General features: G+C 34.4%; 3 protein-coding genes across 8 annotated transcripts; 1 reads left to right on the forward strand and 2 right to left on the reverse strand.

Moving 5' to 3' along the window:
• Nucleotides 1-25,141: 25,141 nt before the first annotated feature.
• LOC107952075 (receptor-like protein 53) lies at nucleotides 25,142-34,793 on the reverse strand. Of its 6 annotated transcripts, none has more exons than XM_016887321.2 (10): nucleotides 34,399-34,793; nucleotides 34,013-34,167; nucleotides 33,595-33,812; nucleotides 32,548-33,157; nucleotides 31,847-32,356; nucleotides 31,672-31,752; nucleotides 29,463-29,574; nucleotides 29,160-29,263; nucleotides 28,879-29,053; nucleotides 27,791-28,250 (listed from the first exon to the last, which is right to left on the reverse strand). In XM_016887321.2, exons 1-9 carry the CDS (start codon nucleotides 34,572-34,574, stop codon nucleotides 28,923-28,925), a joined length of 2,097 nt encoding a protein of 698 aa, XP_016742810.2. In that variant the 5' UTR covers nucleotides 34,575-34,793; the 3' UTR covers nucleotides 27,791-28,250; nucleotides 28,879-28,922. The 6 variants fall into 6 exon arrangements, 5 of the variants coding, with proteins under 5 accessions (XP_040941537.1, XP_016742810.2, XP_040941527.1 ...); XM_041085593.1 differs by having other exon boundaries at nucleotides 29,160-29,290; XR_005907869.1 differs by lacking the exon at nucleotides 29,160-29,263.
• Nucleotides 34,794-37,618: 2,825 nt separating this feature from the next.
• Nucleotides 37,619-39,322, forward strand: LOC107952481 (protein phosphatase 2C 51). The gene is made up of 3 exons (XM_041085607.1): nucleotides 37,619-38,517; nucleotides 38,612-38,717; nucleotides 38,801-39,322. Exons 1-3 carry the CDS (start codon nucleotides 37,903-37,905, stop codon nucleotides 39,100-39,102), a joined length of 1,023 nt encoding a protein of 340 aa, XP_040941541.1. The 5' UTR covers nucleotides 37,619-37,902; the 3' UTR covers nucleotides 39,103-39,322.
• Nucleotides 39,323-39,838: 516 nt separating this feature from the next.
• LOC107952074 (endoglucanase 6-like) lies at nucleotides 39,839-42,776 on the reverse strand. The gene is made up of 8 exons (NM_001327596.1): nucleotides 42,579-42,776; nucleotides 42,276-42,488; nucleotides 41,938-42,138; nucleotides 41,393-41,482; nucleotides 41,092-41,256; nucleotides 40,374-41,007; nucleotides 40,215-40,289; nucleotides 39,839-40,137 (listed from the first exon to the last, which is right to left on the reverse strand). Exons 1-8 carry the CDS (start codon nucleotides 42,774-42,776, stop codon nucleotides 39,839-39,841), a joined length of 1,875 nt encoding a protein of 624 aa, NP_001314525.1.
• Nucleotides 42,777-72,089: the final 29,313 nt, after the last annotated feature.

Here is a 72,089-nt window from a genome sequence, read left to right on the forward strand (position 1 = left end):
TTAGGTGTATGTATGATTAGGTATATTCGGCCATATGAGTAAATATATATAGATGATGTTAAATTTGATTATGTATAATGGGCCATATAGGGTACACATTGTGATATTAACTTTGATTCTCCATAATTGATCAAGTGGGTGATTAGTAAGGGTGATTGCCGAATATACTAACATACATATGCATGTGTCATTGGATTGTAAATATTTAGCAAGGCGGTTAAACTAGTTGATTTATTGATTAAGCTCAAGGAGTTAAAGGAGGAGAATCGAGCAAAGGCAAAGAAAAGATCATCGAGTAGCCGAGTTGGAACCATCTTACCCAACACAAGTAAGTCATTAAGCATATCTTTGGTATTGATTTAAAGGATCGTAATACCTATACCATTGTGTTTAATGAGATGAAATGTATACAAATGTATATGTAAGTAGAGATGAAATTTGTCGAATGTAAAAAGGAAGTGAAGCCTATTGAGTGGCTGGTTTTCGGCACTAAGTGTGCGGGCAATAAGTGTTCACGGTCATGAGATTGGCACTAAGTGTGCGGGTTTAAATTGTACAGCACTAAGTGTGTGAGTTTAAAGTGCATGGCACTAAGTGTGCGCGGTTGATTATTAAGCACTATGTGTGCGAACCCAATATATATTTTCTATAAATTATTTACATGAAGGGTGCGACTTTACCGAGTCAATTTTGGACAGCGGAAAAGGTAAGTACCTTGAGTTCATGGCTAATAGGCGCTATGTTTATATTTGGAGTTGAGCTTGGTAAGTTTTGAACCTATGTGACGATTATAGTTGAAGTCACGTACATAAGGTTCATTGTGGAATAGGTGAAAGTTCGTTTAATTGTATGATTATAACGAAAATAAAATGATGTATGAAAGGCCAAGGTAGGACTTGGTATGAGATTGAACCATAGGGTTTAAGGAACTATGGTATAGTTTGGTATGGATGGAGTACTTAACCTCATTTCATTGTTTCCTGTTGTAATAATTTTATTAATGGATGGTTGTGGAATGCTTATGGCTTACTGAGTTATATACTCATTCGGTGTTTGCTTGTCACCTATTCTAGGTTTCTTGGACTCGTCTCTTTTTGCGTGATCGTGCCGTCGTCGAAGTCATCACACCGGCTAGCAAGTTTTGGTACTTTCTTCTTAGTCGGCTTAGGAGAACATTTCGGCATGTATAGGCTATTATGTTGTGTTTGAACTTTGGTATGTAAACTTTTAGCCATGCGAAAATGGCATAAATGTTCGGTTGGGTTTGGTTTCATAACGTTAGGTCGTAAATCTTGATAATTCGACCTTTTTATGCCATATGTCATGGTTGATTATTTTGGTGTTAAAATTCATGATATGGCAATAGTGTAGTAGGGGGATGTTTGACAATGATTAGCCTTTGGCATGGCTAGTCATGATCATAATTTGTGATATGTATGACGAATTACTAGTTAGATCAAGGAGAAATCACGAAATGGGCATAGTTGCTTTCGTAACAGATGCTGGCAGCAGCAGTGACGTGAGATTGAAAAATCACTAAAAATAGTAGGAGTGGAATAAATTGATGAATAAATTATTTATTCGAAGCTCGATGAGTCTATTTTCATATAGAAGCAACGAAAAGATCATATGGACAGTATGTTAAGAGATATTCAGGTTCTCGTGAGACAGGGCCAGAACGGTTTCTGGATTCCCTGTTCCGACTTTGGAAATTCATTATAAATTAACCAGAGACAATTAGGAGTCATACCATATATGGATAGATTCCACTCTGAGTCTAGTTTCTATAGAAACAAACGGCATCAGTATTGAAGCACTGTGCAGGGAGATATCCAGGTCGTAATGCGAAAAGGTCAGTGTAGTCGATCCCTGTAACATGGGAGATTTTGACTAATAAACTGTACTAATTGGCCCGACCAAAAATTCTAGAAAAAAATATGTAGATGGACATATGAGTCTAGTTTCAGGGAAAAATCACGAAACTGATTTTTCGAGTTGTGAAACTCAAGATATGATTTTTAAAGCGACTAGTACGCAGATTGGCAGTGTCTGAGAAATATTTTTATAAAGGGTTTAAAGTCTGTTAACATCTCGTGTGTGACTCCGGTGTCGGTCTCGGGTTCGGGGTGTTACATTTGATTGGTATCAGAGCTATGGTTTAGTCGGTTCTAGGACTACCATAGCACGTATGAGTCTAGCTATACATGCCGAATGTTAATGTTTAACTGTGTGATGACTTCTGACGGTTAAAATTTATGTTTTGATTAGTAAATGGATCCCGGTGTAGAGAGAACCTTGGCGGATGACATTGAAAGTGTAGCGGCTGCTCCTGCACAAGGGACACCGCCTGTTGAACCTCAGTCATCTGCGAATAATCAAGGTGAGGGGGCTAAACAAGCCTTCTTTACCATGATGAATGAGTGGGTCGCGCAGTATGCCCGAACCAATCCGGCTGTCCAACAATTCCCGAATTTGAATAATCCACCCCCGGAGCCAGTAATGCCATCAGTTACTGATCCTGTGAGGCTGAGTAAGCCACCTGTAGACTTGATTAGGAAGCGCGGGGCTGAGGAGTTCAGGGCCATAGTTACTGATGATGCTGAAAGGGCCGAGTTCTGGCTTGATAACACCATTCGGGTGTTTGATGAACTGTCATGCACACCCGATGAATGTCTAAAGTGTGCTATATCCTTGTTGCAGGACTCAGCCTACTATTGGTGGAGGACCCTGATTTCCATAGTCCCAAACGAACGAGTAACTTGGGACTTCTTTCAGACGGAATTTCGAAAGAAATATGTAAGAAAAGGGTGCGAAGCATACCTTGCGTATGTACTTGATGACAAAGAGTTAGAAAAGAAACCCGAATTTGTGCCGGTGGTTTGTGAATACCCGGATGTTTTTCCTGAAGAATTACTGGGTTTACCACCTGTTCGGGAGGTAGAGTTTGGTATTGAGCTTGTACCTGGGACTACGCCGATTTCGATAGCTCCGTATCGTATGGCACCAACCGAGTTAAAAGAGTTAAAATCTCAGTTGCAAGAATTGACGGATAGAGGTTTTGCTCGACCAAGTTTCTCACCTTGGGGTGCACCAGTATTGTTCGTGAAAAAGAAGGACGGAACCATGAGGTTGTGCATTGACTATCGTCAACTGAATAAAGTGACGATAAAGAACAAATATCCGTTGCCGCGCATCGATGATTTGTTCGACCAACTGAAGGGAGCCTCAGTGTTCTCAAAAATAGATTTGAGATCGGGCTATTATCAGTTGCGAATTCGAGATTCGGACATACCCAAAACTGCTTTCAGAACGAGGTACGGTCACTACGAGTTCTTAGTGATGCCGTTTGGGCTCACTAATGCCCCTGCGGTATTTATGGATTTGATGAATCGGATCTTCAGACCATATTTGGATCGGTTCGTAGTTGTGTTCATTGATGACATCTTGGTCTATTCAAGAGATGAGATCGAACATGCTGAACACTTGAGATTAGTGTTGCAAGTTTTGCGGGATAAGAAGTTATATGCTAAGTTCAGTAAGTGTGAGTTCTGGTTAAGAGAGGTTAGCTTCTTGGGTCATGTGGTATCCGCATCGGGTATTCGAGTTGACCCGAACAAAATCTCAGCCATACTTAACTGGAAACCTCCGAGAAATATTACTGAGGTTCGGAGCTTTTTGGGACTCGCCGGTTATTACCGACGATTTGTCAAAGGTTTTTCGATGATAGCCACACCAATGACGAAGCTACTTCAAAAGGATGCTAAGTTCGAATGGACGGAGAAATGTCAGAAAGGCTTCGATCAACTGAAAACTCATTTGACTGAAGCTCCAATTTTAGTGCAACCCGAATCAGGCAAAGAGTTTGTCATTTATAGTGACGCATCCCTACTCGGGTTGGGTTGCGTATTGATGCAAGAAGGCCGAGTTGTGGCCTATGCGTCGAGACAATTGAAGCCACACGAGAGAAATTATCCAACCCATGATCTCGAACTAGCCGCCATCGTATTCGCTTTGAAAATATGGCGACATTACTTGTTTGGCGAAAAGTGCCATGTATTTTCGGATCACAAAAGTCTCAAATATTTGATGACTCAAAGAGACTTAAATCTGCGACAAAGACGTTGGCTTGAGTTGTTGAAAGATTACGAGCTTGTCATTGATTACCACCCGGGAAAGGCTAATGTGGTTGCAGACGCCTTAAGCCGGAAATCGCTGTTTGCTTTACGAGCGATGAATGTGCACTTGTCTGTTCTACCCGACAATGTGTTAGTAGCTGAATTAAAGGCCAAACCATCATTGATTCATCAAATTCGTGAAGCTCAGAAAGTCGACGATGAATTGGTTGCAAAACGGGCTGAATGTATTCCGAATATGGAATCCGAATTTCAAATTGATGATGACGATTGTTTGAGGTTCAGAAGTCGGTTGTGTGTTCCAAGAAATTCAGAACTTATTTCGATGATTCTAAACGAAGCTCATTGTAGCCGAATGTCAATTCACCCGGGGAGTACGAAAATGTACAACGATTTGAAACGATGGTTTTGGTGGCATGGTATGAAACGGGACATCTCCGACTTTGTTTCGAGATGTTTAATATGTCAACAAGTGAAAGCGGAACATCAAGTGCCTTCAGGATTACTTCAGCCGATCATGATACCCGAGTGGAAATGGGATCGAGTCACAATAGACTTTGTGTCCGGACTACCATTGTCAACAAGTAAGAAGGATGCGATTTGGGTTGTTGTTGATAGACTGACTAAGTCGGCTCACTTTATCCCCGTGCGTACGGATTTTTCATTGGATAAACTAGCCGAATTGTATGTTTCTCAGATTGTGAGATTACTTGGAGTACCTATTTCTATCGTGTCGGATAAAGATCCGAGATTCACCTCGCGATTTTGGAAGAAATTGCAAGAAGCTTTGGGTACCAAGCTGCATTTTAGCACCGCTTTTCATCCCCAAATCGATGGTCAATCCGAGCGGATAATTCAGATACTCGAGGATATGCTGAGATGCTGCATCCTTGAGTTTAGTGGTTCATGGGAACGGTATGTACCTTTGATTGAATTCGCTTACAACAATAGTTTTCAATCAAGTATTAAGATGGCACCTTACGAGGCTTTGTACGGTCGTAAATGCCGTACACCATTGTTTTGGACCGAGCTCGGTGAAAGTAAAATTTTCGGAGTTGATTTGATTAAAGATGCCGAACAGAAAGTAAAGGTAATCCGTGAAAGTCTGAAGGCAGCCACAGATCGTCAGAAATCGTATGCGGACTTGAAACGAAAGGACATTGAATATCAGGTGGGAGATAAAGTGTTCCTTAAAGTTTCGCCTTGGAAAAAGGTACTCAGGTTTGGCCGTAAGGGCAAGTTGAGCCCGAGATTCATTGGGTCGTACGAAATCTCCGAACGAGTTGGTCCGGTTGCGTATAGATTGATTTTGCCCCCTGAGCTTGAAAAGATTCACGACGTCTTTCATGTTTCGATGCTTCGACGCTATCGATCTGATCCATCGCATATAATTAGCCCATCAGAGGTTGAAATTCAAGCCGATATGAGTTATGAAGAAGAACCGATACGTATCCTAGCTCGTGAAGTGAAGGAGTTGCGAAACAAAAGGGTTCCGTTAGTGAAGCTGTTATGGCTCAAACATGGGATCGAGGAAGCTACTTGGGAAACCGAGAGCTCGATGAAAGAACGATACCCAAACCTATTTACCGGTAAGATTTTCGGGGACGAAAATTTCTTAAGTGGGGGAGAGTTGTAACAGCCCAAAATTGACCTTAGTCGGGAAGTGGTTTTGGGACCACAAAACCGAGTCATAAAAATAATTAATTTCCATATTCTATGCTTATTATGTGTGTACATGAGTATGTGGAAGTTTCATTCTCCAATTTTGCCAATTGTATGAGAAATTATTAAATAGGGATCGATATGAGACATGGTGAAAATATGATAGGCTAATTTAAAATGGTCTATTAATGCATGTTGTGAAAATGATGGGTTTGCATGTCAAATTACCCAAAATTTGAGCTAGTGGTTGGCCATGCTATGGGTGGAAACATGTTGGGAACATGTTGGCCTAGTGAGGTATGTAGGAAAAAAATAAAATAAGGAGTATGGGTAATAAAGAAAGGAAAAACAAAAAAATGAGTGGTTGTTTCCCCCCCCCATTGCCGTGAGCTAAAGAAAGGAAAAGAAAAACTTGTTCATCCTTTTTCATCCTCTTTTGACCGAAAATTCTAAGGGAGGAGGAAGGAGTTCTTGCTTCATGTTTGGTTTGGAAGAGAATTAGGAGGAAGTTTGGCCATGCATGTAACTAGATTGAGGTATGTTTGATATTATTCTTTGAGATTCATGTATATTTTAAGTTGTAAGTTTGAAATCTACCTAGCCATGGTTCAAACTTTGTTAAATGATGGAGATGATATTCGGCCATGCATGTTACATTCTTGGTTGGTATTTTGATGTTTGATGTTGTGGTGATGAGGCATGAAGATGAGTTAAGATTCGGCCTAGGTGGAGTTTGTGTTAATGCCATTGCATGCTAAATATGAAGCTTGTTAATGATGCATGTGATGGTGGATTGATGATTCTTGAATCTCTTTTTTTTTAGCATTTTTGAGTGAGCACATATGTGCATTGGTTGCTAGATGGGGAAGAATCGGCTAGCAAGTTGTGTGCTAAGGCCAAATATAATTTTTGTAGGTTAATGAGTAATGCATGTGCTAAATTGATGGAAAGGGAGAGGATGCTTTACTAGTGTATAAATGATATAAAGATTTTAGAAATTATTTTTGCTTAGGTGTATGTATGATTAGGTATATTCGGCCATATGAGTAAATATATATAGATGATGTTAAATTTGATTATGTATAATGGGCCATATAGGGTACACATTGTGATATTAACTTTGATTCTCCATAATTGATCAAGTGGGTGATTAGTAAGGGTGATTGCCGAATATACTAACATACATATGCATGTGTCATTGGATTGTAAATATTTAGCAAGGCGGTTAAACTAGTTGATTTATTGATTAAGCTCAAGGAGTTAAAGGAGGAGAATCGAGCAAAGGCAAAGAAAAGATCATCGAGTAGCCGAGTTGGAACCATCTTACCCAACACAAGTAAGTCATTAAGCATATCTTTGGTATTGATTTAAAGGATCGTAATACCTATACCATTGTGTTTAATGAGATGAAATGTATACAAATGTATATGTAAGTAGAGATGAAATTTGTCGAATGTAAAAAGGAAGTGAAGCCTATTGAGTGGCTGGTTTTCGGCACTAAGTGTGCGGGCAATAAGTGTTCACGGTCATGAGATTGGCACTAAGTGTGCGGGTTTAAATTGTACAGCACTAAGTGTGTGAGTTTAAAGTGCATGGCACTAAGTGTGCGCGGTTGATTATTAAGCACTATGTGTGCGAACCCAATATATATTTTCTATAAATTATTTACATGAAGGGTGCGACTTTACCGAGTCAATTTTGGACAGCGGAAAAGGTAAGTACCTTGAGTTCATGGCTAATAGGCGCTATGTTTATATTTGGAGTTGAGCTTGGTAAGTTTTGAACCTATGTGACGATTATAGTTGAAGTCACGTACATAAGGTTCATTGTGGAATAGGTGAAAGTTCGTTTAATTGTATGATTATAACGAAAATAAAATGATGTATGAAAGGCCAAGGTAGGACTTGGTATGAGATTGAACCATAGGGTTTAAGGAACTATGGTATAGTTTGGTATGGATGGAGTACTTAACCTCATTTCATTGTTTCCTGTTGTAATAATTTTATTAATGGATGGTTGTGGAATGCTTATGGCTTACTGAGTTATATACTCATTCGGTGTTTGCTTGTCACCTATTCTAGGTTTCTTGGACTCGTCTCTTTTTGCGTGATCGTGCCGTCGTCGAAGTCATCACACCGGCTAGCAAGTTTTGGTACTTTCTTCTTAGTCGGCTTAGGAGAACATTTCGGCATGTATAGGCTATTGTGTTGTGTTTGAACTTTGGTATGTAAACTTTTAGCCATGCGAAAATGGCATAAATGTTCGGTTGGGTTTGGTTTCATAACGTTAGGTCGTAAATCTTGATAATTCGACCTTTTTATGCCATATGTCATGGTTGATTATTTTGGTGTTAAAATTCATGATATGGCAATAGTGTAGTAGGGGGATGTTTGACAATGATTAGCCTTTGGCATGGCTAGTCATGATCATAATTTGTGATATGTATGACGAATTACTAGTTAGATCAAGGAGAAATCACGAAATGGGCATAGTTGCTTTCGTAACAGATGCTGGCAGCAGCAGTGACGTGAGATTGAAAAATCACTAAAAATAGTAGGAGTGGAATAAATTGATGAATAAATTATTCATTCGAAGCTCGATGAGTCTATTTTCATATAGAAGCAACGAAAAGATCATATGGACAGTATGTTAAGAGATATTCAGGTTCTCGTGAGACAGGGCCAGAACGGTTTCTGGATTCCCTGTTCCGACTTTGGAAATTCATTATAAATTAACCAGAGACAATTAGGAGTCATACCATATATGGATAGATTCCTCTCTGAGTCTAGTTTCTATAGAAACAAACGGCATCAGTATTGAAGCACTTTGCAGGGAGATATCCAGGTCGTAATGCGCAAAGGTCAGTGTAGTCGATCCCTGTAACATGGGAGACTTTGACTAATAAACTGTACTAATTGGCCCGACCAAAAATTCTAGAAAAAATATGTAGATGGGCATATGAGTCTAGTTTCAGGGAAAAATCACGAAACTGATTTTCGAGTTGTGAAACTCAAGATATGATTTTTAAAGAAACTAGTACGCAGATTGGCAGTGTCTGAGAAATATTTTTATAAAGGGTTTAAAGTCTGTTAACATCTCGTGTTCGACTCCGGTGTCGGTCTCGGGTTCGGGGTGTTACAACACGGACGTGTACTGAGGCGCATGGCCATGTGGATTTAGAACATTAGGGTTCCATGCCAAATAGGGTGCCACACGGTCGTATGGTCGACTTGGGGATTTTTTTGGAAACCACACGGGCATATCTCATGGGCACATGGGCGTGTGGGTTCGGTAATTAAGGATTCTGAGTTTTGGGGTCACACGACTTGGCCACTCGACCATGTGACTGATTTGAGGATTTTAGGGTTCTCACACGGGTGAGTTTTTCGGGGCACATAGCCGTGTAGCTGATTTAGGGCCTAGGGATTCCACACGAGCATGTGTTATGGGACACACGGCTGTGTCTGATTGCCACACGGGCATGTGACACCTTCACATGGCCGTGTCTACTCTGCTTCTGAAATTAATGGATTTGGACAGTGAGTTACACGGCCTACTCCCACGGTGATGCCTCTGCACCACACGAGCGTGTGCCTACGTCACACGGTCGTATGCTACTCTTTACACGAGCGTTCGGACCCCCATACGGCCTGGACTGCTCTACAAGGCCGGAGCATACGGGCGTGTGGCCCTAACTCGCCAAATACTACATTTACATCAACTTGATTGAAATACAAACCGATTTGTTCCAACCTCTCGACTAAGATTACTTAGGGTGATTACAACTCTATTCTGACCACGATTAATGTACTTTTTGTGATTGAAGTGTGACATGTTAGGTACTGAATCTGAGTGCACAAGTATGCATGTTTTTGTAACTGATTGAGTGATTGCAAGCGATTGTTTCTGAGTGCCTGTCTAAGATTATGTTCTGAACTGGTGCATCAGCATTCATTCATTTGCGTACATTCATCTGCATAAACCTTTTTGGGCAGGATTTTAAAGAGAAGGGAGATTTACGATTTGGCAGTTTAACTGCATTCTACAGTCTCAATTCCCAGAGGGTCGTGGATGATTTAACTGTACTGCGGATTTTCGCACTGTACTGTATAGCAGATACGTCAGCATCGCTATGTATTGTTATTATCTGATCTGGAAATTTTACTGCAACCTATCAGTATAGCAGTTTATCACATTGCACCATACCGTATGTACATTAGCCACGCTACGTACCTTTATCTGATCTGGTAGAACATACTACACGACTGTACCGTGCTTCACCGTATTGCACGCTACAACTTATATGATAACTTTACTATGTAATATATGTGAATAGCAGTCTATTTGCGTTCTGATAGCCCTAATTCCCAGAGGGTCGAGGGCGGTCCCAATTTCCTGAGGGTCGTAGATAATATAGATGATCATTATTGCAGGGCAAACTGGGATGACATCGTATGGATGGGTTGATTAAATCTCCATAGGGGGTATAAGGAATAGGCTTTTCCAGGTCCTAATTGAAGTGCAGGGATGGGTAGGTCGATTATATCCCCACATGAGGTGTAAGGTTGGATTGGCTTTTCGACGTCCTAATTGGAATGCAGGGATGGGTGGGTCGATTATATCCCCACATGAGGTGTAAGGTTGGACGGAGATGGTGGGTTGGTTGGATGGGTGGGTTGTTTTATAACTCATTCACACTCATATGCATCTGACTGAATTTGTTTGATTGAATGTTACTGTTACTATTGACTGCAATGTCTGGTTGATCTGATTGACTGAATGCGTGTGTGATAGAATGTATTTGACTATTTGCTTGAAAGGTACACGTGCCTGATAGTAATCTGTGTATTTGACTGTTACTATACCAAGTTAGGTTAAAGCCCCAAACTGAGACTGATACCGACTCTAAAAAAGGGCATAAGCCCAAATAGTGACTGTTGAGAACTACCGTTTCTGTGTTTGACAAAGTCATATGACTGTAAAGTTACATATGGTCTGTATTTGATTTAGTCTGTTTATAAGTATGTTCTATTTTTGAACTGCTTCTAGTTTTTTGGTTTTTCTCACATTGAATATTTGTTTGATCTCACACTGAGCTCAAGTAGCTCACCCCTTCTTTTGTTTCTCCTTTCAGGTACAGTTCTAGATTCTGGACACTGGACTCAGAACGCGGAGGTCTCGGACAGTCTTGGTGGATAAACTATGTTTTTTTTTTAAATTTCAGTTTTATTCATTATTTGGTTAAAGTTTAAACTGTAAGGATTTATAATATTGTGGTAGAATTTTGAGTTGTGTTTACATTCGTATAATTTGAACTGGTTTTACATTGAACTTTATTTTAAGATTTGTATTGATTTGTTAATAAACGTTTTAAATGATTTGGTTTGATAAGATAAACTATTTTGCAAATTTTCCTTTCCTACGATAGCTTCAGTGGTCAATGTAGCGTTCCAAATTCGGTCTAGACTTCTAGGTCGGGTTAGGGGTGTTACATTTAGTGGTATCAGAGCCAGGTTTGTCAAAACTTGACTTGTGTTTTCTACGTGAACTTGTGCACAAATAATTAATTTTGAAAAACATTTGAAAAACGGTACCAAAGAAGGTTGAAATGGTTTGTGTTTTCAAATTAGTTTACAAAAATGAATTGTCTGAGACTCCGATACTGGTCTAGGTAAAAAAATTCAAAACTGTGTTACTTAAAAATTTAGGTTTTGTACTGATTCTATGTTTGTCTTCTTAAAGTGTAGATTTTTACTGATATGGATTCTGAGGGTAAGCAGGATCGTAAGGAGTCTTTTGCTTCTCTGGAAAGTGAGACTGTCCAAAAGACGGAAGTTGTTGTAAGTTCGCCGACTTTGGGTAGCAATAACCCGAAGGTTGGTACTGAGGCACTAACTTGGTTAGTGAGGGATGTGCTAGAGGAAGTGTTTGAAGCTAGGATAAGGGAGAACAGTGAAGCGCCTCAGGCTAGATGCGTGGACTGTGGGAAAAAGAGGAATCATAATTCTTCAAGGTTGGAGCCTCGTCTTGCAAAGCGCGTTAGGACACATTTGACTGGTAGTAAAGGTAGTACCGGTGGTGGCACAAGCGTACCGTCATGTGTGCACTGTAAGAGGCACCATGCAGGTGATTGTTGGAGAAAGTCAGGAGCGTGTTTCAGATGTGAGTCTAAAGAGCATCGAGTTCGAGAATGTCCTCGTCACTTCTGAGTCAGGTATGGTTGGAGATGTTGGATGTGTTGATTTGAGTATAGAAATTATATGTGTGTGATATCTGTCTGCTTCAGTGGTTCTGTGTTCTGGGTATATTTGAGAGGTCCCAATTTTAAGCTTAGCGTGGTAGTGTTTTGGATTAGAGTGCGCAGTGGGAGCGTAGTGTTGTACACTGTATTATGCAACTGTTCTGATAGTTGGAAATTTCGAGGATGAAATTTTGGGCCTAGAAGTTTTGGGTTTTGAGCATAGGGGCAGTGAGGTGGTGGCACTTAAGTGATTAGTTGTGCGCTTTATTGACAAAATGGGACTGCTGGTTTGGTGGATAAGTGGGTGTTAGTGTACCTTGAGGTTCTGGGTTCAAGTCTTGGGTACACATTTTAAAGATCCTTTTTATTTTTTATCCATTCTTTTTTAGTTAATAATTATAAGTAATTATAATTATTAGATTTTGTGTTAAGAAATTAGATTATTGTGATTATTTTTATTCTTATTTCTATTTTGGTTATTTTTGGACGTTCTTCTTTGCTCTTCTCCTCTCCCTCTTCCTTTCTTTTTTGGGAATCTTAGGTTCTGACTTGGGGTTTCAAGATTTTTGCTCCTCTGTCGCCATCTTAGATCGCAATAAACAGGTGTGAGATTCGAAACTAATCTTCTACTTTCTATTTTTATTTCTTTTCCTACTTCAATCGATTGTATCTTGATTCGCGAGTCCCTTTCCCTACGGCTTTTTGCGTTAATCCTCCATTTCTGAGCCTTTAGATGATAGGAGTGCTGAGAAATCACTCTTTTTCGATAGAGTGAGGTTTTGGGATCATTTTGGTGGCGAAAACAGCAAAAAAAAGCTGACTCGAGGTGGTTTTGTGGCCTCCTCGACGACCACACAGGCGTGTGTTGAGAAATTAAAGTTCCAGGCCAAATTGGGTGCCACACGGCCGTGTGGCCGATTTGGGGATTTATTTCGGAAACCAAACGGGCATGTCTCATGGGCACATGGGCGTGTGGGTTCGGTAATTAGGGATTTTGAGTTTTGAGGTCACACGGCTTAGCCACTCGATCGTGTGATTGATTTGGGGATTTTAGGATTCTCACACGGGCGTGTGTTTCGGGACACACAACCGTATAGCTGATTTGGGGCCTAGGGATTCCACACGGTCGTGTGTTATGGGACACACAGTCGTGTCTGATTACAACATGAGCGTGTGACACCTTCACATGGTCGTGTCTGCTCTGTTTTTGAAATTAGTGGATTTGGACAGTGAGTTACACGGCCTACTCCCACGGTCGTGCCTCTGCACCACATGGGCGTGTGTCGATGTCACACGACCGTGTGCTACTCCTTACACGAGCGTTTGGACCCCCACACGGCCTGGACTGCTCCATAAGGTCGGAGCACACGAGCGTGTGGCCCTAACTTGCCAAATACTACATGTACGTCAACTTGATATGAAATGCAAATCGATTTGTTCCAACCTCTCAACTAAGATTACTTAGGGTGATGACGACTCTGTTCTGACCTCGATTAATGTAATTTTTGTGATTGAAGTGTGACATGTTAGGTACCGAATCTGAGTGCACAAGTGTGCATGTTTCTGTAACTGATTGACTGATTGCAAGTGATTGTTTCTGAATGTCTGTCTGAGATTGTGTTCTGAACTGGTGCATCGGCATTTATACATTTGCATACATTCATCTGCATAAACCTTTTTGGGTGGGATTTTGAAGAGAAGGGAGATTTACGATTTGGCAGTTTAACTGCATTCTACAGTCCCAATTCCCAGAGGGTCGTGGATGATTTGACTGTACTGCGGATTTTCACACTATACTGTACAGCAGATACGTCAGTATCACTGTGTATTGTTATTATCTGATCTGGCAGTTTTAATACAACCCATCGGTATAGCAGTTTACAGCATTGCACCGTACCACATGTACGTTAGCCACGCTACGTACCTTTATCTGATCTGGCAAAACATACTACACGACTGTATCGCGGTTCACCGCATTACACGGTATAGCTTATACGCTAGCTTTGCTGCGTAATATATGTGACTAGTAGTCTATCTGCATTCTGATAGCCCTAATTCCCAGAGGGTCAAGGGTGGTCCCAATTCCTTGAGGGTCATGGACAATGTAGATGATTATCATTGCCGGGCAAACCGAGATGACATCGTATGGATGGGTTGATTAAATCCCAATAGGGGGTATAAGGTTGGATGGGCTTTTTGAGGTCCTAATTGGAGTGCAGGGATGGGTGGGTCAACTATATCCCCACATGAGTTGTAAGGTTGGACGGAGATGGTGTGTTGGTTGGGTGGGTGGGTTGTTTTATAACTCATTCACACTCATATGCATCTGACTGAATTTGTTTGATTGAATGTTACTGTTACTATTGACTGCAATGTCTGGTTGATCTGATTGACTGAATGCGTGTGTGATAGAATGTATTTGACTATTTGCTTGAAAGGCGCACGTGCCTGATAGTAATCTGTGTATTTGACTGTTACTATACTAAGTTAGGCTAAAGCCCCAAACTGAGACTGATACCGACTCTGAAAAAGGGCGTAAGCCCAGATAGTGACTGTTGAGAACTACCGTTTTTGTGTTTGACAAAGCCATATGAATGTAAACTTACATATGGTCTGTATTTGATTTAGTCGGTTTATAAGTATGTTCTATTTTCGAACTGCTTCTAGTTTTTTGGTTTTTCTCACGATGGAATATCTGTTTGATCTCACACTGAGCTCGAGTAGCTCACCCCCTCTTCTGTTTCTCCTTTCAGGTACAGTTCTAGATTCTAGACACTGGACTCAGAACGCGGAGGTCTCGGACAGTCTTGGTGGATAAACTATGGTTTTTTTTTAATTTCAATTTCATTCATTATTCAGTTAAAGTTTAAACTGTAAGGATTTATTGTGGTACAATTTTGAGTTGTGTTTATATTCGTACAATTTGAACTGGTTTTATATTGAACTTTATTTTAAGATTTGTACTGATTTGTTAATAAATGTTTTAAATGATTTGGTTTGATAAGATAAATTATTTTGCAATTTTTTCTTTCCTACGATCACTTCGATGGTCAGTGTAGCGTTCCAAATTCGGTCTAGACTTCTAGGCCGGGTTGGGGGGTGTTACACACCTAATCAACCCTCAGCCGACACTCTCGAATGCAATGCTCTAATGACCCACACCTTAAACATGTCCCAATTCTCCTCTAACACTCACCCTGATGGCGTCTACCACAATCTCCACACGGCTACAATCTAATAGGAGCAACCGAGGGCCAACTCTAATCGGCCCATCAGTCCTGGCCTTTTTCTTAGGCCTCTGTACCGAACTCGAGGGTTCTAAATTCCTCTTGTTCTTACCTTTCTCTACCAGAACGGAGAACCCTCGCTCCCTATGTGGAGCTATCAGCACCCTCAGATTATCCCTAAGGTCGTCCTCAAAATGGACACATCTCCCATATTCAGACGTCACTATACATTATATACTCAAGTCACACGATTTAGGGTCTAAGTAGCGCTTAACGACCCTATCATAGGTTCATACTCGACTTGGGTGACCCATGTAACCCTAAAAATATTGTAGCTAAATGGGCTCATACGCCCATGTGGCTTGCCCGTGTGGGGCACACGCCCGACTGGTCTTGACCCGTGTGGATCACATGGCCTGACCCAAATTCCCACACGCCCGTGTGGACCCAAACAGCTCAATTCGATCAAGCCCGTGTGTCGCACACACAGCCTACCTGGCCATCACACGATCGTGTCTAGCGCGTGACCTTGCTTTCATCGACCACACGGTTGTGTCATTCACACACGGCCTACCACATGGGCGACCACACGCCCATGTGGCATCCACAGTTTGCAATTTCAGCTTTCGCTGAATCCCATTTTTTGTATTTTCGACTACACTTCTGGTATCGATTTAATGCAAAACCACTCTCAAGCCTTCCCAAAGCCTAAAATTGACACAACAACACTCGAAATTAGACTTCATATCCGGTTAAATCAAAACTACAAAACCAAAATACATTCGACACTTACTCTATCACCCCGAATGATTTGATTACAACAACGCGAGGGAAGAGCCCCGTTCTTCACGATTCAATGCTGCCTAAACCCAGCAATCAGTCTAACGACAACAAAGCATTATCTTATGAATGGCACTACACGAAATTCATACTTAAATTGAGAAGTAAAACTTACCACAATAACTACCCCACAAGCCGAAAATACCCAAAAACTTAATCTGGTAAACGCAAAAGGGGAAGACAAGAAAGGGAAAATTTGACAAAATGATGGTGAACAGAATTGATGTGATTCTTCTTGCCAGAGAGAGAAAATTTGAAAAAATGATAAAATTAAAATAAAATCCAGAGGTTATCGGGAATCCCTCAATTATCTCCACTAACCCTCTCCTCAAAATTCCAACTGCACTGAAACACTTGCGCATTAACGGGCAAAAATAAATTCTTATGCTTGCGTGGGGACACAAACACCTAACCTTTAGGAAACTAACACTCCACTTATCCATCAGACCAGCAGGCCTATTCTGTTAAGATTTTACAAACAACTTAATATAAGCTCGTTGAACAGAGATAAGGTTTAATTCCAAAAATAATAAAAATTGCCCGAGTTAAGGCTTGAACTTGGGACCTCTCACATACACCCAGAACACTTAACCACTGAAACAGATACAGTATTGTCACATTTTCACAAAAGCAAAAATAAGAATTTTGGGGCGTTACAAACATCCCACTTCTCAAAATCCAACTCCATCAAGACTATATCAAGAGACCGAGCAAAAAGATTAACATTCACGCTCGCGCAGAGATTCGAATACAGGACCACCAACACACTAACTCCCTTACCACTCAAGCCAGCAAGCTCATTCTGATAAGAATTGACAGAAAATTTAATATAAGCCCACTCAACAAGGGTAAAGCTTGGATTAAGAAAAATAACAAAATTTACAAAAGGTGAGACTTGAACCCAAGACCTCACACACACACCTAGAACACTTAACCACTGAAGAAAATACTCATTTGTGTCAAATATTTACAAAAACATAAATAAATTATTCAGGGCGTTACATTTTTAATGTCTTTAAGTATGCAAAATTAAACTATATTAAATAAAAATGCTCAATTTTTGCATATGTTATAATGTTCTATGTTTCATGTGCATCATACTTAAATGTGGCATTTCTAAGTATATGAAATCATTTTAGGCTAGTATAGAATGTCTTAGGACTTAGAAGCTATGTTGCGAACAAATTTTCTGCACTTTGAAAAATAGATTAGTCATTTGGTATTAATACCAGCCAAATTTATCAATACCTCTTCAAAATTATTGATACCAAAAAAAAAACTTATCGATACTACTTCAAAATTAATGATACTTGATCAAAAGTATCGATACACATCAGCTTTTAAAGACTCTGCCCTGTGTTTTTAATTCAAAACTTGTTTTCCCAAAATTTTTCATCTTCAGCAATTTTAAAACCCTCTCAACCTAACTCTTCAAAACTTCAAAGTTTTCCATCTTTACTTGAAATCTTCAAACAAAGCAACTCACATTGTCATTTTTAACAAGGATTCAACAAGGTTGCTAAGGCATTTCATCTTTTCAAAGCCAATTTTGAGGTAAAACTCATATTTTACATTTTGAATTTTCTTCAATTTTTGGTTAAATATTGGCTGAATATTGAGTTATTGAGCTCTTTAGAACATATATATATTTTTTGTACAGTAGTTTGCCTACTATTGCCCACATATTTGAAAATTTTTATTTTTACCCTTTGCGCACCAAGTGTTTGTTAAAATTCCCAAACAAAATTTCTAGGTGAACTTAATGCATTCTTTAGTCTAGTTAGCAAGCATGCCTCTTAAGAAACACTCTCGAACTGATGCCTCATTATCAAACCCCCTAGTGGTCCTACCGATTCGATAAATGATTATTTTAGAAACTTCGACGAATGCTACCATTTTAACACTTATTTTTCTACATGAATAGTCAATGTTTCACGGCCACTCGATTTTGATTGCTTAGCTAGTTTTGGTTTTTCCTATCTTCCAATGTTGGCATAATGGCATTAGATTGATTTTTTGAAAATTCGCTCTCCAACCCATGCTAATCTCGTTCGAGCATTCTATTTGACCGTTTTACTCAAGCATGATGACACGAGTGAAAGTGTTGTTGCCATCAAATAGTTTTTAATGAATACTCACATTCGTCTCACCATGGAAAACTTCGAAGAATTTTTAAAACTTCCCCCTGATGGGGTATCGAATAAAAAAGGCCCCTATAATTCAACCTTAAACATTCTGGGCTCACAAACATTCGAACTCAATATCCATGATCGTTTTCTTCATTTTATAATTACATGGATATTATGTCCTATTTATAAACACGCTATGCTTCGATCCATCGATTATTGGTGGATTGATTGTTTTCAAAATAATAGGCGTCTCGACCTTGCTCTTTTCATGTTCAATGATATTACCAAGGTCATTGGTAAGGACCTTACCAACACCAGTACTTTACCTTTTGGAGCGTACGTTTCTCATATTTCTAACATCTAAAAATTCCAACCCGTGGCGACCCTCCAATTACTTCGCCTACTCCCCTTGGTGTAGGTGCTTTCCATCATACGGGTTATAAGCAAGATCCTCGTTTCGGCGAATGGGTAAAGGATGGTCCACTAATAGCTTAGGATGATGAAGATGTTGAGGGCGGTCATGATAAGGTTTCCCCTCCACCCGAGCAAGCTTCGCCACCTACTTCCTCATTCGCTCCACCGCAAGCACCATCATTCTCTACTAATACTCTTGCTATACTTGATGCTATTGGATCTTTACCAGAGGACTTTCGAGGTTTAGACTCTAGGGTGTCTAGGTTGGAAGATAACATGGGCTCTAAGTTGTTGTCATTAAAGGATCAATTAGCTCAGCTTATGGCTAATTTTCCTCCACTGTCGCCTCCTCCTCAAGAGGATTAGGATAGGTGTTGCATATTCATATATTTTCATGTGCATCCTTAGGTTATTTTAATTTGTTTCCTATGACTTTGTCTTTTGAATCTAAATGTTCATTTTGGTATATTTAGATCATTTGATGCTTTATCTTATGTTAGTTCCTATTTCCTATTTCCTATTTGTTTCATCTTATTGAACTAACCATTTCTATCTCTCTCTTAAGCTTTACTTGTTTTGTTTTGATATAACAAAAAGTGGAGAAGAGAAAGGTAAACTTAATTGTAGTTCATGATTGATATCATGATTGTACCAAATTGCAAATTTAGTGACCATTTCTTTTTCAAAATTTATTTAACTAAAAATGAATGACCAATCATTATATAAATGCCAATTTTTTTTTCTAAGGCTTAAATTGAAAATGACTTTTAGAAAGGGGGAGCAAACTTATTCAAAACCAAATTTACCAAAATGTTTAGTTATATCAAAAAGGGGGAGATTGTTAAACTAAGCTTTACTTGACAAATAATTTTGATATAACAAATATTATATTTTGATTAAAAATCACTTTTAAACTTAACTTGGCAAAAATTTTCATTTCAAATGACATCTAAAAGAAAAATGGTTGAACTCGTACTAAGAAAATAATTTAAGGCCAAGTTGTTAAACAAACCTTCAAGCATTTTTCAAATATGTTAAAATTGTTCCAGGCCAAAAAGTATCGATCCAGTATCAATACTTTTGTCAAGTATCGATAAATTTAAATAAATATCGATAAATTCAAAAAATTATCGATACATTTTTTGGTATCAATATGAAAATGGCATTATGTTTTCCAAACTGTTTACTAAGTATTGATCCAGTATCAATACATTTTTCTTGGTATCAATAAATTTATTTAAGTATTGATAGAAGTATACCTTTAACGATACATTCTTTAATATCAATACTAAATTGACATTCTGACTTCCAAAGGATTCATTAAGTATCGATATGGTATCGATACCTAATGTTTGGTATCGATAAAGCTCTATTAGTATCGATATTTTTGGTTCCAATAGTCATTAAATTAGGCATTAAATGCTATTGATATCGATACTTTTAGAAAAATATCGATATCTATTGTTGCAGGTGAAATTAATGCACTGGATTTTCATCCCCAACAACTCTATTCAATATCCCAACAACCATTGAAGAGTATAAATACCATCTTCTAAAGGTCCTATAACAACAGTAGATTATTAAAGCTTAAAAATCAGTCAAACAAACTTTGTGCTCAATTTTCCATACTTTTCTTACATACACTTGTGAACTTCATTGTTTTTCTATTAGCTCAAGTGTTTTACTTTGTAATTGTGCTTAATTGGCAAACACTTTGATCTTATAAGGGTTATTTCTTTGTTTGCTTATTTGTTTTTTTTTTAGAGGGTTTGAGTTTTAAGATTTGTGTAGAAATTTTAAGGGAGTTGTAAAGCTAAATCTTATCCTCAAAGGTTGATCAAATTAGTAAATTTAGGAAAATCCATAGTTCTAGAAAGTTAAGGTAATGGAGTAGGCAATTAGGGTCAAACCACTCTAAATCATTGTGTCAATTATTTCATATTTTTTTCTTTGCTTCCATCAAAATTTTAAAAGGCCAATTCACCCCCCCCTCTTAGCTATTTTGATTGAGTTTTTCGATCTATTATCAAGCCAACACTTAGATCTCAAGAGAATGAATGAAAAATAAGATAATGAAATCATTAAAAATTAAAACGTTTTATATTTTAAATTCTCCCTTTTAAAAGTTTCTCAAAAAATATTTTCTTTTAAACAAATTATTTTATTTACATTTTGTATGTTTATAATTAAAAATAGCATCAATATGTCATGGTGAGATGAAAAAAATAGATAAATAAATATGTTAATGTATTAAGTATAAACTATTTGAAAATGTTTTTTAATTTTCAACTATTATAAAAGTAAAATCTCTCTCTAAATGTATTTTTAAGGACCCTAGTGTTCGCCTATTGGTCATATGTGTTCTCATTATCCATGTTGTGGATTCGAGTTATGGTATGTGTGGAAAAAAAAATATTCTTTTTAGATATCTAAATATGCATATATTAAAAACCAAAAGAATTTTAACGTGAAAAATAGAAAAGAAAAAAGACTGAACAAAGATAAAAACCTTCCAAAATGTTTGAAGTGTGATAACATTATATTTTATATCTAAATAATTAAATTATGAAAATAGAAATTTCATGAGATAAAAATTTAAAATAAAAAATGAAAAATTTTAAAATTATTTTTAAGTAGTTAAATAATTTTATTATTTTCTTTTGTTTTGAAATATATATATATATAAATAAGGTGAAAATAAAGGAATTCATAGAAGAAGAGAGGCGACAAAATTAAAGTAAAAAATTAATTATAAACATGCTTCAATAACAAGTAAAGTCTTTTTATAAAATAACTTTCTCCTTTCTCACACAAGCAACCTTAATTTTTCTTCGCTTTTATTTCATTGTGAAAAGTTTATTCTTGAGCATGAAGTTTTTTACCAATATTTTATTTCTTTCAAATTTTTTATCATAAGATTTTGGAATAAATATCAAAATTATAAATGAACTTTGATCAAATGTGCAATTTGATACATAAACTTTGATTTTGTGCAATTATACACATTAAACTTTAAATTTGATTCATTTATACACATTTAAATAAATGAATTCATATATTTATTTTTACATTAGATAAGTATAATTATTTTTTATATAATATGTAAATACAAAATTTCCTTATATCAATTATGATGTCAGTAGTTTGGAAAGTGGATCAAATCAAAATGCTATGTATAAAATTACACAAAATCAAAATTCATATATTACATTGCACATTAAACCAAAATTCACTAAAGCTTTCAATTTTGATAGTTTTTTATTATAGTTGCTCAATAAATTTAGATTAGAGATCATTATTTTCCAAATTGTGGGGCATTCATCAATCAATTTCTTGTTTTTTTAATATTTTATTCTTTTGGTGTGGAGTTATTCATCTTTAAAATTTTTAATTTTTTTATATATTGCTAGAATTTTAAAGTATCATAAGAACATTTTAACATATATTTCATGTATATCACTGATATACAAGCTACAGGTGTAACGCCCTAATTTTCGGGAATTCTGTAAATGTTGGCATAGGTTTAATTATGTTAGTGGGCCTCTAGAAGGCCCAAGCTTAAGATAGAACCCGACAATTTTAGTTAATTTTTGTTCCATAAGAAAAAGGGGGTGAAATTATGAAATAGAACCTATGTGAAAATGTTTGAAAATGCTATAGGCTAAATTGAAGTGGCCAAATAAATAGGAGTGCAAAATAGAAGGATTTGCATAACAAACCTCCCATTTTACATGAAGTGGCCAGCCATCATGTTGTTGTAGACAATATGAGCACTTGATATCCATAATTCATGGTACAAATTGATAATGGGTTAGGTAAATGTTCCATGATAATGGATTAGGTAAATATTCCATGATAATGGGTTAGGTAAATGTTCCATGATAATGGGTTAGGTAAATGTTCCATGATGGGAATTTCATGTCTTTTGTATTAAAGAATTAAATGGATGAAATATGAAATTTTTATAAAAAAAAAGGGTGAAAAGAAAAAAGTTTTGTCCATCTTTGTTCATCATAGCCTAAAGTTAGAGAAGAGAAAGGAGGGGAGAAAGCTCTTGAATGTTCGGTCACTTGGGGAAGAAAATTGAAGGTAAGTTCATGGTAGTTTGCTTCTATCTTGATGTTCATGAGTTCTTCTTGATTCTACCTTAACTCTTGAAGCATATTTTGGTTTTTGGTTGTGTTGTGAGCATTTGGTCATGAATTAAAATGAAGGAAATGGTTGTTGTTTCATGTTCTTTTGATGAAAAATGGAAGATAGACGAAGTTGAGCCAAACAAATGAACATGCATGTGCCTTAGATGCTAAAGGGAAAAATCGGCTAACATGTTGTGCTTTAAAATGATGAAATGGAGATTATACTTAAGTAAAATCATAGATATGTGATGATTGATTGGTGATATACATGTTTAAATAACAAGCATGCAAGTTAGGTGTGAAAGAGTGATTTGGTAATAAATCTGCTTGGGACAACAGCAGTAACGTGACTTTGGAAAATCACCATAAATTGCGAGAGATGAATTAGAAGCTGAATAAATTATGTAATTAAAGCTTATTGAGTCCAGTTTCAAATAAAATAAACAAGAACATATTTTGAATTCTGTACAATGAGAAATTTGATTCGTAATGAAGAGTGGTCAGATTAGTCAAAAAATGAAACATGGGAAACTTTAAGAAAAATCTGGTATTGATTGGCCAAACCAAAAATTCTGAAAATTTTATGGATAGAAGATATATGAGTCTATTTTCAGGGAAAATTAATGACACTTGATTTGGAGTTTCGTAGCTCCAGTTATAAATAATTTAGTGACTGTTGCTCAGGAAGACAGCTTGCAGTGAAATTATGATTATGTGGTAAACATTGACAAAAATTTGTTAATGAGTTGCTTATTGTTTTCTTATAAGCTTATTCTGATCTGTAGGTGTGGTTGGTCGAATATTGTAAGGGGTTAATACGTAGTTTGTATTTGAATAGTTAGATTAACGTGTTAGTAATCCAATTGTAGGCGGTTCGTGTGTGGATCTCGTCAGCATATCATCGCAAACAGGTGTGTAACTGACACCCTCTCATAGACTAGATTAGCAAAAGCCGAAAAGCTGAAATGCCGAAAAGTCGGTATTTTGGGAATTTGCGAGTGTGCGAATGCTCGTAAGATAGTTGGGTTTGCATATTTGGTAATCTAAAGTAATAAACTGCAGTACGCGCGATTTCGTACATTTTGATAATTTGGGCTTAATGGGCCAAAGATCGGGTTCATGGACCAACGGGCCCAATTCGGTAAGTATGCGCGGTAAGTGTTCTGATAGTACGTAAATAGTTAGGATATGCATGAAAACCCTAAAAGTAGCTAAATTATTATAATACCCCTATGTATGGAAAATTACTGTTATACCCCTAGGTGCAAAATTACCGTTATACCCCTAGGGTTAATTTTGACTGAAAAGCATGACGATCTGATTCTGTATGATGTATGCCATGATTATATATCTGTTGCATGGGGACATGGGTTATTTTATGGAGGAAGCGTCCTGGTGGCTATGCCACAATTATCTGATTTGGTGGCTCTGCCACATATATCTGTCCTGGTGGCTATGCCACAATTATCTGATCTGGTGGCTCTGCCACATATATCTGTTCTAGTGGCTCTGCCACAATATCTGTATCTGGTGACTCCATCACAATATCTGGCAGCCTCGCTGCGATTTTTGTGGTGTGTAGCGGTTGGGTGGGTCGAGTTGTCTCCCCACATGGTGTAAAGTTGGTACGGGGGTGTATAGGGTTGGATATGGTTGGGTTTCTGCATAAACATGTAATATTTATTCTGTTCTGTTAAGAGCCTATGGGCTTTATTCTGAATTTCTGTTCTGGGCTAAGTCCAACTTATTCTGTTTCTGTGGGTTGAGCTGATTTAGACTATGGTTGGGTTATTTTACACACTGAGTTTCCCCAAACTCACCCCTTTTATTTTCTTCCACGCAGGTAATCCCCAACCATAGTGGGCTTGGAGCTATGAGGGAATTCGGAGTGGCCACCCGTTCTGAAAGTTTGATTTTCTTCTGGTGAACTGGACATCCTTTTATTTACGTTTGAAGTTTTGGGTTTTTTAAATGTAATAAGGCCGCTTAATTATTTTTGATGGTTTTAATATGTATTACTAAGATAGGTATTACTTATTTTAACTGTTGAAATTGGATAGCTTTAGGGCGCGTTTTCAAAAACAACAATTGATTTCAAAATAATACGACAACAAGCAAAGCTTCCGCAATGAAAGTATTTTCCAAAATTAATCACTTTTCCTAAAAATGACTTAATCAAAATCAGTTTCCTAGAAATATCCATGACGTTAAGGTGTGCCAATGGCGGTATGCATGTCTAGGATTGGATCCGAGGGGAGCTTGGTACTTAAGCAGTCCGATGGACTCACCACCTCTTTTCCGGTTTCCTACCTGGTGCACAGCTTCCATTCACTTTAACCTATAATGAAATTATCTTTTAAAACAGTAAGTAAGTTTTTTTGGATCAACACTATAAAATGTTTTGAACGCTTCGATGTGGCATGTCGGATCCAGTCATAATGTCTGGGCTGGGTTTGAGGTGTTACAACAGGTATTTATACACTCATAGCTATTTAACAGATACTCTAACAGATTTGATAACTGATTATGAAATCAGTTGTATTCTAGCTATTTTTAGTTGCTTTTCCTAATATTCCCTTTGCAGATTCCTGCTAAAAAATACTTAGTGAAGCAATATTCAACTTACCATGACATCGCGAGAAGGATCACTCAGACAATGGTTTAGTAAGAACATCTGCAACTTGATCCTGAGCAGGGACATAATTCACCTACAACTGACCACCAAGAACCTTGTCACAAACAAAATGAAAGTTAAATTCCACATTTTTAACATGAGCATGAAGCACGAGGTTTGCAGCTAAAGACACAGAACTGGTATTATCACACCAAAGTACCGGAATACCATGAAGAGACACTCCTATCTCATCTAGTAAAGATCGAAACCATGCAAGTTCAAAAGTTGCATTTGCTAAGCTTCGATATTCTACCTTTGAGGTAGAGTGAGAGACCACATTCTGCTTTTTAGAAGACCAACCAATAAGATTGTTGCCGAGATAAACACAGAACCCTGAAGTAGACTTTCAATCTTCTAAAGAGCTAGCCTAATCAGTGTCACAAAACCCTGTTAGAGTAATTTGAGAAGGTTGAAAAACCAACCCATGATCAATCGTACCACGAATATACCGCAAAATTTCCTTCACAGCAGTCTAGTGAACATAATGCCGCTTATGCATATACTGACTTACTTTATTGACTGCAAATGCGATATCAGGCCTAGTTAAACACAAGTATTGAAGACCACCAGCCACCTGTCTATACTTGGTGCCATCATCAAATGGTACACCAACCAGAGAAGTAAGTGTGGGTGAACTGACCATTGGTGTATTAATAGGTTTTGCATCTGCTATATTAGCACATTCTAATAGATCTCAGACATACTTTCCCTAAGAAACATGAATAAAATCTCCATTGCGTGTAATTTTTAAACCAAGAAAGTAACCAAGCTCCCCCAAATCTTTTAAGGAGAAGTGTTGGTTGAGACAATGAACTACCTCATCAAGTGCAGAACAAGAGTCACCTGTTATTATAATGTCATCAACGTAGACCAGCAAAAAAACACTCCCAGCAGATGACCTTTTAAAAAACAAAGATGGATCAGCATGAGATGATCGAAATTGAAGTTGTTGGAGAAGACAGCCTCTCAACTTCTCGAACCAGGCTCTTAGAGCCTACTTTAGTACATAGAGAGCTTTCTTCAATTTATAAGCCAACAAATTTCCATTGACATCATGGACTTCAAATCCAGGTGGTTGTTTCATATAAACATCTTCAGCTAAATCGCCATTCAAAAAAGCATTATTAATATCTACCTGTCTTAATTTCCATTTGTGTGATACAGCTAAGGCAAGTATTGTTCTGACCATATTAGCTTTAACTACAAGGCTAAATGTCCCATAGTAGTCCATTCCAGTAGAATGAGAGAACCCCAGAGCTACCAAGCGAACTTTATGGCGAGAAACTACCCATCAGGATTCTTCTTAACCTTGAATATCCATTTGCAGACCACAAGTGAACGATCTAGAGGTGGTGTGACCAATTCCCAAGTGTTGTTATTGACTAAAGCTGTTAACTCATCATAGACAACATCTTTCCATGCAGGAATATTCATGGCTTAATGAATGTTTTTCGGCTTAGTAATACTTACTACAGCAATATAAATTTTTGGCTTATAAACACCAACCTTACTCCTAGTCACCATATAATGAGCATTACGAGTAGCAGGAGCTAAAACTAAAGACATATCTTGACAGTCAAAACCAACTACCTGATTATCCAAACCAACAGAATGAGAACTACCAGAATCACTTGAGTTTGCATCGAAACCAACTGCAAAAGAAGATGCAACGGGTGACAATGAAACAGAAGGAACACTCATCCCACTAGAATGTTGAGACTCATCAAGAGGCAAAAAAGCTAGAAGAGTATTGACTGAACATGAACTTTCTTTTTGTTCAGAAGAAGATTGTACTCTTGCAAAAGGGAAAACTGTTTCATCAAACTTTACATGTCTTGAAATGAAAATATGACCACCCTAATCAAGACATTTATACCCTTTATAATTTGGTACATAGCCAAGAAACGTGCAAGGAGTAGATCGAAATTGTAACTTGTGTTAATTGTAGGGCCGGGTCAGTGGATAGCATAAGCAACCAAATACTTTAAGCCATTGATAATTAGATTGATGTCCAAGCAAACGTTTCACTGGAGAACTCCCATCTAACCCCTTAATAGGAAGCAAATTCTTAAGGTGCACTGCAGAGTAGAACACATCAAACCAAAATGAGAGAAAAAGTAATGCTTGTGCAAGCAACACCAAACCAGTTTTCACAATCTGTCGATGGCGTCTTTCTACTAGACCATTCTGCTCAGACGTGTGTGGACATTACAAACAATGAGCAATACCAAACTTCTGAAGATAAGGGGCAAAACTCTGAAACTCACCCCCACTATCAGTCTGCAGCTATTTAAGTCAAAACTCCTAATTGCAACTCAGCATAAGCTTTGAAAATGATAAATGCTTGTAAAGCATCAAATTTATTGCTAAGAAAATAAATCCAAGTACGCCTAGAGAAAGCATCCACAAAAGAAATATAATATCAAAAACCAGAGGAGAAACACGAAGTAAGACCCCATAAGTCAGTTACCACAAGCTCAAGAGGAGAAGAATACATACATGAAGAAGCAGCAAAGGGTAGTTTATGCCCTTTACTAAGCCCACAAGCATTACAAAGAGTAAATAATTTGTTTTTAGGTATACTAATATTGCAAGAATTTAAAACTTGACGAACAACATCGCATGATGGATGACCAAGTCGCTGGTGCCATCGACTAAACAAATCAAATTTCCGACCTAAGTCAGCATTCGTCGTTGTTGTAGAGTTGAGTAAAAAATTAGAGGTGGCAGGAAAAAAATGATACAATCCATTGGACTCAACACCTTGAAATATCATCCTGTGAGTTGCCAGATCCTTCACATAACAACAGGTGGGATAAAATTCAAAATACACATTGTTATCCTGTGTAAATCTTGAAACAGATAAGAGGTTCTTATTGATATCAGGCACATATAAGAGATCTTTAAACAGAAACTCATCAGAACCATTTGATAAAACAGAATTACTAATATGCGAAATACTAACTCGATGACCATTACCTACAACCACAGTACCTACTCCTGAGTACAAATTACAATCAGAAATTACTCTTGGGTTACTGGTTATATGTGTCGAGGCTCCACTATCCGGATACCAGGCCTGATCAGACACTACAATAGGATTGGCCGTAACTGACGCTAGACTCGCATGAACACCAGTGGAAGAACTAACACAAACACACCGAGACTGGGAACTAGGGATTTCATGTTAGGATGAATGTGGAAAAGAAAACCCAGGTGGATAGCACTAAGGTGAAGAATGCTCAGATGGAAAATGCCCAAGTGAAGAAGGCCCAATTTGAGAAAGACCAGATAAGTTGTGACGAACACAAAAAATATGGGCCGAAGGTTGATTTCTAAAGATTGACGCAGACGACTCAATAGCATCAGAGCCTACATAAACACCAGGGTATGTATCTGTATCATCATAGGTGGAGTCATACCTATAGTAACACCGATGAGCTAGATGCCCGATTTTGCCGCAAATCTAACACTGCAACCGAGAACGACCACGACCCCCTCCACAAAAATAACCAGAGCCTCGAGTCAACCTAAATAATTGTGGCGGTGGGTGACCAGCATACCCAAGAAGATTCGAAGAAGTGGAAGACGTCTTATCTGCTTCAACAAAATTAGCAAAGAAACTAACATGAGAAAAATGAGCCTGTTGTTTTGCTTCGACATCAAGTAGAGCTGTTGCGATTCCTTGCAAATCAAAAGGAACCTGACTTATGGTGATGATAGAGACCACATGATCGAACTTTGGAGGAAGACCATTGAGAATAGCTGACTGTTGCTCTTCGATTGACACAAGTTGACCACATCCAGCTAAGGAATCGCAAAGATATTTTATTTCTACCAGATATGTCGAAATGGAAAAATCATTCTTTTTGAAATGATTAAGAAGAGACTGATATCGCATAGCCTTAGTTGTCGATTAGGTGCCAAATATTCTTATCAAAGCTTCCCACAGAACATATGCAAATGAAAAACTTCCAGTTAGTTAATTGTGAAGCGAGGCACTTACTGTGCAGAGAAGCCACGCCGAGAGAACAGAGTCTTCTGTTCATATTGAACATATGCTGGATTGTCAAGCGAAACACCATCACTATCAACGATTATACGCGGTGGCACAGTAACTGTTCCATCAATAAAAGACTGAAGTCGATGAGTCTTGATAACAAGAAGAACATGCTACTTCCAGGCCTAAAAATTACTATCATAAACTAAAATGGCTACTTTCTGAAACACAAGAGCAAAAAGATTTAGAAGCTCTGATACCATGCTAGAATTCTAAAGAATCATAAGAACATTTCAAGATATATTTCATGTATATCACTGATATACAAACTACAGGTATTTATACACTCATAGCTATTTAACAGATACTCTAACAGATTTGATAACTGATTATGAAATCGTTGTATTCTAATCGTTTTTAGTTGCTTCTCCTAATAAATATTAATATATATTGTTTATAAATTTAAATTACATTGTGATGATCTTAAAAAGTCATTTTTTAGACATTTAATAAAAATGTTTACTTCATAATTTTCAAAAAGAAATTCTAATTAATGTAATGCACTTTCTAATAATAGACTTGTTCTCTTTAATAATATTTTAATCTTAATTAGTGTTGATTAATTAAATAAAAATAATAAATAATAATAGTAACACAAGGTTTAGGTTTTTTACGTTTAACTAGATTTATTGTTTGATATGGTGAGTTTTTTTTTCTTTTTTTTTAATTTAAGGATTATGCCTTTAGAGGTTAAGATTTTAAGATGATAAGATTTAGGATATTTAGAATTTAAGGTTTACTTTTCAAAATCTAATGGACTAAGTTTTAGGGTTCCAAGATTATAATTTTAGAGTTTCAAGTTTAGGATTTTAGAATATTATTAAAAAAATTAATTTTATTAAATCTTGATCTTGAAAACCATGCAAAGAAAATATAGAATCCAAATTAGTTTTAACTCCATTTGGGACTTACAAAAGGTGAGGGAAGAAGAATCCTTTTGCGCATTTGATTTGTTTATTTAATAGAGTAAAAATATAATGATAAAAGAGTTAATTTGATGTTTTTTAATATATTATATTACTCATAGAGACTAAAAAGATATGATGTGATATGTTATGTAGTTAAATTCTTTTATTAAATCTCACACCGACCAAAACAAATATAAAATTGAAATTAAGCCATTAGTTCTCTTAAGACTTACAAGCCGTGAGAGTAGACGATTCTTTTGGCATTTAATTTTGTTTATTCAAATTAAAATAAAATAAAATAATATGATACAGCGTAAAGTTATCGGGCGTTTAAAAATCATCTGAATCTAAATTAATTTGTTTTTTTTTATTGGATTTCATAAATTCGATTAATGGTTTGGATTTTAAATATTTTTGTTGAATCCAATGATATATTTAATCTTGAACATCAATTATAATTCAATTAAAATAATTTTAAATTTATAAATTACTATGACTTGACTTTATTAATTACATAAAATTTAAATTCATAATAATTTAACATATAAAATATTTTTTTTATATTTTAAAAAATAATATAATTAAATTATTAAAAATCAAACCTATATTCCTAGTATATGTAACACTAAACTTAAACAAAATATGTAATAGAGAAATTATATTCTTCATATAATTTTGACATATTTATTATTGGAGGAAAAAGAAACATACAATGCAACCACACAGATAGTCAAGTTTCAATATAACGAAAACTTAGAAACTAATGTTTGGCTTGACATCGTGCTCGCTAGACAAAGAGTAGATCAACAACGAGAGAGGGAGGTGACACTTTCATTGAATGAGAATTTGGCCCAGAATTTTTATAAATGAAAACCCACAAAATATTTAAGGCTAACGATAGGGATGATGGAGAGGGTGTGAATGAGAAGCCAATCCAGTTTTCAACTTTCCATTACTGAATTCAAGTAAATATAATTGCAGATCTTCCTCATCGGCCAGCTAGGATTCAAAGACTTCATTCAAAACTCAAAATACTAGAGAAGAAAGGGGGACAAAAACACAGCTCATCATACAAGTGCAAGGACACGACTACGGTAGCATATATATACCTTGGGGATCCAGGGTGGGATGCTTAAACCAAAACCAAGCTTACGTGCCTCAAAATATTCATGTTACCACTATGTCAAGAAGTTGTTGTCAATTGAATTAGACCATTTGATATGATTATATATTGGGTGTGACACTACCTGCATCATGGGGAGATTGAAGGGCTAGAGGTGAAAACTGTAGCGCAAGTAGCTCCTCTCTGTTATATTTCAATCTTTGATCTAATATTTCAGAGAGAAAAAAAGGAAAGGAAATTTAGATTATAAAAGAGATTCGATATTTTGTGTTAAAAGCAAATCATTGTGAAAGTCTTACCAACAAAAAACTGAGGCATAGGCAGATTTCCCTGCTTTTTGTTCCATTGAGGTCCCTTCAAAGATTGTTGTGATGTGGATAGGCAGTTCGAAATTGTTTGCTGCTCTGTTGAAAGGTTTTGAACAATTTCGTGTCGTATCTCAACTTGAGGATGTTTCTTTATGAATTGTGAGATAGCATCTTCAGTTAAAAGCCAACAACCCATCAGGTCCAGTACTCTCAGTGTTGTTGGTGGGCTAAATGCGTCTAGACCATTAGTTGTTAATACAGCATCACAGACATGAAGTGTTGTCAGCTTTGGGAGAGACGAAAGGAGATGCAAAGTGGCATCTGTAAGAGACGCACATTTGAGAGATAAATGGCTCAGTTTTTTGCAACTCGATAAAGGGTGCAAATCCGGATCCCTAACTTGTGTATGCTCCAAGTTTAAGCTCTCCAGATAACTAAGATTTTGAAGTGCTGTTAGTGTGCTATCCACATGCGACTCAGTACCTGGCTGGAGAATAAAACCTGTAAGTTGCAAAAGAATTGTTAAACTAAAAGGGTATGCCAAGGGTTAATAATTCGGTTTATGGCCACAAATGAAGAACAAAAGCAAAAGCAAAACAGATTATAGAGCCATGAAAATACCAAGACTACAGCAATATTCATGTTTAATCCAAAAGAGAAACAACTTAAGGTTTGTATTGAGGAAACCAAACCTTTAATGTTTGTGCTGCTTAAGTTGATAAACTTAAGTGAAGGCATCAAGCCGATATACGACAAGGCAACATCGTCGATTGCTGTGTGAGATAAAGATAAATTTTCAAGTTTGGGAACATGTCCGACTAAAATCCCGATTCCGACAGAGCTGACTCTTGTGCTGCTTAGATTTAGATTTTTCAGATTGGCTCCAATACATACAATCATTTCAACAGAATCATCCCCCATGGTGCCAGAGCTGAGATCCAAATGTTCAAGCATTTGCATATCAGCTAAAATGCCAAACCGGCTAAGGGAAGATTTGGATACATCCAACAAAGATAAGGAACTTGTCTTGATATATAAAAAGGCCTCAGCCTCATTCATGAAAGTTGCTCCGGCACAAACAAGTTTCAGCAAAGGAGCTTTATCACCATTGCCTTCAAGGATAGAATCAATGGTACAATTACTCATATTCAAACATTCAAGAGCAGACAAATTTGGAAAGCGTGTAACATTGGTCCAAGCAAGATTGAGGAAGCTCAGTTTGGGGAACCTTTGAAGGACCAAAGCCCCTTGGTTAGATATTTTACTCCCCCAAAGATCAAGGTACCGTAGCTTTGTCAATGCCTAAAACAAAACAGCCACCATAACTCATTTTAACCTGAATATTTTACCCTGAAAATGGAACTAACTATAATATCTTAGAATCAATCATTTAAAATTCAATCTTTCAAAATGGAACCACCAAACTTGAGCTAAAAATAGCAATCTATGGTAATTGAAACATAACTTAGCTCATCTAGTTCTTACAATGATTTCAACTGCGAAGAAACTCACTAACACAATTTAACAACTGATACACCCAAGTTCTCATCTAAATGAAGTACGTACAAGAAACAGTATTTACCATAACAAAGTTCACAGACTCCAGCAAAACTCAAGAGGCATAGATGCTCAGTAATTTCAGAAATGATTATGGATTATTGCATCCTTCAGCCAATGATAAAATATAGAGTAACTTTTCAAGCAAGAATACAGAATATGTACATGTAAAGAAAGAATACCTGAAGAGACTTCAATGCGGAATCTGTAACAGGCAAACCACCCAAGTCTAATACAGACAAATTCTTAAGTGATGCAAGCAGCGCAACCCCATTCGCAGTTACCCCAGTCTCTGAAATCCATAACTTTTCCAAAGTTGAAATGGATATAAGGTGTTTAACGCCAGCATCAGTAACCTTCATGCATCGCGAAAGGTCCACCTCCTTTAGACTAGTCATCCCTAAAACCACGAAAGAAAGAAAAAAAACTACAAATTTTTAAAAGATATTGAGCTTATCAATATGAAAAAAAAAATGAGCTTTGATCTCCATTTCTTTTAATAGTTATTCTTTTAGTGCATCTAAAATAGCTTCATATTCAAACAGATAACTTCTTATAATTTCTGTACATTTTTAAAAAATGAAAAACTCAAAAACATACCTACTATGGACCAAATAGCAGAATTATTAATTCTGTGACAATCACCGAGATTAAGTAATCGTAGATAACGAAATGCGCCTAAATACGCCATCCATTCCGCATCAACAGAATTCTCTCCTCTAAGATCTATCTCCTCCACACTATATTTGAACACTCTGCATTATCAAATGAAATGAATAATCTACTTCAACAGGGACCAGTTAGCAAAGTTTCAAAATTAAACTGAAAAATAAATAAAAATACATAAATTCCAATTCACAGCTTATTCTTCTTTGGCAGACAATTCAGATCTAGTTTAGAAATGTAACATCTAACAATTGAGCTAATAGAAAACAGAAAAAAAATATAAGAAAAATTGAAGTGATAATGAAGGAATGTTAATGTACTCGAGCAAGGAAGGGAAGAGAAGGCGACGACGGAGGAGGTTCCGAAGCAGAGACTGAGAAAGGTGAGAAGGCAATCGCTCCAGAGTTCTTCTTTGTCTCCGCCATTTCTCCACGCTCTCTTTGCTTTGGCAAGCTGCTTCTATACATCGCCGAATCAACTCGCTCTCTTTCTCCATTTCCGTTCGATTTATTACTTTTTTTTTGTCGAATTTGATAAATCACGCTCTCGTTTTGCTTCTCTTTGATCTTTCAATCCTTGAATCTAAGAAAAGATAAAGTTCAAAGTCAATAACTATTTTAGGCTTTTTGGTTTGCTTGCCCTTCACGAACTGTGAAATGTGGAAGAAAGTGGAATGATTATTTTATTTTTATTTGTTGAATGGATTATTAAAAGCGGTGCGGTTAAAATTCGCGTTTGAACTCGGCTCAAAATGTAATCGGTCCAAGATTTTTGACATCTGTCTAAATGCCAAAACGAAGCGTATAAGCTCCCCAGGATAGATAGCCAGATCAATAATAGTGGTAACTGGTAATACTTGGATTATGAATAATAATATTAAAATATTTTATAAATTACCAACGCATGCAATAATAAAACATATTGAATTTCTAAAAAAAAAAACATGGAATCGAACTTTAGAGACAGATAATTACGAATGCTGATCATTGATCATAATAGGGAGGATAAACAATATAATTTTTCTTTTACAAATTATGTTTATATTAAATAATAAAATATGGATTAAAATTAATAAGATGTTAAAATATAATATAAGTCGTTATACTTTTACTTCTATAAATTTAATCTTTACACTTTTTAGATTTAATTGTTAATTTTTTTTAAAATTTATTAATGTAACATTTTAAAATAAAAAATTATTTAACAACCATGTAACTATATAAATAATATTATACTGAACCTGAATTAATATTCAGGTTTAGTGGAAAATTAGTGTTGCAATGAAAAAAAATTTAATTCTTGGAATTTCATTACTTTGGAAGTGCAATTTTTTACATGAAAAATTCTAAATTTTAAAAATTAATAACAACAATATTTATAAAAAAGAAATACCTTAAAACTTAGAAATCATTCAATCAGAATATAAAAACAAAAACAAAATGCACTTGCGAGGTGTGCATGGGTCGGGCTAAGTTGGGCTCAACTAAAAATTTTAGCCTGTTTGCTATGCTCGAGCCCGGCCCAACCCTAAAAATGTGCCTAAAGTTTTTTCTAAGTTCTACCAAGATAAAAATGTTATAACTCAGGCCCAGCCCGGCCCCCCATATTAATTTTTATATTATTTTAAAATATATATAATACATCAAAAATACTAAAAACACCAAAATAAATATTTCCCAACAAATTGAAAATAAAATTTCAAAATATGTATACTTAAATAACACTATGATAGATACAACTTAACAAGCAAATGCCTCTAAAATAATAACAAAATTAACAAATATTTTTAAAATAATAATAAAATTAACAATAAAATAAGTTTTATACAATATCCAAACAATAACAACAAAATAGTAGCAATATAATAGTAAAATGGTAGCAAAATAGGGAGAAAACAATAAAAAATAATATTAAAAAAATTATCCTTTAGTGAATTCAAGCCGGCTTGGACGAAAAATGTCTTACTCGAGGCCCGACCCATTTTTAGACGGGCCTTAATTTTTGTCCAAGCCCATTTTTTAGGCATATATTTTTGCCCAAACCCTCTTACATTTCGAATAGGCCTTCGGCCGGGCCAAGTGGCCCCACCCATGAACAGGCCTACTAAGTGCTCTCTCTCAATATCCTACATAAATCAATGGAAAGTTTTTTTAAATGAACTCTAAGATGTTGCTAATAATCATGACCGATTTAGCAAACCCTTTAATGAATAGAAGATTAACAGAAAAATTGAAATGAGTAGGTTGCAGCTATTGCATTTGGGATGATGCTCAAATACCCCATGAATTCCAGCCATATTCAAGACACTTAAGAGTACACTCATCCCTAAATATGATTAGGTATGGAAAAATGGCCCCCCTCTCAAACTCTTTTGCACCATACTAGACCCCATTTCTAGCCACCGATTATCCAGTTCTTGAATCGACGAGGGAATCCAACAACTCTCAGAACTTGGATAATGAAATTCCAAATGTCTTTCTAAGGTACATCCATGAACCAACTCCCGAGCCAGTAGCAAATTATCCACAAGTTCCTTCCATTAAAGCACTTTGGCTATTAGAGATAAGGCTGGGTAGACACTTGATTGTTTTATTGGAGGAGGCTACCATATTTCCAATGGCAAAAAAACATAGAATGATTTCCACTACATCTCCTCCAAAAATGCTATAGGAGGCTTGGAAGAATCTGGTTGGGTATGCATCAAGGCTAGGGGCCTTGTTTCCATTCATAGAGAATATGGTTGACTTATAATCTCCTCTGTTGTAAAACAAGAACAATCAAGTTTGATATTTCGTACGTACCACTTGATCAGCACTCTATCCAGCTATCTTGAAAGAGGCTCATAAATGATATTTCCTACTTGAATATATATTAAACAAATGCTTCAGATATTTTATATCATGGACAACAATTCCAACAAGTAAACTTCAAATTTAATTAGCAAAAGCCATTGCAATTAACAAAGCGACGGGGATATATATATAGTCACTTCAAATTTGCAAAAGCCATTCAAACAAAAGGACGACGACAAACACACTCTTCACTTTCATATGACCTAACAAACATGCAAATTGTGCATGTTAATTTGGGTGTATTTTCATGCAAAGTTGATCGAGTTTCGATGCAAATTAGGTCAACCAATTTAGCTACTTGCCCTTGGAATCTATTGCGTAGTAGTCGATAAGTAAAAACAAATTGCGGCGGCTCGAATGTATCAGAACAGCCGACTTATCGACTATCCAGCAGACCATATTCAAAGAAAAGTCTCTATGTCATAAGCTTTGACATTTGTCTCAAAACAATGCCCATAATCTAACTGTTCTTGAGTTAAACTGTGTGTGGTTTTTAAAAACAGGGTTATGTATTACTGTAAAAAATATCCTCATGAAGAACTGAAATATCGAAATTAGATAACAAAAACTTCATTTAATCTAAAACATATTATAAATTTATAAAAGCTGGAAGCGGCAAAATACAATGACGCCAACCCATGTTGTCTATTAACAAGGAATGTATGGAAGGAAATCAGCGGCTCAATCCGTACCGCCGAAAATGTTCTCAATATACAAACTCTTGTCTATACATACATAAGCCACGTGTATTCCTAGTTAGCTGCCACGTCTTCTTTTAGAACATCCTGAGCCAAGTTTCGGAACTCGTGGCATTCATCGGATTGAGTTGCCATTAATCCAACGCTCAATATCGTTTCTTCTTGCTGCCCTCCATGTTTCCTGCATTAAAATTTATATGAAGTGAAGAAAAATATCATTACCAAAACTGGCTTGTCAACGAACGATCAAAAAAAGGATATTCAGATGTAATTAATGGAGGGTTACAAGGCGAAAAGAGTGATTGGTTCTGAAGTGATGATGGAAGGAAATGTTACCAAGAAAAAAAGGGGTCTCAAAGAGTTAAACTCTGGGGGGTTTATAGAACTGTCTGAAGAAGAACAGAAGAGGGACGAGGAAGGAGATAAAGGGGAGAGTGTCACGTGCCTGTCACATGGGTTTATATCGGTAATCGGACGGCGGAGAGCGATGGAAGACGCGGTGAAGGTGGCGATTGGAGTGATACAAGGGTATGATTTTTTCGCTGTGTACGACGGTCATGGTGGAGCAGGAGTCGCTAACGCTTGCCGTGACAGGATGCACCGGTTGGTGGTAAAGGAGGTGCAGGAAAGGACACGTGGTGGTGGTGGTGGAGGGAAGGGAGTAGGATGGGAGAAGGTGATGTCAGCTTGTTTCGAGAAGATGGATGAGGAGGTCACCGGTGTTGAGTGTGGGACGACGGCTGCAGTCGATGAGGTCATGGAAACGATGGGATCAACGGCTGTGGTGGTGTTGGTAAGCAGGGAAGAAGTAGTGGTCGCAAATTGCGGTGACTCGAGAGCTGTTCTCTGTCGTGCCGGCACCGCCGTGGCTTTGTCCCATGATCATAAGGTGATTTTCTTCATTCATAACTAAGAACACGTACATGTTGGACCTTGGATATTAATATTGTAATAAACGCCTTTCATGGTTTTGGTTCTAACAGCCTGACAGACCCGATGAAAAGGAAAGAGTGGAAGCAGCTGGAGGAAGGGTCATAAACATTAATGGCAATCGTATCTTAGGAGTTCTTGCCACTTCAAGATCTATAGGTATTGCCTAAAACTCCATACTTGATCCCTTCTTATATAGGAAAAAATCATTTGATGATGAAATGGTGTTTAATCTGATTCAGGAGATCGATATTTGAAACCGTATGTAATCTCCAAACCAGAGGTGTCTGTGATTGAACGAACAAAATCCGACACCTTTGTTATATTAGCCAGTGATGGTTTATGGGATGTAGTTTCCAATGAACTTGCATGCGAAGTTGTGAAAAGATATTTAGATGGACATATAAAGATAACATTTTCAGACCACAACGACGGCTGTAGTGGAAATCGTGCGGCAGAGGCGGCAGCCATGCTAGCTGAGTTAGCAGTAGCTCGAGGGAGCACCGACAATATCAGTGTCATCGTAGTTGAGTTGAAAGCTTGAAATCACTCTTCTATATTCCCTCTTTTTTTATATGTTTCACTTTGTTTTCAAGTTGTAATATTAATATCACAGAGGGGTAACGGGTTAACATACAACGTTTGTTCTGCAATAGCAGTAAATATTTTTCTGTTTGATTATAAGGGAGAGAGCAATTTTAATAAATTAAAAGATCCATTACTGTAAACTTCTTGATGCTTAAATGATAACTGTTTTTTATTTCTCTCTTTCATGGTAGCAGAGCCATGTAATTCTTGTCTAGAAAAGAGACACAACTCAATTGAAACTTGAACAGCAGTGAAACAAAACATTGTTGTACAAACTATATTTATATTGGAAATACAAAATGCTGCAAAAGCTAGCAACATTACAACTCCAAAAAGGATTAAAAAAAAAGAAGAAGGAAATCAGCTGCTCTGAAGTACATATAAAAAAAAACAAGACTCCTTGCAATCTGTATGAGAAGTCATTTAGCTAACTTCTCAATCTTGTCTCTTACATATATATATATAAAATAACAAATGAAGTAAAAGAGAAAGAGGATGAGCATTCCCTTTTTTTAAAATCTCTCTTCACTCCTTTCTCTTCCCATCTTCGGCTGTTATTTTACCTCAAATCAACAAGTAAGTTGAAAACCCTTAAACAAGAAAATGAAAAATAACCCTTTTCTTTTCCCCTGGACTGCATTCTGTATAGCTGCACAAATCTTACACCAAGTTGTAGCAATTTTCTTCTGTTGTTAAGCCACGTTGTAACTTGAAACTGAGACATCAGCCGGAGAAGCAGCATGGATGTATACAAACTCGAGACTCTTCCCTGCAGGTAAAGAGTTGAGATATGTTGGGAAACCATAAGAATTGCCAGATTTAGTGAGACCCCATATTGGACCATAAAGCTTTGATATAGACAGCTTTAGATCCTTTAGTGTCTTGGAAGACTTGTTGGTCATCACTATGGAATATCTGTAATAAGTTCTTCCTTTGTCATTCCAGGAAGTTGTCATCTTTTGCCGTATGGAAATTGGACTAGAAGTTGTGGCTGCAAAACAGAATTCCCAAATTAGATTTCATGATTTTATATCGATGACGAGTATGTTCATCAAACGAAACATGTACCAGGATTTGGAGTCGATTTGGCTTTCGGCTCTGCCTTCGGTTTAGCAGCTACTGGTTTAGGAACTGGGACAGCCTCTGCATTAATAGGCAAAGCCATGATCATCATGATTGCAAAATGTTAAAACCATGAAACATAATGGAGATATAAGCTGTATATACCGGGAAGCAGCTGGTTATAACCAGAATGACCGCTCCCGAGCCTAGCTAGTATGCCAAGAAGAGGAGCATTGTTGTAGGTAGCTGGCTCGGTTTGTTCATAATTGTCCCTTTCATCAGCGAAGTTATCATAGGCGTCGGGCCCTCCAACCACAGCACCAGTGAGGACATTAGGATCACTTGCTTTCCTTGTATACCAAGCTGCATAACCTTGTCGGCAGGCTATGAATTTAGAGTCAACCTTGATGGAAACAATCGAAGAACCACGATGATGAACTTGTCGAGGGAAATTGTTCCCATAACCAACCATGTAACTTGTACCCCTTGGATTGTCCCCAAGAAGGTAATCCACCTGAGATTTAGCAAAAGAAAGAAGCTGGGTTGGTGCAACATTGCCAGCAGCACACCTCAAAGTTCCTCTAGAGGAAGCGAGATAGTCAGAGTAGACGGTGGCTAAGAACGACGCGCTAGTCACGAACTGCATATTGTTCCATCTCTGTCGAAACATCAAACCACCGGGAGTCTTCTGAACATTACGGGTACCCTTTCCGATCAATGAACACATGAAATGCTCTGCCTTCTGATGGTACCTTTCAAATACCGGTGCATGCATACCAGCTTTGCCTTGCATTAAGAACTGCAGGTTAACCAAAAACATTATTACCACTTAGTAATTGTAGCATAAACAATAATTACTTGTTGACAAAGACAACGAATATACCTTGGCGACAAGGGTCTGAACCCCAGCGTACTTGACGTCCCAACCAAACTCAGTCATGGCCCAGCCGGTTCCGCCCATTGAGTCACCATTCTTTCCAAGATAGTTCAAGTAGTACTGATTGTTACTAGCTTGGTACAGCCATGCAGCAGCCCACAACAACTCGTCCTATACAAAATTTCAAATCCCAAAATCAATAAAAATGAGCACCCCATTTTGTAGTAACATGGATCAAATAGTTTGTTTAACAATTTCTTTTCTTTTCTTTTCTTTTCTTTTCTTTTTTTTAAAAGAAGAAGCTTACATTGTAGCCGCTGACGGATCGGTAGTATTTTTGGGCAACTGTGATGCTGCTGTCGTATTTGCCTCTGTACTTATCAGCAAAATCGAATAGCTGAAAACAGAAACCAAATATCAAAATGTGTATGTAATATGCGGAAAGAAGGAAGGGTAATTCTGGGATATGCGGGTTTAATTTGGACCGTCGACATAGTGTTAGTACGTGAGAAACGAAAATTTAAATTGAGACCTTTACGGTACAATGAACGATTGAGATCTACTAGTACAATAGATCTACACGGTCATAAGATAACTTATTACACGTGTTAACGGTGCAAGGGCGCCATGATCCGATTTATACGCCGAAAAAGTTTACTACTACTTTAAACGACAACGTTTCCTTTAAAGACGAGACAAAATGTTAAACAGGTTTTTGGGGAAAAAGGAACTTGAACAGTTACTACCAAAATAAATAAATAAATTCTAAAATTAAAAAAATTAATTTCATTTATAAATAAAAATTTTATCGTGAACTGTAACTGTAAGCTAAAGGGAGTAGGAAAATAATACCTGATAAGCGTGGTGAAGAAGCTCGCTGGAATATGCAGGGTTGGAGCGGCGGAAGACGATTGAAGCGGCAGCCATGGCAGCTGCAGTTTCACCGGCAAGATCCGACCCGGGGTTGCTCGGGTCAATCTTGTAAGCGTGACGGTCGGTTGTCATGTCTTCGGGTCTTTGCCAACAGTAATGGTCAGTGTTTCCATCTCCCACCTAAAAAAAAAAAAAGAACAAGTTGATAGGAAATGGATCTTAGCCTTAAAATGTTGCTTTCGAGTTGGTGATTTGAAAAAGATCTGGACATATTAGTTACAAAAAACAATAGTGCATTTAAATATATATATATACACCTCTCCATAAAGGACATAAGGTTCCGGGTGGGCTTTGATAAGATAGTCAGTACCCCACTTGACGGCTTCCATGGCATGGCCGAGCTCTCCATTTGCAGCCATTGGTTTGCCGTACTCTATTATACTCCAGGACATCATTGTTATGGTGAATGCCATTGGAAGACCAAACTTCACATTGTCCCCTGCATCATAGTACCCTCCTACCAGATCCACCTGTTAAATTTCACAATCAAATTACAACCCCATAACTCTCAAAAGAAAAAAAAGTGGGACTATGGGAGTGGGAGTGTAAGTTTAGCTTACCCCACTGACTTTGCCGTCATTCAAGCCGGAATTAGCTCGCCATGTGACTCTCTGGTTATGAGGAAGATAACCAGATCTCTGAGCTTCAAAGAAGAGAATGCTCTTACTGAGAGCTTGGTTATAGTCATGCCAACCCAATGCAAAAGGAAGACAGAGTACCATTAAAAGCAGAGGAGCCATTGACATTGATTTCTCCATGTATTCACAGTAATCAGAAAGACACTAAAAATCAAATTTCAAGAGAGTGAAAACCAAATCTGTTTCTATACTGCAAAAATGGGATTTCCTTCAACTTTCTAAAACTAATAAGAGGACCCCATTTTGGATTAAACACACAATGTGGGTAGAATTTTATCAGTTTAAAATTCCTGATGAACCCACCAACAAGAGGGAGATAGAGAGGAAGAGAGAGCAGTGAGAATGGGAAATGGAAGAGGAGCTGAAGCCTCTATATATTGCAAAAGGAAGGAAGCAACCGAGAGGCAAGAAATAGGAAGGGATCAATAAATGCAATATTTTTAAATTTTATTTCATAATAAAATTATTTTTGCCATTTTGGAGGAGAGGAAAACGGCTGATAAAAGAAAAGAACAGGATCATGTGGGTGTCTCTGGCTCTTTACTGGGAAGAGTCGGTGTGGATTTTAATGCTATTTTAGGGTGAAAAAAATAGCAGCTGATGTTGAAAATATTATTACGTACAAAATTTAAAGTTGATGTTTTGATTTTGATTAGACTGAGTTCTCATTTGCCAAACCAAACAGGTAGGAGAAAAAAAAACGCAGGGATGTGGGAGCCGAAGGTTTCAAGATTTTGAATGTCCATAATACCCCAGAAATCGGTCAGAACAACATGTCTCATTTTGCTACCAAAACCTGCACTGCACAAACTTGTGGCTACAAATATTGGACAATTTCGGCTTTGCAAATAATTGGGTTTGGCATTACAGGTCTATGTATTAGGTAAAAGTTTTACAACTAAGACCTAAAAGTGATGTCCCCAGTTGGGTGGGGTTGCCTGATTTATATATAATATTAATAGATTTTATGATTATTTAAACTCAGTTCAACCCAAGTTACTATTTTAAATTTATATGTTTTTATTTATTAAATTTTAAATATAAGCAATTTAACATACAATTTTTTAATGTTTATAATATATTATTAATTTATTATATATTTAATTTTTATTTATTATAAATTACATAATATATTATAAATTTAGAAAATAGTCTAGCCTTGAACTTTACATATTAAAATCTTAAATTTAACCTAAATTTTTAATGAGTCTAACTTTTATTTGAGCTCATTTTTTGAGATTAATATCTTTTAAGTAAATTCTTATAAATTCAAGTAAGCTTTTGAACTTAAACTAATAACTTAATATTTATATATAAGGCTAATATTTTGCATACTGATTATTCTAATTTTATAAGCAATTTAATTTATTTTTATCATATTGTAACCTTTAAAATTATAAAAACAGTACTCCAAATAAATTTCTTATATATTTAATACATGCCATTTATTGAAGAAGGTTGGATGATGAAGCAAAAGAAATTGAACCAAAAAGCCATTATTTTTTGTCCAGCTAAAAGGGATTCAGGTTTTAAAACTAGGATGGTGGGATGAAGGTGTTAAAAATGCATGGGTGCCTCTACATATATTTAAGCATTAATGAAAATTTGTACAATGTAACACGTGCAAAATAAATTATACAATACGATACCTAAAATTTTACTTCATTTACAGACATCGCCCTGTCTCATCTTTTTATAAATATTTGAAAATATATAAAAAGGTTATTATCACCATAAATTACTATACACCTATAACATTGAATATGTAATTTATTTATTTAACAAATAAATCAGAATCATAGAATAACTCGTTATAAGCCATGTTGCCAGATGTGTCAATGGAACACTTGATTGTTTGGCTAAGCTGCACATTTCAGATTCGCAGAAGGCTAGCCACCTCTCATGCCTTGTAGCCGCCGACAAAGAAGGAAGTGAGGACTTGTAACTACTCCTAAGTTAATCTTAGGTTTATTTTCTTTACCAAAGAGAAAAAAAACAAGTGTTACAGGTTGTATTTTTAAAAGAGGATGTAAGTTGGTTGAGATAAATAGACACGAACTTTAAATATAGATCATAAAATAAATTTTAAAAAATATAAAAAAATAAAAAAAATTAATTAATATAATCAAGAGCAGAATTAAAAAATTATTTTAGAGAGATCATAGATAAATCATAAATATTTTGGAGAATCGAAACTACCGTTTGTATGAACCATTGATTATATTATATTTAAACAAACATCACATGAAGTTTGAGATTAAAGAGGAAAACTGAAAATTATGCCATATATCGCTCTTCATATTGTGGGGTGAACCCCGCTGTCAATTTACAGTGCAACATTTCCTTCATTGCCACAAAATCTGGGAGTCATCTGGATCGGTCACGAATCTTCCGGGCAAATCACGGTTTGCAGTGCCCATTAATTTGCCTGTTTCTATCCGTTACCAGTTTCTGATTAAAATATGACGCCCAATTTGAATCCAATTTTTGAAATACTGCTATTTTATAACTTAAATTACTTCAAACAAATCATATCTATTTGTTTCTCCATTTCTTTCTTTTTTTATAATTAAATAATAATTCTGCTCAAACTAATCTGTAAAAACAAATCATGTTTCAGATCCAACCTAAAATCAATTAATTCCACCTACGTCTATTGTTTTTAAAATCACTCAACAATTTTGTTTTTTATCCATAAAATTGCTCAAGAATTGTTTCTAAAATAATTAAATTAATATTTTTAAGAAATATAATAATATATTATTTTTTAAAATAATTAATAATATACTAAAAATTTTATTATGTGTGTGGAAACTATACATTTAAAAGTAGATGTGTGTTTTGAATTAACCGGGAAAAACTATTTTTTTTTAAAGGAAAACAAATAAGTTTTAATTGTGAGTAAAAGAAAATTTAAATAGTTAAATATATTATATTAAGAATATTAAATGCATTTCAATTGTCTATCATAGTCAGTGACAGATCTAGAAATACGACTTGAGGGTAAACTTTAAAAGGTGTTGGTTTTTTTTTTTGATGCAGAATTTAAATTTTTAAGAGATTTAATGTAATGATACTATGTAAATTTCTAAAAAGTTAGGGGGACAATGGCTCTCACCTTCCCCTTATATTCGCTAATGATCATGATATTGTCATTTTTTTTTAGTTGGTACCGATTTGATTTATAATTACAACTTAATCAATAATATTATCAATATAAATAAATTATATAGGTAAAACAATTTGTCTAAAAACATTAAATTGTACAATACTGTTTAAATAAAGAAAATATTTTATAGACACTAATAATACGATTTCAAATATTAATATTTATAACTTTTTTATTACTTTTTTAAATGATAAAAAAGATAAAAATATTATTGTAATAATATAATTAATTTAAATATGTAAAAATATTTTAAAATAGATATTATAGTAGATCTTAAGAAAAAATAATAATAACTAAACACACAAAAAAGAATAGCCATGATAAACTAGAAAAGTTCAGCATTAATGGACAACCAAAATTGCAGACCATGTTTAATTTGGGCAATGTTTGCAACCTAACCACCAAAAGTGTAAATGGCAAGATTTCCATCGTAGTGGTAAAAGTATGATAGAAGTCTCTAGAGTGTATTTTATTTTTTTACTCAAAAAATAAATGAATTAATCTTTATATGTTAAATTAAGAGTAAATTTATTTTTTAAATTAAAATTTTCATCTATTTTTACTGTTAAAAGTCGAAGTAGCCAACAAAATAACTAAATAATTACACGTGGTATGACACATGTATCTTATACTAACGTTTAATGACTAGTTTTTAGCAATTAAAATAGATGAAAATTTTCACAAAAAGACCAATTTAATGTTTAATCTAACGTATAATAATTAATTTACCTATTTTTTAGTAAAATAAACATAATACAATCCACCCCTAATATAAGAACCTTAACGAAACTTTTACCCATTTTAACAAAAAAAATTATCCTCAACTTTAAATACATCAAAATTTATACCACAAAAATAATTACTAGTATTATGTTTAAAACTTATTTAATATCATATTTATAAAAATATAAGAATGATACAAATTGGTATGAATAAAAAAATGGCGTTTGCAGCCCCAAAACGTGGCGGTGTATTTATGGTAACGCCTGGCCTCTGCAACAGTATCGCCAAACACTGGCGTGTAACCAGGATTCGCTTAACCAGACAACCCGACAACCAGACTGGCCTGTAACTGGAACAAATATTTTTCTAAAGTCCACCGACAGTATCCGGTAAAACAATGTAAAATCAAATATTTAAGATTTACCATTTTTTGTTCGAGTGAAAAAGGAAAGAAAATGACTTTGCAAGATGCAGTCAAAAAGAAGTGGTCCCCTGTCAGAGCACTTTATTCCCAACCGCAATCAACGGTTTTCGCCGGAAAAGAAATAAATTAAAATCTTCATTTTTTATTAAAGATTTTTTTTTTGTCTTCATTTGCCTTATGTTTTACCCTTTTAGAAAAGTAAATAATAAATTTGTATTCTAGTATCAGGTTAAGAAAAACCGCAGAGATGTGGACACGTATGGAAGTCAAAGAGGCAGGCCTCTGAAATGACCGGCTAACGGCGGTTCTGTCACGGTATCGGCAGTAGTGCCTAGCCAATTCCGTCACCGGTTGTTGGCGTTAGTTAGGTTTTGATCTCGAGAAAACCCAATTAAACAGTAAACCTCCATAAAAGTCACAGCTACCCTTGTTAAAATAACGCCACGTCATGACTTAGACCCCACCAAGCCATGTTACCACGTTGACGTGGCGAGATGTCATTCGATCGTTTCTTTTTGAAAAGATAAATATTTTGTTTTGTTTTTTCATTACATGATTAGAAGGATTTTTTCATGTGAAGAATAAAATTTTAGTGATTGATTGTGATTTATCACTGTTTGTAGAAATTTATTTTGTTAAAGCTTAATTCAATAATTTATGTTAATTAAAACTTTATTTTAACATTTAGGTTGAGCAATAGGACATGAATTTAGTAACAAATAGGGCTGTAAAATTACAAATATAAATGCACTAAAATAAAAAAGTAGAACTAAAAATTGAGAGTTTATTATATGATCGAATATGATATTATATGATTCAATGATATCAACTTAACATTGAAATGAAAAAAAGAGGGTTAAAATTTATCAATCGTAAATTAAATTTTTTTTTGAATAATTTTGGAAGGGGTGTAACATAATGACTTTTCAGAAAGTAAATTAATCATTTGAATGTGAAGGAAAAGTGCTTAATATCTATTTCTTACTCTTCTTTTTTTTTTTTGAAAAAAATATTATATGTGAGATTTGCACATTTAACCTTTTATACTGTTTAGTAAAATATATATTTCTATGAAATATTTGTTATATTATAAAGGGTAGATGTAAGGAAGATGAAGAGTTATAGCAATCTTTGCTGGGCAAAAATGTGAGGTCCTGATTTTTATTTTACTTTTTGGATAAATGGCAAATATAGAAACAATCATAGTAGTAGGAGATAATAGTTTTGCACATAATACAACCAATTACATGCCTTTTTTTTTTTTTTTTTTGCCATTGAATGGATTAAAAATTATTGTTTCAAACAATTTTATCGATATCATAAAATAAAATTCTTCCTATGCTATCTCGAAAATGTTCCAAGCCTCTCAAGCCGTGAGCACTTGGATATTCTCTTATTAAAGTTTTTAGGGGTCCACTTCGTTAAAAATGGCATTCAAAACCTTTAAGGTATTGTTGCCAATTTTATCCACCTCGGTGGTCCAGATTGTCTCTAGGAGTGCTAACACCATTTACAACAGCTATGCGTGGTGCCCCTCTTGTAAGTATTACTCTCCACACTCTCTCATCAAACCACTTGATAAACCTCCTCATGTGTGTTTTTTACTAAGTATGGTTGGAGCAATAGGGGTCTAGAGTCCAAGCTTTCAATTTCATTTGGTATTTAATTTTAATATAAATTTTTAGCAATAAATTGTCAATTGTAACTAAAAATGTAACTGAAACGGGAAAAGTAAAATAATGAGCACACAAATTGGTTGCATATTTCAAAATCTTTTCTTATATCTAAACAGTCTTATCCAAAAATATTTCACTATAATGCAACAATACAAGATATTATTTAAGCTCTACTCTCTTATTATCTTGTAGTCTCTTTCCTGTACAATTATTTAAGATTCAATCTCTCGCTAAGTATTTTCCTATCAAAAGCTTAATCACAAGGAGTTTATTTACAAAATAATATGCGCTCAAAACAATAGTTGCTAGCTATTTTCTGGTTCCCATAACAATAACCGAGTCTCCAATATAAAGGTGTTATTCGACTTGTTTAATTGAGCCAGTATGATTGCCTTAAAACACTGAAATTGTGCCCCAATTAGATTCTTTATTATGACATGAAATAAAAGGGATATTCTTCACTCTAACACCTTCAAGTGCAGTATCTCTTTAAATAAAGTGAATAATACTTTGACTTCTTTGAATTTTTATTTCTCATTTTTATAATTTTACAATGTTTTATGTGTAACACTCCTAACCCGTATTCGTTGCCGGAATAAGGTTATGAGGTATTACTTGACTGAACAAAACTTCTATAAGGTCAAAGATACTTACCAGACATAAATTATCAACAATGCAAACATGTCTCATTGATTTTCCATAAGAGCTCTTATAAATTTCCAAAATGACTCACTATCAAAACATAACTGAATATCTAATAACAATTTAACTACTATCAAGTTATAACTAAAACATTTCACCACATTAGTTCAATTATAAGGCTTCTCTAAACAAAATGAGCAAGCCATCTTCGCATGGCTATAATGTATACAAAGTCAAAATATCATTCTACCTATAGTCTATCCTATACATGCCTTAAACCATGATGATATACAATCTTCTCAACTCACATAATGACTCGATAGTGTGATGATATCTCCGGCCCTTCCAACTCGAGCTAAAGTATAAACCTATAAAAAAATGGAAAAGAGAACACGGAGTAAGCTTCAATGCTTAGTAAGTTTTAAGCAATGCAAACAATTAATTTACTTATAGATCGATTATTTCAAATTTTCAAGAAATCATTCCTAGATAATTGCCATTTTGGCCAAGTATCCATGAACATAATGCATATTTAGCAAATTCACCTCACTTGAATCTGAACTCAATTAAAACCAAATATTGAAATCACAAATAAGATCATGAAAACTCAAAAAGCATCTCATTAACAAGTTTTAACCATGTTTGCAACAAAATCACAAATTCATTATAAGCTGTCTTCCTGAGCAACAGTCACTAAATTATTTATAACTGGAGCTAAGAAACTCCAAATCAAGTGCCGTTAATTTTTCCTGAAAATAGACTCATATATCTTCCATCAATCAAATTTTCAGAATTTTTGGTTTGACCAATCAATACCAGATTTTTATTGAATTTTCCCCTGTTTCACTGTTTGACTATTCTGACCACTCTTTACTACGAATCAAATTTCTCATTATACAGAATTTGAAATATGTTATTGTTTATTTCATTTGAAACTAGACTCATTAAGGAGTCTAAGAATATAAATTTTATCTTATAACCATTTTTGTACCATTTATAATGACTTTCTGAAAACAGAACAGGGGACCTCGAATTCATTTTGCTCTATTCCACGCCACTTCAAATATCTCATTATTGGCAATTATTTTGCTCACATGGTTTCTTTTATAAGAAACTAGACTCATTAAGATTTCATAACATAATTTGTTCAGCTTCTAACTCAACTCCCACAATTTATGGTGATTTTCTGAAATCACATTACTGCTGCTGTCCCAAGCAGATTTATTACCCATTCTTGCATTCATATTATTTAACATGTGTATCACCAAATCAATCTCATATAACCTTTCACCATAACCGAATACACACATACACATATGAGATTTTCACATATACTTCTCATTTCGCATTCATGATTCAATTCCGATCAATCTAACATATAAAAGTATATAATACATACCTGACCAACTTAATGTATTTGACATATTCAATGGTAGTTTACTACGAACATTCGAAATCATAATCTTACTCCAATCATCGACATTAAGTCTGCTAGGTTTAAAACCCAAATCCAATTGCCACCACAAAGCATGCGGGACTTTAAGCCCGGATATAATACCAGCACAAAGCCTACGGGACTTTAGCCTGGATATAACACCAGCACGAATGCCTTCGGGACTTAACCCGGATATAACACCAGCATGAATGCCTTCGGAACTTAGCCCGGATATAATTCTCCATTATCATGCACATATATATATCATAACACATTAGCATTTCATTTACATTACTTGAACACAAGCACAACGTGCTTATCAACCATTCCACTTTCGGCTCAATAGCCACATACAAAGAACACGATTTCGTTTCGCTACCCAACATGATTTCTATAACCATTCGGCTACAAGTCATATGCACAAATTATTTATCCCACTACATAATTCAAGTAGAACCAATAGGTCACAATTTATTTATTATGCTTATATACCATGATTTTTTTCAAATCATAAGCTAAGTTTCAATACTCAAAGACTTACCTCGAATATATTTGAACAGTTATGGATAGACTACTCCATTGCTTTCTCTTTTCCCCTATCTGATTTCGACACTTTCTGCTCTTGAGCTTGATTTAAAACAAATAGATTTATTCAATTACTTATCAATTAAGCAATTTAATTTAATACATGTATATCATATATTTAAGGTACAAATGACCTTACTAACTAGCTATTTAAACATCATACATATGCCCTACTCATACAAAATCGAATATATTACTAGGCTACACTCAACAATTACATTTATCCCCATATAATAGATTAAAACTATCAAGGAACATTTTACTAACTTATTACCTTGCATGTTTGAATTTAATAAACTAATTTACTAAATCAATGAATAATAAATTTTAACTTAACAATTTCATAACCACACATGATTATCATATCTACCAATTTGGCCGAATACTTATAAGATTAGCATTTTGCAAGTTTTCAAATCACTTCCAGAGCCAAATATCATTATAAATTAAAATATACTTTCACACATCTATACAAGTTTACAAAACCACATTTAACTTCATATATCATCATCACTTATTTAGTAGAATATGCAAGATCAAACATATCTTTACAAATATATATTTATTTATATATACATATGTGGTCGAAATTACAAGTTCAATTGGAACACTCCATAAATATTTACCTATATAACCGGATATACCAAATTCATTATATCATTACATAGGTACATATCTATAAGACCGAATATATAAGGCTCAATATATCATCACATATGGCCGAATATTACTAAACTCAAGCCACCATATTTTTACCCCTTAAGTCACACCCAAAAATCACATTCGGCACTTCTCTTCCAAAATTTTCCAAGTCTTCAAATTCACTTACAAGCTCATTTATATAACATATGAAACATTTAACAATTATTTTATCAATAAAATAGCATGACCGATTACCTATTTCTCTCCCTAAATCCAAATTCGGCATATTGAACAACCCAAATGCTAACCTATCCAAATTCGGCATATTCAACATGTAATAGCCCGATTTTAGGCTTAGTCGGAACAGTGGTTTCGGGACCACAAATCCGACGAAAAAAAAATGTAATGGCTTGAATTTTCAGAGGTGTCGGAACGGTGATTCGAGATCACTAAATTCGACAAATGGGTAGAAAATATTATTAGTTTAGCAAGTATAAGTTAAATATGAAGTTAGGAAAATTTTTGAAATAGTGAATAGTGCACTAGAAATAAATATTAAAATAATTAGAATCGAAATGAGGTATCAAGACCTCGGGGATTTTAAACTGAGCCATAAATATTTTTATAAATATTTATGGAGTGTTAAAAAGTTAGTATTAAAGTTTCGTTAAGAAATTTTAAAGTTCCGATAATTAATTGAACAAAAAGGACTAAATTGTAACAAATGCAAAATTTTGGGAAATGATTAAATAGCTTAAATGATAAAAGGAAGAGGGCTTAAAAGAAAATAGACCCAAGGTCTATTTGGGCTGGACGGCAGAGGCATGAAATCAGCAAGAAAGTAAGGAGAATTAAGGGCAAAATTGGAAAATTGCAAAATTTGCTTAATAAAGTTAGGACCCAAGTGGAATTATCTAGATTTCTCTTCATTTTTCTGAATTCTCATCAGCTAAAACACCATGGAAGGGCTTCTTCAAGCTGGTTCTTCATATTTTTATTACAAGTAAGTTCAATTCTTGACTATTTCTTGAAATTTTTGTATTTTTATGACTTTTACAACTAGGCCCACTTGTTAAATTCATTAGTTTTTGATTTTATGAAAGAAGTTGAAAGTTGATATGAATATGTGCTGGAAGTATATGATGATTTAGCATGAAATTAGAGCTTTAAATTGTTCATATGCTGATTTTATTGAAAGAATTGAATAGAAAGTGAATGTTTGGGACCTAATAGTAAAAGAGTTTGAAGATAGAGTTATATGTGGCAATTCTGAATTTCAATAGTTGTGTAACAACTTATAATGTCTAGTAAAGTACTAATTGAGAAAATTAGATTAATTGAGGGGTTAATTGAGAAAGGACCGAATTGTATAAACTGTGAAATTTGGGGCAAAATGGAAATCAACATTTTGCACTAAAGCAGTTTTGGACAGCAGCAGTAGTGTAACTTTGAAAAATCACCAAAAATTGTAGAGATTGAATTAGAGGATGAATAAAATATGAAATTAAAGCTTATTGAGTCTAGTTTCTTATAAAAGAAATGATGTGAGGAATGGAATTGTAAATCATGAGATATAATAGATTTTGTGAGACAAGGTCAGAATGAATTCGGGTTCCCCTGTTCTGATTTTGGAAAATCATTAAAAAATTGTACAGAAATGATTATGAGTTATAGTTTATATGGTTAGAATCCTTAATGAGTCTATTTTTAGAAGAAACAAGCTAAAACATCATCCGAATTCTGTACAATGAGATAATTAATTTTTAGTGAAGAGTGGTCGGAACTGTCAGACAGCGAAACAGGGGAAACTTTAAAGAATAAACTGTACTATTTGGCTGAACCAAAAATTATGAAAATTTTATGGTATGAAGATATGTGAGTCTAGTTTCAGGGAAAATTAACGGATCTTAATTTGGAGCTCTGTAGCTCCGGATAAAAATAATTTAGTGACTCTGACTCGGATAAACAGCTTTGAATATACATGTTAGTGAATATTGAAATTATGGTTAATGTTGTTTAAGTGTGTTATACACATTAAGGATGTGGAATGGAGAGGAGGAGGAGGAAAATTGGGAAATATATGAATGATTCGTGTATAAATGGTCATATGTTTGATCATAACTCATAAACGATGAAATATGAATGATGCTTATTTTTGTGCATTATTGGTCATGGTTTAAGCTCATGTGTGAAAATAAAGTTTCATAGTATGTGTGTATGGTATATTCAGTATATGATTTGGCATGAAATAATACCATGAATGGTTTATGAATTAACACATGTTGGTAAGCCTGATATATGAATAAATGATCAAATTGAGCGGAACGCCGGATTTGAGTACTTCTGATCAAGTGATAAAGTGATAAGTGGTAGCTTTAGCTACACTTATCTGATCAAGTGACAAGTGGAAAGTGATAAGTAATAGCTTCGGCTATACTTATCTGATCAAGTGATAAAGTGATAAGTTATAGCTTCGGCTATACTTATCTGATCAAGTGACAAAGTGATAAGTGATAGCTTCGGCTACACTTATCTGATCAAGTGACAAGTGAAAAGTGATAAGTGATAGCTTCGGCTATACTTATCTGATCAAGAGACAAAGTGATAAGTGATAGCTTTAGCTACACTTATCTGATCAAGAGACAAAGTGATAAGTGGCTACACTTATCTGATCAAGAAACAAAGTGATAAGTGGCTACACTTATCTGATCAAGGGACAAGTGATAAGTGATCATACGTAAGACCATAGTTATACTATGGCAAAGTGAAAGTGAAGTACTCAATTTTCCGTGACCGTTCCCTAATTTGATTAAGGATGGTAAGTGACAAATGGGCCCAAAAGAATTAAAGTAAATGGATAGGTGGTAGTGTATTTATATCAGGACGATGTTGTTATTCAAACTAAAGTGATATTTTCATTGCTAAATTGAGAATTTCATAAATGTGTTATTGAATGGTATAATCAATAAACATTGAGTTAAATGGTAAATACGTATTAGTTTTGAATTTGATGTCATTGAATTGTACGTGAATTAAATGGAAATTTCTAGTGATATGATTTAAATTATGAGCATGAGAAATTGTGAATTGAATGAAATGGAAATGAAGCATTAAATTGCATGAGTATGTATCGGGTCTCGCAGGCCCTAATTATTATGATTATAATATTTTGAGGATATATTGTGAAAAGTTATAGAAACATGTTAATTATTTTTGAAAGTTTTAATTTTGATGAAATTTTATAACTCGGTTAAATACGTTTACAAGTGTATGTGTTTTGGTAATGCCTCGTACCCTATTCCGGTGTTGGATACGGGTAAGGGGTGTTACACAACAACCCAAATGCTAACCTCAACGTTTAAGTTAAAATAACAAGTAACTTAACACATCCAACATAATTTTCCAAGCTAATGACATCAAAGCTTCAACTAAAATTTCAAGCTTCTTAGCCAAATTTCAAACTTCCAAATAGCCTAAATTTAATCCATGGAATAGGTAGAATTCAAACAAATCATCCAAATTATGCATACATTTCTAAAGGTGGCATTAAACATACCTTCTTCTAGCAATCACCATAGCCGAAACTCAAACAAAAAATTTTATTCTTTTTCCTTTCAAGTTTCGACAATGGAGGAACAAGATGAATTACTTTGGTTTCTCCTCCCACTAACCAATATTCAACTATCTTTTATTCATTAAATCATTTAGTAGAATAAAAAGGTTAATATAAAATATATATTATATATATATTAACAATATCATGGCCGGCCACTATCCAATAATGGATAATTTGACATGCAAGTCCCCTTTTTTATTAATAGGCATTAATAGATCACTTTTAAAATTAGCCTATCACATTTCACAATTGTCTCACATAAGTCCTATTGAAATTTCACATGCAAATGACAAAATTAAAGCATGAAACTTTCACAATTGCATTTACACATGTAATCAGCACAAAATATAATGGTAAATTATTTTTATGACTTGATTTTGTGGTCCCGAAACCACTTTCCGATTAGGGTCAAATTAGGGCTGTCACATTATGAATTCTTAATCATTTTTTTAAATCTTTTATAATTTTAAAAATTGAGTCTAGAAGGCATCTAGACAAATTAATGTCTTGATTCAAATGAACTTGGACATTTGGTTGTCCACGTTCATCCTCAACTTTAATTTTCTAAATAATTTTTATTTTTGATTTCTCATTTTTAACAATGTTTATATTGTTTTACAATTTTTAACAATATTCTTAAATTTTTAATTTTTTTATAAATTTAAAATATCATGTCTAAGATAAATCTAGAAAAATAAATTCTTAAATTCAAATAAACTTATATACCAATTTATCCATATACATTCTAGACTTGAATTTTTAAATAATTTTATTATAGACATTCAAAGATGATGGGGGTGGAATCTGGAATTGACCTTGTTTCCCATATTCAAAGAGAGACAACCTCTGGAAACCTCAATAATGTCTTTGGGAACAAAAAGAAGTTGCTCCTCATTTCATTTTGTTATAGAAAATATCAAAGAAAGTGTAATTATTAGGGAACCCAAAAGAAGCATGTAATTGAGAAGAAGAGCGTTGAAGAAGCAAGGAACTAATGAGAGTGCCTAAAAAGTTGTGGGAGACATCAACTTTTTCTTTTTACTTTTTCGCTTTCATTATGTTAGAAAGGGAAAGCATGAAAGGAAAGCAAGCATAAAGAAATATGATCCCTTCGTGATGATGTTAACTTTGTTATTTGCAAATAGGGAGAACCCTAGGCAAGGTCTCCTTGGGCATTGTCATTCAACAAGCATGCTACAGTTTCAACTTTTGCTTTGAAAACATAAAAGATAAACAAAAAAGAAATGCAGCTTCTTCCATGTCTCCCTTTGGAAACCCTAACGAATTGAGTTCAAGTTTTATAGACCCATCCTTCCAATTAGTGGCTAATTCTATGTTACTTGGAACGTGGATCGACTCTGTACAAAGAACGAAAACTAAAACACAGTTGGGGGGTGGTCTTTTGTAAGAACATAAAAAGGTTTGTTTGAACTTACATATATATATTGTTTTCGTGTTTATATAATACATAATTGTAATCATATAAATTTTGAAGTTTGTGAATTACGTGAATTTTCTTGTTTTACTCAATGATTTTATAATAAACTGTAGACTAGTGAAAACGTTAATTTTATCGAATTAGAAATCAGTAAGTAGATAGCAATTTATATGGTGATAGAGGGGGTGATTCCCCTTTGCATGTCTCTTAGGTGATACATGCATATCTCCTATTGAGAGAATGATGGGAGTTTAAATCTTTAATGGAGCTATGAAAATTGAATATTGATAATGACAATAAATTATAAAGAAAGAGAGAAAATAGAACACTCAAAATTTTAAGTAGAATCCTATGGATAGACGAGAAGAAAAGTTACTATTTTGAATTCGAATAATAGAAAATGAGTATAAACTATGTCTATTTATAGGTTTGCAAAATCATATTCTAATCAAACTCTAATAGAAGTAATGCAATATGGTTAAAACAATTTATTCTAATCAAATATCAAATAGAGAAAGTAAACTTCTATATGGATTCTACTTGTATGGCCCTTGACCTTCACCCTCGCAGATCCCTTATCTTGCCACTTGTATTTTATTTTATTAGAAATTTGGGTCACACAACTCTAATAGGAAGGAAGGGTCCCTCATCCTTTTCTCTAAGCTTCAAGCCAATGGTTTGGAAGCTCCACACACATGCCATTATCACTTTAATTTGAAACCCATTTGAAGAGTCTACTTAGGGTCCATTTGTTTACATGTAAAAGTTTTACGGAAAATATTTTTTGCATTTTTCTATATTTTTTTCACAAAAAACAGTTTGGTTAATGTAAAATAAATCTATTTTTCATATAAAATGACTTACTCTTTTGAAAAATTTAAGTCACTTTCTGGAAATTACCCGTTTAAAAAGCGTAAGTCATTTTCTGGAAAAAAGCTCCTCTATAGGTAATTTTATTTTTATATAAACAATAACTTAAATCACACTTAATATTATTATATTGATATTAATTTTTATTTTTATTTTTATTTTTAAAAATGTTTAAAATTATTAAAAAATTAATATAAAATATAATATTTTTAATATTATTAAACATACATATTTAATTATTTATATTTAGTCATATAATAAATTACTAATATAATAAATTATTTTAATAAATCATTTAATATTTTGATTTTATTTTAATAATAAATTTTAAAAATAATAATTTTAAATAATATTCTTCATAAATTATGAAAATATACAATATTAATATTTTAATAATAAATATTTATTACAATTATGAATATATTAATAATAAATGCTTTGCAGCATAAAAGTTAAAATATGTCATAAGTCTATGTACTCTTCACAAATTTGCAATTTAATTTCGATACTTTTATTTTCAAGAATTTAGTCCCTCTATTTTTCAGATTTGAAAATAAAGTCCAATTGTTGACATTGTTAATTTTTTTGTCAATTTTGTTGATGCCACATTTTTAAATAAAAAATTCGGTAGTCATATAACTAAAAAATGACGTTGTAATGAATTTGAATTTAATAAAATATTTTTAATATATGAAAAAATAATAAAAATATAAATTTACAGATATAAAATAAACTCAATTAAATAATGAAAAGATAAGAAAATCCCAAATATTTATTTAATTGAAAACAACTTTTATGAAATATTTTAAAAAATCTGTCAAACAACAAAAAATATTTTACACAAATTCATCCAAACACCAAAAATTATTTATCGAAAATTATTTTCAGTGAAACAAACGTACCATTATTTGAGAAAATTTACAAAGTTGATGATAATAAATTAATAGGTAATTGGTTTTAATCTTAACGCACAACTCAATCTCTTAATATTGAATTAATTGAGTTACTTGAAAAGATTAGATTTTGATTCATCCATCTAAATTTTATATATTTATATATAAAAAGAATGACACATGGTACATCCATTATATTATACTCTCTTTCTTTTTAATTTTCAATTTTTTTTTACACTTCAGAAAAATGGTTAAATATTAGTTTTATTCTCTCCAATAATGTAGATTTGAGTTTTAATATCTACCTTTTAAATTTATAATGTAATTTGATTTTTTTATTTTTATGATGTTATTAATTAGTCTAAATAATTAATATCGTTGATTTTTCGATTAAAACATTACATGATTATATATAATTTGAATATCATAATGCCTCATTTAGTTACTAATATAATAACATGTGGAAAAAGCTTATTTATTACATATGTATTACAATAGTTAGACAAAAAATAAAGAATAGTTAGTACAAATTTAAACTTAAAATTAAAAGGGTAACTAAAAACTCTAGTAAAAAGTAAGACCTCTTCAAAATAAGCAAAAAAATTTCCTTCTTTTTGTTAAAAATAAGTCATGGGTGTTGTTAAATATTACCATATTGAGTTAGTTTATTACTAAGCCCTATATTAAAACATGTGTTAAAATTAAAAAATACTCCTAACAAAAGTAGCACAACAGTCTTAGAGATTGAGGTTTTGCGTCATTTTTTTTTATATTATAAGACAATGGTCAAATTTCAATTTTAGCCCCTAAACTATGTTGAAACTTTCATTTTTTTGACTTAATTCGGTCCATTTACTTTAATAATATCGTTAGTTAGTCTAAATAGTTAATATTGTTAACTATTTTAATCAAAATGATAATGCCAATTTTTCTCAAGAACTTTATTTCAACAGAAAATATAGTATTTTATCATCACAATTTTGAATGAGTGTTTTTAAGAAAAAATCATAATAAATATTTTTAACATTATTATACAACAATCAAGTGAACTTTTTTAAATTTTTAAAATTTCACACCAAGGAATTTAATAGAAGAATATTAATGATGGCAACAGCTGAACCTAAATTGGTAAAAATTTGAAAAGTAGAGAACTATATTCTTGAAAATAAAAGTAGGAGAACTAAATTTCAAATGTGCAAAGTGTATAATGACATAGAACATATTTTAATCTTAAATTGTTTACTCTATAATTTGACACAAACAAATAATCAACCTAATGTGAAGCATTGGCTTGAAATTTTTTTTCTAAAGTAAGATAGGTTGGATTATATTATTAAATAAACATTTTCCAAGACACAAGCCACTGGGCAAAGAAACAATTACATTAAAAGAAAATTTAAAAAAAAAAACCCAGCCTAAAAAGAGCCAATTTTCTCTTGAAGCATTTAAAACAACAACAAAGAAAACTATCTTTGAAACGTCATAGTCTCTTGAAGAAAACAATTGCAGAGAACCCTTCCATCATTAGCCCCTGGCAACAATACGACTCAGTCGAGTAGATCCCTCCACCATTGATTTATTTCCACCGTCGCAACAACATAATGGGGCACATCACCTAGTAGATAAGTTGACTCTTCGTTCCTCATACCTTCTGTTGCGATGAGTGAGCAACTTCATTCGCCGTTCACTATTCTTAATGCATTCTTGAAAAAATAGATTTGAAATCATGTATTGAGTTTATTCAAATCTTTAATGTAGGTAGAAACTTTCGGTCTATCCTTTACATCCGTTTGAAGCTTTTTCACCATTGACAGCACATCTCCTTCAACCTCGATTGTTGTGAAACCTAGATCTAAACCCATTTGAATCGTTTGAACACATGCAAGGGCTTCCGCCACAAACATTGTAGGTATGTTGACATTCAACACTGCTTTAGAACCCAGAACCAGACTGTTCAAATCCCTTATAACAATTCCAGAGCATAACTTATTCCCTTGTTTATTAAATACAATATCAAAGTTAATCTTAACATACGAACTCTTCGACGTCCTCCATCGCTTGGGCTCCACCCTTTGTACAGGTAAGTTTTTGCTCAATTCATCCAACTATCGTAGATAGCTTCTGATAAAACCCTCTATGGTCAAACCTGCCTTTTTCTCTCCATCACGAACCAATTTGTTCATTTCTGTCCATATGGTCCATAAAGTACAAACAAACATCCTACACTAATAGATAGAATTGTTTTAAAAACCATAGGCAATCCAATCGATGTATTCAAAGCCTGGCACCAATTGTGGCATAACAAAGTTTAATTGTTGCCAAATCTCCCTTGTAATAGGACAGTTGCGGAATACATGCTCTATTGTCTTTATTTCCTTAGCACATCTAGAACACCTTGTCGATCTAATTAATCTTTTGTGAAGTAAATTATTAAAAGTAGGCAAGAAATTCGTAGCAATTCTCCAATTTGTAATTTTAAGATTAGATGGTAGATTTAATATCCAAAGCTTCTTGTAGAAATCTGTGTAAGCATTCTGATTAGGAGTAGGATCTGTAATACCTTATAAAAGTATCTTGTGTCCACTATGTACAAAATATTCACCCGATGCTTTGCCTCGCCACACAAGGTGACCATCATATGAATCCGTGCAAAGGGAATGCGAAGAATTCTATTTAATCAACCCTACATTGCATGGAACATACTTACCAAAATGTACTTATCCCATGCCAAAATTACAAAACCATCAACTAACTTATTAATCAATCCAAACCATATAACCAAATACCACACATATATACACCATGAAATATACTTTCATAATAAGTCTATGCCATAACCGAATGCATATAAGCATTAGTATCAAGATTAAGTCATTTTCGCATGGCTAAATATATACGCATTTCAAGACCAAACATATCAAGCTAAACTATACATGCCATATATCTTAAACACAAGTTTTCTTTCAAAGTACCAAAATATATATATCGATAGTGCGATGACGTTCCTCGACGATCCCGAGCTCGAGCTAGCTTTAAATATCTATAAAACAAAGAAATAATACACAAAGTAAGCTTTAAAAGCTTAGTAAGTCATAAGCAAATAAATCATCTCAAGTTATTAGTAATTCAATTCAACTAGGTCGAAATTCAATAAATCTAAACCACATAAACACTCATCACACTTGGAAATTCATAAAATTACATTAAGTACCTTACTTACCTATACTTATCATAAACATATAAACTTCATACATACATGATTCATTTAGCTCAATTTCATATTCGTTCTCGACTTGTCATTGCCCGTTGAACTGTTCGGAATTAAATAGGATACTTGGATAGCTTGGAAAACTCGTACAATGCCAACGTCTCAGACGTGGTCTTACATGTAATCAAATATCGATCCCCCTATCCCAGACAGGGTCTTACATGAAATCATATACGATGTCGATGTCCCAGACATTGTCTTACACGTAAATCTCAAATCGATGCTAACATCCCAGACGTGGTCTTACACGAAAACACATCTTGGAATTCTCTTACACGAAAACACATCTCGGAATCATTTGTCATGACATATGTATCCTAACTATTCCTATGGTTCATACGGGGCTTTCAGACATCATAATTCGATCAATTCAAGCTCTTAACTAATTCTCCAATGCGTGATTCAATTCGGCATATACACATATATTTATTATAAATCAATTCGGAACATATTATACATATACATTCAAATCGTACGGAGACGAACAGATCGGAACGGCTATTCGACAACGTTCGACTTCCCCCTATCCAAATCCGATTTCTTTCTCTCTTCATCTAAATTAATTCAAATTTGACTTGTTTAATAACACATTCATTCAATTTCATCCAAAAATACATAATTTGAACATTTTGCACTTTAGCCTCTAACATTTCATATTTTTTTGATTTAGTCCCTATTTCAAAACAACTCAAAATATTCAAAATTTCAACATGCTCTAATTAGGCCAAATTTACCTTAGGTCCCTAGCAGCCCATTTATTTAATTTATTTCACATTTTGACCCCTCAATTTAAAAAAATTCACAATTTAATCCTAAATAGACATTTTTACTAAAAATCACTTAATTGAACAGGACAATTTAACATCATCATCAAACATAAAAATCATCAAGCTATCAACAATGGCAAATCTCAAATTCATCATCAATTCTGAAAATTAAAGCATGGACTAACTAAAACACGAAGCAATGATCTCAAAAACATAAAAATTATAAAAAACCGAACAAATTACATACCTCAATCAAGGAAAACAATGGCTGAACCTAGCTTGCTCTTTTTCTTTATTTTTTCTTTGTTAATTTCGGTCAAAAGATGAACAAATGCATGACCATTTAAATTTATGTTTTAGTATAATACATATTATTTCATAATTTACCTTTTTTACCCGTAATGAAATAATATAAAAGCTTTATAATGGTTTTCCATTGCCATCCATGCTATTATTTAATGGCCTAATTTCATTTTAAGGATTCCACGTTAAAAAGAACATAGCAATATAGCATTTTAACAAATAGCGTGCAACTTTTGTATTTATGTGATTAAGCCCTTTTATCAAATTGAGCACACAAACGATAAATTTTTCACGTGAAATTTTTACACATTTTAATTCACATACTATAGACACAAAAAATAATATTAAAATAATTTTACAACTTCGAATTTGTGGTTCCAAAACCTCTGTTCTGATTTAGCTAAAATTGGGCTGTTACAGTTGGGCTACATTCTATATTAGCACAATATTAGTAATATTAAGGGATTCCAAAAAAGTACATCGATTTAGGATGTCAAAGTAGAACAAGATAACATCTCAGCCAAAGATGTGCAAAATTTTTGAAAAAAGAGTGTTGGATAACCATTTGGCCCCAACGCTTTTGTTGAACCCATCCTTTTCAAAGCTAAATAAATATCTTATCCCATATATTCAACTGTCAACATCTGGTTCATTCTATCTATTATAAACTATTCCACTCTTGATAAAATGTGATTTAAATTGCCACTTCCTTTTGTAGAGAAAAAGTTCTTAAAATAAATTTGAACAATGCCTTCCATCTCATAAAAATTTGTAGTCATATTATCATCACCCCTATAAAAACCACAGATTTGACTCATGCATTAGCGTTGGAAAGCAAAATTATGAAAGAAAGTTGTGTTTCTGTCTTCCATTTACAACCAATTTGCCCGTGCCCTTTGCTCCTAGTAAGCCTCTTCAATTTCAATATCCGAATTAAGATGCATTTTGATATCAGTTAACTCTACAAACACCTTATCATCGCTATCTAAGTTATTTAAATAATCCAATCTCTTTGTAAAATTTTGTGTTATCCTAGCACACTTCTCTTTAATATGCATCGCCCACTCGTGCAATCTAGTACTTAGAGTAGCAAGTCTCTTCATGAGACTCCCCGAACTAGTCTCCCATAGTTTCTTTACATCCTCTTCGCATGAATCCTCCAAGACCCACTTGGCCTCAAACCAAAGTCACTTCCTACCTCGCCTTTTATCTTCTTAATATGCTTTTATGAAGAAAGGACAATGATCCAAAAAGAAATGTAGTAAATAGCAGATTGAAAAACTTGGAAAATAGTAATCCAATCAATGTTGGCAGCTCCTCTATCAAGTCTTGCTCTGATATTTGTCTTTGGAAAATTCCTCATTTTTCAAGTAAACCACGATCTCAAATAATTGATATCCTTTAATTGACATTCCTCAACACTATTTGGATCTCCTCCATACATCTTTTCTCTTTCGATATTCCTCCTACCTTCTCATAAGAATACAAAATCTCATTAAAATCACCACATACCATCTAAAGGATTTCTTAGTTTCACCTTAATCATTTTAGAAGGTTCCAAGTTTCAGCTCTATTATAATTATCAGGGCCTCCCCTAAAACCCATCCACCTCCACTTTTGAATTTCCCCATCTTCTTGAATCTTTACGATAATATGGTTTTTTGAGTAACTTCGAAGTTGAACAATATATCCTCCACTCCAATATAGACATAGTCCACCACACGTACCTTCAACTAAAACTTCAATGCCATTTTGAAAACCATATCTTTTGCATACCCTTTCCATCCATTTTTTGTTTAATTTCGTCTCCATAAAGAAGTCAAGTTGAATATGATAAATCTTCAACATGTGTTGAAGTCTTCGAGTGGCCTGCGGGTTCCCCAAACCATAAACATTCCAACATAAGGTTTTCATTACGTCCAGTCGGCTTGCCTACTGGTAGTCGTCGATATATGTTGATTACAAGCTAACAAAAACGTTATATTCCAATTTTTCTGATCGAGGCCTTTTTTTTCCATCTCCATTCTCAATCGGGTTATCCTCCAAGTCTTGCTCCATAGGGGTGAGCGTTCGACCAAATCGAATCGAATTAAAAACTTTTGAGTTAATTGAGTTTTTGAATCCTATTTTATTATCCTAACTTAATTTGAAATTTTCTCGAACTCAGTCCAGTGAGATGGAATTCAAATAGGATATATTTGTTTGAGTTAAATTTTAAAAAAATAACTTTGGTATTGTTTATTTTTTAAAAAATATTTTTTTAAAGTTTCTAAATATGATCATACAACAAAAAATTGAAGTAAAAAGTGAACAAATAAAAGCAACAAAATATCAGTCTAAATAAACAACATGAGTCCAAGTAAACAACAATACAACAAGATTATAATAAAATAACATAAGTAATAGTCCAAGTAAACAACTTGAGTTGAAATAAACAACAACACAACAAGATTTTAATAAAATAAACATAAGCAAAAGTCCAAAATACGACAAAAACCTATACCAATCCAAACAACAAAACAAAAAATAAAAACATCACAATAAAAATCCAATAAACCAACAACAATGACACAACAAACTAATAACAATAACAAATCAGTTTAAGAACCATTATAAAATTGTAACGCCCCGAATTTTGGGCCTAGAAGTTTTGGGTTTTGGGTGTAGTGACAACGAGGAGGTTGCACACATAAGTTAAGTTGTGCGTTTAAGTGACAGAATGGGCCTGTTGGTCTGGTTGTTGTGTGTGTGTAATTTGTCTATGGGTTCGGGGTTCGAGTCTTATGAGTGAATTTTAGAAACATTTTATTTTGCATGGCTTAAAGAAAGTATTCTAGCTATTTATTTATTTAATATATACGTTTTTTATTTTTATTTTATTTATTTTTAAATTGTTATTTTGCTTTGTACATTCTTTTCCTCTGCCTTTTCTGGGTTTTCTTTCTTTTGGTTCGTCTCTGTTTTGGGAATACGATTTTCACCGCAAATTCTGGAACTTCGCTCCTCAGTCATCTTCTTCACCGTCAAAATAGGTGTGGGAATCAACTCAGTCTATTTTACTTTCTCTTATAATTTTGCAAGTAAATGTGCAGCTTTTCTCGAGTGTGTTAACCCATCAGTTTTGGGTTTTTAGACGATAGAAGTAAAGGGAAATCACTATTTTCTAATGTATTTTGATAGGGCAAAGGTTAGGGACTATTATGATGGCTTAAACGGCAATTTTGAGCTATTTTTAGGGTGGTTTCGTGACCTCCTCGATGATTACACGAGCGTGTGCCGAGGCACACGACCGTGTGGATTTGGAAACTAGGGTTTTCGGGCCAAGTAGGGTGCTACACGGCCATGTCCCTTGGGCACATGTCCGTGTGGATTTGGAAACTAGGGTTTTCGGGCCAAAGGACTTGTCCGTTGGGACATGGCCATGTTGATCACACGCACATGGGCACACGTACATGGGTTATTTGTGATTGATTGTATGATAAGCTTGATACTGAATTCGAGTTATGAGTGTGCACATGTATGCTTCTATAACTGAATGACTGGATATGAATGTCTACTTTTGATTGACTGTCTGAAACCGGTATTCTGATTGTGTACTTCTGACTGCATACATACATATACATATACTATTTTTGGATGGGATTTTGAAGAGAAGGGAGATTGAGATTGACTGAACTGGTAGTTGATCTACTGGTTGTGAGCCCCTAATACCCAGAGGGTCGTGGGCGGTCCCAATACCCTGAAGGTTGTGGAAAATGCGGATGGTTATCATTGTCGGGCAACCCGGGATGACATCATATTGGTATAGCGAATTACCGCATTATACTGTACTGTATGTACGTTAGCTACGCTACGTACCATTGACTGAATTGGCAGTTTTACTACAATCTATTGGTATAGCAGATTACCACATTGCACTGTACTGAATGTACGTTAGCTACGCTATGTACCACTATTTGATCTGGCAGTTCATACTGCATGTCTGTGCGGCGGTTCACCGTATTGCATAGTACAGACTATACGCTAGCTTTGCTATGTAATTTACGTGACTGGCAGTTTATCTGTATACTGTTAGCCCAAATTCCCAGAGGGTCGAGGGTAGTCCTAATACCCTGAGGGTCATGGACAATGCTAATGATCATCGTTGTTGGGCAACTCAGAATGACATCATACAGAGTGTAGGGTTGGATGGGCTTTGTGAAGCCCTGTATGGAGTGTTTGGTGGGACAAGCTCAAAGCTCTTATGAGGAGTGATGGGGGACGAAGAGGTGTTGGCTGGATGGGTAGGTATTTTTTTAGAACTCATTTGCACTCATATGCACCTGATTAATCTGTTTAACTGAATTGGAATTTGTGAATGGTTGAGAATTATTGTTACTGTGACTGAATGTGATACTGTTCGACTGAGAGGCACTTGTGCCTATGTGAATTTTGTAGACTCTGACTGCGACTGTCTGACTGGATTGTTACTGTGGCTGATTGAGATTTGTTGCTGCTTTGTCTGGGTGGTACTTGTGACTGAGTGTATCTAACTGATTAAGTTAAAACTAGTGGCAGAATAGTACTGTGCTTGTGTAGCTGAGTGTAATTTTTAATATGCTTTAACAAATATATGTCTACCCTTTGGTTCTGAATAGCTCTGTAAGTATGTTTTGTTTTTGAACTGCTTTTAGCTCCCTGTTTCCGTCTCTGTAGTTTAATTGGTTTGATCTCATACTGAGCTCAAGTAGCTCACCCCCTCTTCCGTTTCCCTTTTCAGGTACAGTTCTGGATCCTATTGATGGACTCCGCACACGGAGGTCTTAGACAGTCTCGCAAATAAATAAATTATCAGTTTTGTTTTTCGTTACGATTTTGTTATTTGGTTAACTTTGAATTGTAAGGCTTTATAATACTTTGGTACAGTTTCCGTTCTAGATTTTCATGCGTACGTTTATTTTGGGTTTTATATTGAGTCTTACTATAAATTTTATTGACTGATTATTAATGGTTTTAAATAATTTTTTTGTTCACTGAGATGAGTTGTTATGTAAAATTTTCCTACCATCACTTTGGTGATCAATGTAGCATTCCGAATTCGGTCTAGACTTCTAGGTCGGGTTTAGGGTGTTACAAGAATAACTTAAGTTTCTTGTTTTGCTTCAAACACTGTCGATAATCTTGAAGCATCTAGTAAAAGTATTGAATGAGTTAGTTAAATGATAAAAAATTATTTGCAAAAATAAAATAAAATAAAATAAATACTTAACTTTATAAACTAATGCTAAATATATTACCTTCTTGATTTTCTAAAAAAATTAAAGCTAAATTATGGGAATGCTTACTAATAGGGGTGAGGGTTCGATCGAATCGAATCGAATCGAATGAAAAAATTTCGAGTTAATCGAGTTGACGAATCATATTTTATCATCCTAATTTGATTTGAAATTTTCTCAAATCGAGTCGAGTGAGATGGAATTCAAATCGAATCGAATCGAATTTATTTGTTCGAGTTAAATTTAAAAAATAATTTTGGGTCCTTGTAATCACTGTCACCCATCATAATAAAATTTATCCACCTTAATCAAATTTTTTATTAACTTTCATCACCTCAGAATTTATTTATTAATCTTTTATATACGGGTTAGCTTATTTGCTTGCTTAGTTTTTTCAATTATCTTTAGATTCTTGTCACTATGTATTTTGGAAGTAAAAAATATATTAAATGTAAAAATATGATTTTTTAATAAAAATTATTTTAAAGATAAAATGTGAATACCAATATAAAATTTTAACATGAATATTTAATGGCATAATTAATAATTTAATTTTAATATAAATATTCAATATGACTAAACAATTTAATAATATAAATAATATAAAATGTGAAATTTAATTTAATAATATAAATAGTAGATATAAATAAAATTATTACTATTTATGTTTAGTGGTTTTTTTTGGATAATTTTGATTTTTTATTTGAGAGTAAAAGGTGAGAAGTAAAAATTTAGGGGGAAAATAAAAAGTTTTGGGGGATAAAAGTTTGAGGGAAAGTAAATAGGGGGAGCAAAATTTTGGAAGGAAAATATTAAAAAAAATTGGGGAGGTGGGATTGGAAGGAAGTAAAAGTTTTAGGGGAAAAGTGGGAGGGAGTAAAAATTATGAGGGAAAATAAAAATTTTGAGAAAAAGTAAATGGGAGAGTAAAATTTTGGTGGGAAATGGATTTTGGGTAGATTGGGGGGTTGGGATAGAAGGGGAGTAAAAGTTTTGGGGGAAAGTAGGAAGGAGTAAAAATTTTGAGGGAAAAGTAAAAAGGTTTGGGAGTTTGGGGTAAAAATGTAAAATACTATAGTTTAATATTCGAATTATTCGAATTATTCGAGTTATTCGAATTCGAAAACTCAACTCGATTTGAACTCGAAATTCGAAAAAAAAAATTGAGTTGACTCGAATAACTCGATTCGTTTAACTCGAATTTTGAATTTTTTTTCGATTTTTTCGAGTCGAATCGAGTTTTGCTCACCCCTACTTACTAATATAAATAACACAAAAGCTTATTTTATAAATCAAAATTAATATATTACCATCTTCCATGGTTTGAAGTTCATCAACATAGTCTTCAAGATTGATGCCATCACTAGATTTACGAAGCCAATCTTATGTGCAAACCAAAGCCTCAACCATGAGAGGAGTTAGAGAATTTTTAAAACTATGGAGAACACGCCCACCTATCTGAGGAAACTGTTGAGATATGAATAGCAAGAATATCTCGAGTCATTTGTGCAAGAATAGGGAATCTAGGACTATCCATTTTCCACCATAATAATAAATCAAATGAACTTGAATTGTTTACTTCTTTCTCCCCACCCAAATACCTATCCAACTCAGATTTACTTTCTAGTCCAACTTATTTTTTCTTCTAAAGTATTTTTTCTTGGCCAACTCGTTTGTATTTTTAACTAATCTATTTCCATTAAACTGAAAAGATTTGTTGAAAAACTAGATCTATCTTCAAACAAGTGAATTCTCCCGCATTATAAGAATACCCATTGAACAAGCAATGTAATTATTTATCAATCGTTTTCATAATGTCATTAGCAACATTAGGAAAAAGCAAGTTAACCCTAAAGTCCAAAAAGCTCATTTTACATCACGAATCAAAGATAATCGCTAATTAAACTAGCATGTTGATCTTGTTTCCTTCACTCCCAATACTTATTATACTTATCCCTCATTTTGGAAGTCATAAAAATTATGTCTAAATCTCCATAATCTTACCACCCATCAAAAAGACAATGCATATCCGTCAATACTTCAAAATGTAAATGAGAGGTAACATGCAAAGATTCGGACACCTTTAATGTAAGATGATAAAAAAGCTCTAATACTTTTATAACTCTTCAAAAAATTTCCCAATCATCAAATGTAGGAACTCCCATCTCCAGCACTGAGGTCAAGAAAAAAAATTATGATCATCACGAACATATGATTCAAATGCACGCTCATATTTTTCTACCATCTTTAACATCATATATGTTGAGTTCCATCTATTAGGCATATCTAAACACAATTGAACCTTACTATCTATCATTTCTTCTTTTACTCGTTGGTTGAATTTTGTCAACCTTGATGGTGATGCTCTTATATACCTCACAGCACCTCTAATTGGATCTATAGAAACATAAGCATCCTTAATACCATCTTGCACAATGAGATTAAGAATATGTGCAACATATCTCATATGCATAAATTTTCCATTTACAACAAAAGCATTTCAATGATTCAATTTCTTTCTCATGTATTCAATGGCAACACTATTAGCAGATACATTATCAACCGTAATAGTGAAGACCCTCTCAATCCCCTAATCTCAAAGACATTTTTCAAGGTCTTGACCTATGCTTTCACCTCTATGAATAGATATTGGGCAAAAATTATAATCTTTTTTTGCAACCTTCACTCATCATCCACCTAATGTGTTGTAAACCATATAAGATATCCTTTACAATGAAGTCCAAGTGTCTGTCGTCAAACAAACTCTACTTATATCTTTTTCAAAATAATCTTTCATTACACACTTCATGGAGTTAAATAAAACAAGATAATCCCTTCTAATTGTCCAACGAGATAGAAGACTAAACCATGTGCATGCTATAGAAAGAAAGTATTTGAAGCCTTCTTCCTTTACAATTTTAAAAGGCAATTCATCCACAATTGTCATATGAACCAATGCATTTCTAACAACATCTTCAGCAAACACCCAAGTTGATAAATCCGTTGTTTCTTAGTTAGCCTTCACAAATGCTAATTTTGATTGCTTCGGGTCAGAAGTATTACCTTGAGGTCTTTGTAAGCATGTTTTCAAATGATTATTCAAATTTTTTGTATAACTCGAAGTCGATTCTATGGTGTAAGTAGCATTAGAAGTATTGCACATTGCTTTCTTCTCCTTCTCTTCAGTTACATATTTGGTGAAATGGTTCCAACAAGTTGCCTTTGGAGTAATCTTTCTTTGAACATTTTCCTTGGCTGTTGTTTGATCATCTGTACTTGGGGAAGAATTTTGTGAACTTTGATTTGAACCATCTTGCTTTGGATTGCCCATTTATAAGTAAACATTTGTTGCAATCACTAACTATGACCAATAACTGATTTATCTAATGGAAGATTAAATTTATTAATGATATAAGAAAAGCTCGAAAAAATAAATAAGATTAAATTTTAGCTATTTTTGTATTGTAGGGTAAAGAATCTATTAGTAATTAAAACAATCTACATGGTTCAAATAAAAGTGCTAGGATTGCAATATCTTTTTCAACTTTTTGTAGGCTCATCCAAGAGATGTCTCAGAATTGCAGCCTTTAAATTTATTTTTAAGTAACCTTTAATTTGTAGTTCATAGTAATGTTTCATTAAAAATAAAATAGTTAAATAAAAAAATAATTGATATGGCTATGGACATTGACACAGTGACCTAGTCCAGCTGAAAAGGATTATATAT

Source organism: Gossypium hirsutum, chromosome A02, assembly GCF_007990345.1.
Source record: "Gossypium hirsutum isolate 1008001.06 chromosome A02, Gossypium_hirsutum_v2.1, whole genome shotgun sequence".
Taxonomy (NCBI): Eukaryota; Viridiplantae; Streptophyta; class Magnoliopsida; order Malvales; family Malvaceae; genus Gossypium; species Gossypium hirsutum.

What these genes read in the sequence shown, in the direction of transcription:
- LOC107952481 (XM_041085607.1), top strand. Translation starts at nt 37,903, where the DNA reads ATGGAGGGTTACAAGGCGAAAAGAGTGATTGGTTCTGAAGTGATGATG. An exon ending in CTTTGTCCCATGATCATAAG is followed by an intron (nt 38,518 to 38,611) that starts GTGATTTTCTTC and finishes TGGTTCTAACAG; the next exon opens with CCTGACAGACCCGATGAAAA. An exon ending in TGCCACTTCAAGATCTATAG is followed by an intron (nt 38,718 to 38,800) that starts GTATTGCCTAAA and finishes AATCTGATTCAG; the next exon opens with GAGATCGATATTTGAAACCG.
- LOC107952074 (NM_001327596.1), bottom strand. Translation starts at nt 42,776, where the DNA reads ATGGAGAAATCAATGTCAATGGCTCCTCTGCTTTTAATGGTACTCTGT. An exon ending in ATGACGGCAAAGTCAGTGGG is followed by an intron (nt 42,489 to 42,578) that starts GTAAGCTAAACT and finishes GAAATTTAACAG; the next exon opens with GTGGATCTGGTAGGAGGGTA. An exon ending in GATCCGTCAGCGGCTACAAT is followed by an intron (nt 41,257 to 41,392) that starts GTAAGCTTCTTC and finishes AATTTTGTATAG; the next exon opens with GACGAGTTGTTGTGGGCTGC.
- LOC107952075 (XM_041085593.1), bottom strand. Translation starts at nt 34,574, where the DNA reads ATGGAGAAAGAGAGCGAGTTGATTCGGCGATGTATAGAAGCAGCTTGC. An exon ending in AAGCAGCACAAACATTAAAG is followed by an intron (nt 32,357 to 32,547) that starts GTTTGGTTTCCT and finishes TGCAACTTACAG; the next exon opens with GTTTTATTCTCCAGCCAGGT. An exon ending in TCAATCTCCCCATGATGCAG is followed by an intron (nt 29,575 to 31,671) that starts GTAGTGTCACAC and finishes TTGATGGAACAG; the next exon opens with TTACTGTGCCACCGCGTATA.